The 72,089-nt window shown below is 38.9% G+C and overlaps 1 protein-coding gene and 1 long non-coding RNA gene across 2 annotated transcripts; both read left to right on the top strand.

Moving 5' to 3' along the window:
• Window positions 1-45,609: 45,609 nt before the first annotated feature.
• On the top strand, window positions 45,610-47,184 carry LOC114109408 (uncharacterized). Its single transcript, XR_003586091.3, has 2 exons — window positions 45,610-45,717; window positions 46,626-47,184. It is a non-coding gene; the product is annotated as an uncharacterized LOC114109408 (long non-coding RNA).
• A 22,210-nt stretch (window positions 47,185-69,394) lies between these two features.
• LOC106991767 (large ribosomal subunit protein uL23) lies at window positions 69,395-69,913 on the top strand. Its single transcript, XM_015102327.4, has one exon. It carries the CDS (start codon window positions 69,405-69,407, stop codon window positions 69,798-69,800), a length of 396 nt encoding a protein of 131 aa, XP_014957813.2. The 5' UTR covers window positions 69,395-69,404; the 3' UTR covers window positions 69,801-69,913.
• The last annotated feature ends 2,176 nt before the right edge of the window (window positions 69,914-72,089 follow it).

Raw genomic sequence — 72,089 nt, 5'->3', positions numbered from 1 at the left:
GAATAGACTATTGCCCCACTGAATTACCTACAAGTCTGTAAAAAATCAAGGGGCCATGTATGGGTTTATTTGTGGACTCTGTATTGTTCTAGTGATTCATAGTCTAATGCTAACACCACATTGCCTTGATTATTGTGGCTTCATACTAAGCTTTGAAAATTAGGTAGCACAACTCCTTCGACACTGTCCTTTCAAAATTGCTTTGTTTATTCTAGGTACTTTCAATTTTCATTTAAATTTTAGGATCAACTTGTCAATTTATATTAAAAAGCCTGCTGGGAATTTTATAGGGATTCTGTTGAACTTATAGATCGATTTGAGAAAAGAATTGCCATTAAAAAAAAAAAAGAATTGCCATTTTAACTAAATGGAGTCTTCAAATCCATGAACATAGTCTATCTCTCACTTACTTAGGTCTTCATTACTTTCTGTTAGCAAACTCTTAGAGTTTTCAGCATACAGCTTCTGCTCCTTCTGTTAAATTGATGCCTAAGTACTTTGTTCTTTTTGATTACATAATAAATATTTTCTTAACTTTGTTTTTGTATTCTGAATTGCTAATATATATAGAAAATACTAATTGATTTTTAGATACTGATCTTGTAACTTGTGATCTCTTATTCTTGCTTTATTGCGCTGAGTAGAATTTCCAGTGAAGTGCTGAATAAAAGAGGCAAGAGCATATATTTGTTCAAATATTAAGGAGAGAAAGCATTCAAGCTTTTAATATTAAGCATGTTGTTAGAGGAAATTTTCATCTATTCCTAATTTGTTGAGAACTTTTATCATGAATGCATGCTGGATATTAAAAAAATTTTTTTTTATGTTTACTGAGCTAATCACGTAGATTTTGTCCTTTTTCTTCTGTTAACATGGTACATTACACAAATCAATTTTGGGATAACCTTGCATTGTAAGAAGCTTAGAAGTCAGCACTTCATCCTAACAACAAGTAAAAAGATAAAAGAGTTAAAACATCAGTTCTCCTTAGATCCATCAGAGAAATGAGGCTACAGGACAAACTGCTGGTCTAAAAATTGGAGAGAATGACAAGCAGATACAGAGACACAGCTTACAACTTACTGGAGCATAAACCTGCAGGCAGAAACATCCATGGAAACCAGCACCAGGGTAGGACTACTTGAACTGTAATTGACAATTGCTGGTGGTTCAGTGGGCACAAGTCTGAGAGACCACAAACTCCAGGGGGACTCAGTCATGGAGTAGGAGCCACACTTTTCTAAGTTTTACCTCTAAGAACTTCATCCTGTTTTCATTGTGACTACCAGAGAAAAACTCTCTTGTGCTTCCAGCAGGCAGGGGAGGGGGAAAAGATATCATTTTGAAATACATCAAACCATTCTGTTTTTCTTAACAAGGCCTGCCTTCAGGAGAAACAATTTTACCAGAGACTAACTTACATGGTAGAAGAGAAGCACAAACTCCAGCTCTCTCTAGCCATCCTATTCCACCTAAGTGGTTGGGGAGGGAGATGTGAGGTAGCAGGTACCAGACAGCACTGTGGAAGTTCACAATCCAGAGACATGGGCTCCCCGAAAGATTGAAACCAAATCACAGACTAGAATATTCCCCCTTCTCTCCACACATTATCACTACATTATTAATGCCCTACTTACCACAGTTTCCTTTCACCCAGTATATCATAATCACTTACACAAAAAAACAAAAGTTATACTGAATGGTAAAAAACACAGTTTGAAGATAGTGAAAACACATCAGAACCAGATTCAGATGCAGCAGGAATGCTGGAATTAAAAGATTTTTTTAAACCATGATTAATGTGCTAAGGGTTTTAATGGAAAAAGTAGACATTATGCAAGAGCAGATGGATAATGAAAGCAGAGAGATGGGAATTCTAACAAAGAATATATAAGAAATGCTAAAGATCAAAAACACTGCAATAGAAATAAAGAATGCCTTAGATGTGCTTATTAGTTTTACTGGACACAGCTATTAATTTTATGAAGAAAGAATCTCTCAGCTTGAGGATATAACAATAGAAATTTCCAAAACTGAAAAGCAAAGAGGGAAAAAAAAGACTCAAAAAAGAACAGAGAAGAATATCCAAAAACTGTGGGACAACTACAAAAGGTGCAACACATAATGGGAATAACTAACACATAAAGGGATAAACTAACCCTACATTCCTAGTACTGTTTAGATGATGATAATCCTTTTCACACGTTGCTAGACTCAGGTTGCCATTATTTTGTTAAGGCTGATTTCTTCTATGTTCATGAGAGATACTGGTCTATGGTTTTCTTTCCTTCTGATGGCTTTATCTGGCTTTGATATCATGATAATACTGTCTTCAGTTATATTAATTAAGAAGGTCTCACATCTATTTTCTGAAAAAGTTTATGTGGAATGAGCATTGTATTTTCTTTAAATATCTTATAGAATTCCCTAGTTAAACCATCTACACCTGGACATGTCTTCATGGGATATTATTCTTTTGATGATTCAACTAAATCATTGGGGAACTAGGATATGGGTAGCTCTATAGTTGTCTTTGAGAAAACATAAATTTTTACTTTCATGGAGTTTCACAAGTCAATCACTCCATAATAAAAAGCACTATTTCATTATACACAGGGACCATGGTGGACAAAGCATTGACTGGTATTCAAATTCAGCTTCTGTCTTTACCTGGTAGTTGGGCCTCAGTACTGAGGCATCATACGTCACAGTTTCCTCATTGCAAACTGAAAGAGTAGAAAAGTTCTAAGATCCTTTCCGTTTTAAAATAATTTGGTCCATGATAAAAGAGTAAAAGTGAACTTTGCCACATGTGACAATATAAGAAAAAAATTTTATAACTCACAGCACAGACAAAATGTTATTCCTAATTTATAAGGAAATCCTAAAAATTAAGGAGAGGAAAGAGAACAAGATGGCAGAGGAGTGGGTGGACATGGAGTAGTCTCTCTCCACAGATACATCAGGAAGACACCTTCAGACACAGAAGTGCCTACAGAACACCAGCTGAGAGCAGACAGGAGTACCTGACCAAAGGAAAAGAACATATAGAACTACACAAAACTTGGTAGGACAAAGGAACTAGGGGGGAAAACAGGAGTATTAGTAGGACAGGACTTGCTCTCGGAGGGTGGGGGAACCGAAACAGGAATTCGTTCCCACATCAGAGCAATTGTCTAAGTCAGAGGAGAAACATTTAAGGCTGAGAGTGAAACAGTTGATCTGTGGAAGCCTAAAAGGAATGAGAATCAGATAGTCCTTACTGCAGCCATACATACCCTGGACAGGGACGCAGGTGCCCTGGAAGACGCAGTGGCTGGGAGCTGGAGTTTAGGGATTGTGGAGCAATCCCAGGGCAAGTGCTGCTGTTGACTGTGGAGAGACAGATAAAGGGGATATGAGGGAGGAGATTGTGGTGGGAAATGCCTGCGGAGGAAAGCCAGGCAGTCATGAAAGGAAGGCGTTACTGCTGAGTCACGCATATGGGGTGGAACCATCACCTTAGCCTCTCTCTTCCGACAGGCCAGCATGGGCAGCTGAACAACAGACAGCCTGGCCCATCAAACACGTGATGCACTGAACTACAAAGCAGGACCCCACCCAGGGTGCCCCTTTAAGTGCCTGACCCACCAATCTACAGAGTAAGACCCCAGCCAGGAAGGCCCCTGTATGTGCCTGACATGCGGAACAACAGAGAAGGACCGCAGGCAAGGGAGCCCTCTAACAGCCTGAATGGGTGGAGCTACAAAGAAAGATTAGCCAAAGAGGTGTTCTGATCCCCAGCTACAAGAGGCTCAGAAAAAGACTGATAGGGCCATAACTCCTGCAGCAGAGGCAGTCCATGTTCCTGCATACTTGGCCCTGCCAGGGTCCCCGCAAGCCAAGCAGTTGCACTATCTTCATGCTCAACTCTCACTGGGGCAGAGCTGCCACAGGCAAAAAAAAAAATCTTGCATCTACATGCACAGGGTCACTTGGCTAGAGCCCAACTCTTTGCAACCCTGTAGACTGGGGCCTGCCAGGCTTGTCTGTCAGGGAAGGGGGTTCTCCAGGGAAGAATACTGGAGTGTATTAGCCAGTACTGGTTGCCATACCCTTCTAGAGCACTATATCTCCTGCCACGCTAGCCACCAACTCCCCTGAGTACAGATGAATGGATAAAGAAGCTGTGGTACATACACATAATGGAATATTACTCAGCCATAAAAAGGAACACATTTGAGTCAGTTCTAATCAGGTGAATGAACCTAGAACCTATTATACAGAGAGAAGTAAGTCAGAAAGAAAAAGATAAATAATATTATAAATAAATAATATAAATAATAATAAATAATATTCTAATGCATATATATGAAATCTAGAAAAATGGTAGATAAGAATTTATTTCCAGGGCAGCAATGGAGAAACAGACATAGAGAATAGACTTATGGACATGGGGAGAGGGGAAAAGAGGGTGAGATGTATGGAAAGAGCAACAAGGAAACTTACATTACCATATTCAAAATAGATAGCCAATAGGAATTTGCTGTATGGCTCAGGAAACTCAAACAGGGGCTCTGTATCAACCTAGAGGGTTGGGATGGGGAGGGAGATGGGAGGGAGGTTCAAAAGGGAGGGGATATATGTATACATAAGGCTGATTCCTGAAGAATTGATGCTTTTGAACTGTGGTGTTGGAGAAGACTCTTGAGAGTTCCTTGGACCGCAAGGAGATCCAACCAGTCCATTCTAAAGGAGATCAGCCCTGGGCGTTCTTTGGAAGGAATGATGCTAAAGCTGAAACTCCAGTACTTTGGCCACCTCATGCGAAGAGTTGACTCACTGGAAAAGACTCTGATGCTGGTAGGGATTGGGGGCAGGAGGAAAAGGGGGGGACAGAAGATGAGATGGCTGGATGGCATCACTGACTCGACGGACGTGTGAGTGAACTCCGGGAGATGGTGATGAACAGGGAGGCCTGCCATGCTGCAATTCACGGGGTCGCAAAGAGTTGGATCCAACTGAGTGACTGAACTGAACTGAACTGACTGAAGGATGATTCATGTCGAGGTTTGACAGAAAACAAAAAAATTCTGTAAAGCAATTATCCTTCAATAAAAAGATTTTTTAAAAAAAGGAAGAAGAAACTCACAAAGGAATAGAAAAAGAAAGTCCAGTTGTCATTTAGGATAAATATTTTCTATCCATGCAATTAAATACTATATAATTGTAAAATTAATAAAGTCTTATGCATTAATATGTGCTGGATGAAATGTTATACAACTATAAAATACAACATGGTATAAAAAGAGAGAGAGAAGGGGAATGCTGCTGTACAGACCTCCAGGATATATTACTAAGTGGAAAATGTGATGTAAAACAATGAATATAGAATATAATGTTCTGAGAAAAGAAAGCAGGAAAGTAAGAATGTATATTTACACCTTTTTGTATATAAAATAAAAACACTAGAAGTACAAACAAGAAACTAATAAAAATTATTAGCCACAAGGTTGTGAATGAGGGGACCAAAGTAGATGAAAGAAGCCTTAATATATATTATTTGGAAACAATTTTGAAGTTTGAACCATGTAATGTCTTACTTATCTTTTAAAGAGAAGTACTACTAATGAAATTCAGCAGGGGAAAGTTTAAAGGTTTATACCAGAAAGTGGTAGAAACTGAGAAAATTATTTCTAGAAGAAACAAAATTTCATGACTTTCCTATGGCCTGATTTGAGACACCTTTGAGACACTTTCACATTTCTACAAGGGATGGGAACTTCATTTTAAAATATTATTACTTGGTCAAAACATTCAGTTGAGCCTCATGTTGCTTGCTTCATTCAGCATAGTGGTCACTTCTGGGAAGAGAGGAAGAGAAACAAGAATGCGGTGGGGAGGATTTCACAGGAGCTTGAACTGCATCTCCATTTTATTTGTTTTAAAAATAAAGATATTTATTATATAACAAAAGACATGGAGCAAAAGTGGCAAGATGCAGAGATCTGACAAACCTGGGTGGGTAAGGGAATTGTGTCCTTTTTACTGAAAACACCAGGACTCTGAGAAGAACACTAGAGTTTATTTAAAACAAAACCTTTCATTGTTTTCTGTGGACAAGACATACAGGGAAGAATAAACATATTTGAAACCAAAATCACAAAGACTTTGGCTCATCAAGAAGTCACGATATAAAGCCACGTAAGGTCACTAAGCTGTGAGTGCTCAGAACAGAGCAAAACTCAGCCTGCATGAGTGCCCTGCTGCTGTGAGTGGGGCCAAGGCCAGGACATAAAATGTCAGAATCCATGTGAGGGCATCAATTCACTAAACAGCCAGAAGCCTATTGTTCTTATAATTCCTGCAGGCAATGAGCATAGTTTCCAAATTGAAAACTAGACCAAGTAACCATGAAGCCTTCAGAGACAACATTTTGTTCATATTTCATGATTTCTTTTTAGGGAAATGCACAAGGTCTAATTACACAAGCTGTTTATTCTCCTCATTAGCCTTTTGGGTTTCAGCATGTGTGGGTTTTCTTAAGCTTTTCTCACTACTAAACTCAGCCAAATTCATGCTCACAGAGGAAGTCAGATTCCAGCTCTACAACAGATCTCCAAGCTACCCAAATCCATGGGGTAATCAAAAACATTCTGCTGGCTGCTACAGAACTTATACCTTTTCTCCTGAAAATAACTGTAGCAGGATTTATGTCAATAACACACATTCCCTTCACAGGCTTAGCCTAGAGTATTTAACCACAATTACTCTCCTGAGCAAGATCTTTTTTGTTATTTGGCAAAGGTGAAGAGAACAGACTATTAATATAAATAATTACCTCATGTTATTCAACACTTTCCAAGTTTCAAAGCATTTTCACACATTTGATATTTATATCAATGAGAGGGGAAGGCATTTTTACATTCCCATTTTATGGATGAAAAAGCTGAGGCCCAGCAAAGTTAAGCAGTACCTTTGTCTTCTGCCCTGATTCCAGACTTCTCACTATGCCAGATATCTGGGAGGCTTACGTCAAAAAACAGATGGCATGATTTTACAAATTCCTTTCCATCCATATGATGCAAATTCTCCCATAATCATGGTTGCCAATGTAGCCTATCCCTATGGACATTTTGGAGACCAGATTTCCCAAACCACTCTTCCCCCTCTTTTACCAGCCCTAGAACTGAATTTCCACCATTAAAGGTCAGTCCTCTGGCTAAAGAGCTGGACTTGACCATGTAAGTAAATTTCTCTCAGTATTGTAACTGAGGTACCTGCATCAGAAATACACTTGGAAAAATATAAATTCTCCAGCATCATGCTAGATTCATGGGATCAGATTCTCTGAGGAGTGTGTTTAGGAATGTGCATTTCTAACAAGCGCCCTCATGTGTTGTTGGTAACAAGTTGAGAGCCACTGCTTTCAGCAAGGAAAACCTTGAGGTGTTTTGAGCCAGAAACTAGAGTCACCAAAGGATTATTGTTAAAAGATAAACCTTGGAAGCAGTGTTTAGACTATTCTGGAGTGGAAAGAGGCTGAGATTACTGCATTAGAACAGTTTGAAGAGTAGGATGAGAGGGAAGGGTAAACATAGGAATAGAAAGAAAAATTGTAAGGAGCATTACAGAAGTCACTATAATTTCCTCTCTTCATCTTTTACAAAATCTTTTATTTCACCAAAGCTCCATTGCCCACCACTAAGAGGCCAAGTTGATTCTTTGAGCATATTACACTGTGTCACCGTTCAGCTCATCTCCCCCTTGTGTGCTACTCTTCATGCAAGATGGCTTAATTAGTCTCCCATGACTGAAACTGAGGTCCTTTGCTAAATTCATTTGTTTTTTAATATAAATTTATTTATTTTAATTGGAGGCTAATTACTTTACAATATTGTATTGGTTTGGCCATATATCAACATGAATTCACCATAGGTGTACACGTGTTCCCCACCAGCCCCAAGCATCCTGTATCATGCATCGAACCTGAACTGGCAATTTGTTTCACATATGATATTATACATGTTTCAGTGCCATTCTCCCAAATCATCCCACCCTCGCCCTCTCCCACAGAGTCCAAAAGACTGTTCTATACATCTGTTTTCTGTCTCGCATACAGGGTTATCGTTACCACCTTTCTAAATTCCATATATATGCGTTAGTATACTGTATTGGTGTTTTTCTTTCTGGCTTACTTCACTCTGTATAATTGGCTCCAGTTTCATCCACCTCATTAGAACGGATTCAAATGTATTCTTTTTAATGGCTGAGTAATACTCCACTGTGTATATGTACCACTGCTTTCTTATCCATTTGTCTGCTGATGGACATCTAGGTTGCTTCCATGTCCTGGCTATTATAAACAGTGCTGTGATGAATATTGGGGTACATGTGTTTCTTTCAATTCTGGTTTCCTCAGTGTGTATGCCCAGCAGTGGGATTGCTGGGTCATATGGCAGTTCTATTTCCAGTGTTTTAAGGAATCTCCACACTGTTCTCCATAGTGACTGTACTAGTTTGCATTCCCACCAACAGTGTAAGAGGGTTCCCTTTTTGCCACACCCTATCCAGCATTTATTCCTTGTAGACTTTTGGATAGCAGCTATTCTGACTGGCGTGAAATGGTACCTCATTGTGGTTTTGATTTGTATTTCTCTGATAATGAGTGATGTTGAGCATCTTTTCATGTGTTTGTTAGCCATCTGTATGTCTTCTTTAGAGAAATGTCTAGTTCTTTGGCCCATTTTTTGATTGGGTCGTTTAGTTTTCTGGAATTGAGCTGCAGGAGTTGCTTGTATATTTTTGAGATTAGTTGTTTGTCAATTGCTTCATTTGTTATTATTTTCTCCCATTCTGAAGGCTGTCTTTTCACCTTGCTTATAGTTCCCTTTGTTGTGCAGAAGCTTTTAAGTTTAATTAGGTCTCATTTGTTTATTTTTGCTTTTATTTCCAATATTCTGGGAGGTAGGTCACAGAGGATCCTTCTGTGCTTTATGTCGAAGAGTGTTTTGCTTATGTTCTCCTCTAGGAGTTTTATAGTTTCTGGTCTTACATTTAGATCTTTAATCCATTTTGAGTTTATTTTTGTGTATCGTGTTGGAAAGTGTTCTAGTTTCATTCTTTTACAAGTGGTTGACCAGTTTTCTGCATGGCTTGTTAAAGAGATTGTCTTCTCTCCATTGTATATTCTTGCCTCCTTTGTCAAAGATAAGGTGTCCATAGGTGCGTGGATTTATCTCTGGGCTTTCTATTTTGTTCCATTGATCTATATTTCTGTTTTTGTACCAGTACCATACTGTCTTGATGACTGTGGCTTTGTAGTAGAGCCTGAAGTCAGGCAGGTTGATTCCTCCAGTTCCATTCTTCTTTCTCAAGATTGCTTTGGCTATTCAAGATTTTTTGTATTTCCATACAAATTGTGGAATTATTTGTTCTAGCTCTGTGAAAAATACCGTTGGTAGCTTCATAGGGATTACATTGAATCTATACATTGCTTTGGGTAGTATACTCATTTTCACTATATTGATTCTTCCGATCCATGAACATGGTATCTTTCTCGATTTCTCCATTAGTGTCCTCTTTGATTTCTTTCACCAGTGTTTTATAGTTTTCTATATATAGGCCTTTAGTTTCTTTAGGTAGATATATTCCTGAGTATTTTATTCTTTTCATTGCAATGGTGAATGGAATTGCTTCCTTAATTTCTCTTTCTATTTTCTCATTATTAGTGTATAGGAATGCAAGGGATTTCTGTGTGTTGATTTTATATCCTACAACTTTACTATATTCATTGATTAGCTCTAGTAATTTTCTGGTGGAGTCTTTAGGGTTTTCTATGTAGAGGATCATGTCATCTGCAAACAGTGAGAGTTTTACATCTTCTTTTCCAATTTGGATTCCTTTTATTTCTTTTTCTGCTCTGATTGCTGTGGCCAAAACTTCCATAATTATGTTGAATAGTAGTGGTGAGAGTGGGCACCCTTGTCTTGTTCCTGACTTTAGGGGAAATGCTTTCAATTTTTCACCATTGAGGATAATGTTTGCTGTGGGTTTGTCATATATGGCTTTTATTATGTTGAGATATGTTCCTTCTATTCCTGCTTACTGGAGATTCTTTTTATCATAAATGGATGTTGAATTTTTTCAAAGGCTTCTCTGCATCTATTGAGATAATCATATGGCTTTTATTTTTCAATTTGTTTTTGTGGTGTATTACATTGATTGATTCCAGATATTGAAGAATCCTTGCATCCCTGGGATAAAGCCCACTTGGTCATGATGTATGATTTTTTTAATGTGTTGTTGAATTCTGATTGCTAGAATTTGTTAAGGATTTTTGCATCTATGTTCTCAGTGATATTGGCCTGTAGTTTTCTTTTTTTGTGGCATCTTTGCCAGGTTTTTGTAGTAGGGTAATGGTGGCCTCATAGAATGAGTTTGGAAGTTTACCTTCCTCTGCAATTTTCTGGAAGAGTCTGAGTAGTATAGGTGTTAGCTCTTCTCTAAATTTTTAGTAGAATTCAGCTGTGCTGGAAGATTTCTGATTACAGTTTCAATTTCTGTGCTTGTGATGAGTCTGTTAAGATTTTCTATTTCCTGGTTCAGTTTTGGAAAGTTGTGCTTTTCTAAGAATTTGTCCATTTCTTCCACATTGTCCATTTTATTGGCATATAATTGCTGATAGTAGTCTCTTATGATCCTTTGTATTTCTGTGTTGTCTGTTGTGATCGCTCCATTTTCATTTCTAATTTGATTGATTTGATTTTTCTCCCTTTGTTTCTTGATGAGTCTAGCTAATAGTTTGTCGATTTTATTTCTCCTCTCAAAGAACCAGCTTTTGCCTTTGTTGATTTTTGCTATGGTCTCTTTTGTTTCTTTTGCATTTATTTCTGCCCTAATTTTTAAGATTTATTTCCTTCTACTGACCCTAGGGTTCTTCATTTCTTCCTTTTCTAGTTGCTTTAGGTATAGGGTTAGGTTATTTATTTGACTTTTTTCTTGTTTCTTGAGGTATGCCCATATTGCTATGAACCTTCCCCTTAGCACTGCTTTTTCAGTGTCCCACAGGTTTGGGGTTGTTGTGTTTTCATTTTCCTTCATTTCTATGCATATTTTGATTTCTTTTTATATTTCTTTTGTGATTTGTTGGTTATTCAGCAGCGTGTTTTTCAGCCTCCATATGTTGGCATTTTTAATAGTTTTTCTCCTGTAATTGAGATCTAATCTTACTGCATTGTGGTCAGAAAAGATGCTTGGAACGATTTCAATTTTTTTTTAATTTACCAAGGCTAGATTTATGGCCTGGATGTGATCTATCCTGGAGAAGGTTCCATGTGCGCTTGAGGAAAAGGTGAAATTCATTGTTTTGTGGTGAAATGTCCTATAGATATCAATTAGGTCTAACTGGTCTATTGTATCATTTAAAGTTTGTGTTTCCTTGTTAATTTTCTGTTTAGTTAATCTATCCATAGGTGTGAGTGGGGTATTAAAGTCTCCCACTATTATTGTGTTATTGTTAATTTCCCCTTTCATGCTTATTAGCATTTGTCTTACATATTGTGGTGCTCCTATGTTGGGTGCATATATATTTATAATTGTTATAGCATCTTCTTGGATTGATCCTTTGATCATTATGTAGTGTCCTTCTTTGTCTCTTTCCACAGCCTTTGTTTTAAAGTCTATTTTATCTGATATGAGTATTGCTACTCCTGCTTTCTTTTGGTCTCTATTTGCATGGAATATCTTTTTCCAGCCCTTCACTTTCAGTCTGTATGTGTCCCTTGTTTTGAGGTCGGTCTCTTGTAGACAACATATATAGGAGTCTTGTTTTTGTATCCATTCAGCCAGTCTTTGTCTTTTGGTTGGGGCATTCAACCCATTTATGTTTAAGGTAATCATTGATAAGTATGATCCTGTTGCCATTTACTTTATTGTTTTGGGTTCGAGTTTATACACCCTTTTTGTGTTTCCTGTCTAGAGAAGATCCTTTAGCATTTGTTGGAGAGCTGGTTTGGTGGTGCTGAATTCTCTCAGCTTTTGCTTGTCTGTAAAGCTTTTGATTTCTCCTTCATATTTGAATGAGATCCTTGCTGGGTACAGTTATCTGGGCTGTAGATTATTTTTTTTCATCACTTTAAGTATGTCCTGCCATTCCCTTCTGGCCTGAAGAGTTTCTATTGAAAGATCAGCTGTTATCCTTATGGGAATCCCCTTGTGTGTTATTTCTTGTTTTTCCCTTGCTGCTTTTAATATTTGTTCTTTGTGCTTGATCTTTGTTAATTTGATTTATATGTGTCTTGGGGTGTTTCGCCTTGGGTTTATCCTGTTTGGGACTCTCTGGGTTTCTTGGACTTGGGTGATTATTTCCTTCCCCATTTTAGGGAAGTTTTCAACTATTATCTCCTCAAGTATTTTCTCATGGTCTTTCTTTTTGTCTTCTTCTTCTGGGACTCCTATGATTTGAATGTTGGGGCGTTTAACATTGTCCCAGAGGTCTCTGAGATTGTCCTCATTTCTTTTAATTCGTTTTTCTTTTTTCCTCTCTGATTCATTTATTTCTACCATTCTACCTTCTATTTCACTAATCCTATCTTCTGCCTCCATTATTCTACTATTTGTTCCCTCCAGAGTGTTTCTGATCTCATTTATTGCATTATTCATTGTATATTGACTTTTTTATTTCTTCTAGGTCCTTGTTAAACCTTTCTTGCATCTTCTCAATCCTTGTCTTCAGGCTATTTATGTGATTCCATTTTGTTTTCAAGATTTTGGATCATTTTCACTATCATTATTTGGAATTCTTTCTCAGGTAGAATCCCTATCTTTTCCTCTTTTTTTTTTTTTTTTTTTTTTTTGGTTTGGTGGGCATTTATCCTGTTCCTTTACCTGCTGGGTATTCCTCTGTGTCTTCATCTTATTTATATTGCTGTGTTTGGGGTGGCCTTCCTGTATTCCGGCAGTTTGTAGAATTCTCTTTATTGTGGAGTTTCCTCACTGTGGGTGGGGTTGTATGGGTGGCTTGTCAAGGTTTCCTGCTTAGGGAAGCTTGTGTCAATGTTCTGGTGAGTGGAGCTGGATTTCTTCTCTCTGGAGTGCAATGAAGTGTCCAGTAATGAGTTATGAGATGTCAGTGGGTTTGGAGTGACTTTGGGTAGCCTGTATATTGAAGCTCAGGGCTACGGTCCTGTGTTGCTGGAGAATTTGCATGGTATGTCTTGCTCTGGAACTTGTTGGCCCTTGGGTGGTGCTTGGTTTCAGTGTAGGTATGGAGGCAGTTGATGAGCTCCTGTTGATTAATGTTCCCTGGAGTCAGGAGTTCTCTGGTGTTCTCAGGATTTGGACTTAAGCCTCCTGCTTCTGGTTTTCAGTCTTATTTTTACAGTAGCCTCAAGACTTCTCCTTCTATGCTGCTGCTGCTGCTAAGTCGCTTCAGTCAGGTCTGACTCTGTTTGACCCCATAGACAGCAGCCCACCAGGCTTCCCCACCCCTGGGATTCTCCAGGCAAGAACACTGGAGTGGATTGCCATTTCCTTCTCCAATGCATGAAAGTAAACCCATCTGTACAGCACTGTTGATAAAATATCTAGGTTAAAGATGAAAAGTTTCTCCACAGTAAGGGACACCCAGAGAGGTTCCCAGAGTCACAGGGGAAGAGAAGAGGGAAGAGGGAGATAGAGGTGACCAGGATGAGATGAGGTGGAATCAAAACAGAAGAGAGCAAGCTAGCCAGTAATCACTTCCTTATGTACATTCCACAGTCTGGACCACTCAGAGATGTTCATGGAGTTATACAGAGAAGAGAAGAGGGAGGAAGGAGACAGAAGTGGCCAGGAGGATAAAGGGGGGAATCAAAAGGAGAGAGACAGATTCAGCCAGTAATCAGTTCCCTAAGTGTTCTCCACCGTCTGGAACACACAGATTCACAGAGTTGGGTAGAGAAGAGATGGGGGAGGGAGGAGATAGAGGTGACCTGGTGGAGGAAAAGGAGAGTCCAAAGGAGGAGAGAGCAGTCAAGCCAGTAATCTCGCTCCCAAGTAAAAATGGGTACTGAAGATTGGGTTCTTAAAGGTACAAAATTGATAACAAATGCCAAAAAGCTAAGATTGAAAATCTAGAGTAGAGGTTGGATTTTCAAAAATACAATATTAAAGGGAAAAAAAGTCACAAAAATTATAAAATATATATATATATATGAAGTTTGCTTTAAAAAATAGGGTCTCTCTTTTTTTTGCAAAGTAATAATAGGTTATGAAAATGAAAATTAAGGGAGTAATAGAGGACTTAAAAATTAAAAAAAATTAAAGAATGATAGTAAAAATATATCTAGGACTTCCTCTCATGTTGTTGTGGGCAGTGCGGGGTCAGTTCATTTTCGGATAGTTCCTTGATCCAGCTTACATTTCTCAAGATCTATAGGCCCCTTCCTATGTAGTTGGTACTAACTACAGGGTTTTAATCTATTGCACCTATCACTTCCAAGGAGGTTCCCTCTGTCTTAGCTTCTTCTGTTTGCTGGTCTCTTCAGTGTCTAATTTCTGCCCTGACACAAGGGGGTGGTGGTGGACACTTTTTTAGGCTCACTTCTTCAGTCGTGCTGTGGGGAGGGAGGGATGCTGGAAACAAATAACACTGGCGTGTGCACCCAGTGTCTCAGCCACACTGGGCTTGCCTCCGTTCACAGTATGTGTGCTTTCTATGTCTATACTGCTTAGGCTCTAGGTTGTATGCACTTCCCAGGTCTAAGACTCTCAGGTTCAGGTACTTGGGTAGTCCTCAGAAGTGCAGGCTCTGTTGGGCCTGTGTTCTGTGCCCTTCCCAGGTCCGAGCAGCTCAGGTGATGAGGCGTTTTTACTACCACAGTTGCTGCGACTTATCGCCTCCCCTGTCCCTGCCACTTGGTTTTCTGGGTGTACAACCAGCGTACCTTCTCAGGCAGATGGTGACCATCCAGAATCCCGAGAAGTCTTGGTTAGCAACGAAGCCTGCTTGCAGTTTCGTAGATAATGCCTCTCTGGGGCCACAATTGCCCCCTTTGGCTTTGGCTGCCCTCTCCTGCCTGTCACTGGAGGGGTATGGGCTGGGCTGCAGCCAGCTAGCTCTGCTCAGTCCTTTGTTCTGTGAGCGGGCCTGACGGTGTCTTAGGTTAGGGCTTTTCACATGGTAGCTATCCCACAGTCTGGTTTATTGTCCCAGGTTAGTTCCCTCAGATTCCCTCGGGCATTGAGGCTCTGTCTGTACTCTGAGCAATGCAGCCCACACCTCCCTGCCCAGCCCCCACTTGCTAGTGGCAGATGCAGGCATCTGTGCTGCTTCTCCACTGGGGGAGTTATGGTTGGGCACGTAATCTGTGGGTTTTGATTATTTATTTATTTTTCCTCCCGGTTATGTTGCCCTATGTGGTTCTGAGGCTCGCCACAGACTCAGTAGTGAGAGTGTTTCCTAGTGTTTGGAAACTTCTCTGTTTTTTAAGACTCCCTTCCCAGGACGGAGCTCTGTCCCTACCTCTTTGTCTCTCTTTTTATCTTTTATATTTTTTCCTACCTCCTTTCGAAGATGATGGGCTGGTTTTCTGGGTGCCTGATGGCCTCTGCCAGCATTCAGTTGTTTTGTGGAATTTACTTAGCGTTCAAATGTTCTTTGGATGAATTTCTGGGGGAGAAAGTGGCCTCCCCATCCTATTCCTCTGCCATCTGAGGACTGCCCCCGACTAAATTCATTTAGATTCAAAGAAAAAGTAGTGAGTTTCTGTCACTGACATCCGAAGCACTTCAAATTCATTTTTAAAACTACAACTCTCTGCTTTCTGTACACACTGGAGAAGTTCATGAGAGCATTACTTTACAAATCCTTTTGTATGACTCACACTTTGTTCCCTAGGAGCTGAAACCACAGAATGCATTACCTAGAAAAGTTCTCAATTTTTCATTTATTTCCTTCATCCTTTGTCCTCACTTACCTCCTTTTCTTTCTTGCCTCCTTTCTATCTACCTATATATAAAACACACTCAAATTGTGGTCACGAGCTGTTCTTGGATATTTTGAGTTTTTATCTTTCTCATAGCAAATAGTCAGAAATCACATGAGCCTGGAACTCAGAATGCCTGAGTTCTAGTTCCAGCTTTTCCATTGCCTTGCTGAAGGACCTTGAGTAATTCAACTCTCCCTTTGGAGCTCAGCTTCTTTATGTGTAAAATGAGAAGACTGCACCAATGGGTATCCAAGGTCCCTTCAAACAAATACTCTCCAGTTCCACAAGTTGACCTCTCTGGATCCCAACAACACAAACATTTAAAGTCTCTGGATCCAAATTACTCTTTGGTTCATTTAAGTTCAGAGCATTTAAAATGTCTCTCAGAATGTGCACTAGAGCCTTATGCTAACATCAATGGAGCTATAATAAAGTTGGTTTAGCTACTTAAATGTCTGCCCACACATAATTCTCACTGCACCTTCTTTAATCAGGTCTAGCAAAACTAGATAAGGGAAAGGAATCCTGATGAAATAAGTAGTCGTCTTAGCATCTGGTCACATTAGAGGAGTGTTGTATACCTTTTATTCACCACAGGTCTCTCTGTGGATAATCTTCCTTTGCCTTCCTCCTTGTACCATCACACTCACCAAGAAATGTGCACTGATGCCAAGGGCACATGTGGCACTGCATTAGCAGTACAAAGATGAACAAGACATGTTCCTTGCCTTCCTAAAGCTAGCCAGAGAGATATAGACAGTGAGAGAAGGAAGTGCTTTAACTTGCCATAAATCTTATTACTCAAAGTCAAATTTTCATCAAGCTAAAAGCAGCAAGTTTGGGTTTGGCTTGGTTTTGTGTTTATTTTTTTGCTCTGGCTTAAAAAAAAAAAAAAAGCAAGGATGTTGAACATATATAAGGAAATGTCCTGATGTCCATAGTGCTGAATGCTCTGCTCATTTCTCAGTGATTAGACAGCACACATTATCTCCTCATTCAAGATTCGCCACAATATGGAGCTACTATTCACTTGTTCATTCATTTAATAAATATTTACTAATTGCCTATTTCATGCCAGGCACTAAGCAAGGAGCTAGGAATAATCTGGTGAATGAGAAAGATGATGTTTGGTTTACAATGTTTAAAATCTGGCTGGAAGGTGGATAAAAGAGATTAATCAAATATGTATAGGAATAAAACAGTATATATTATATCTATGAATTTTATATACATGCACACACTTATCTGGATAAAAGTCAGGAAGAATATACACTCAAATGTTAATTGCAGCAATTGCCGTGGGTAAGATTATGTGCTTTTTTTTTCTCTTCCTTGTAATGTCATATAGTTGTTGATTTTTTTTTGCAAGCATTACACTTTTATAATAAGAAAAAAGCCTTTCCATTGTAAAAATTTCATGTGCTTAAAGATTTATTGACATAGAAAAATGTCACATATTGCTAAAAATTAAAGTTGCAAAACAGCATATGTAATAAGATTTCATTTTGATTATAGAATGCAATAACAGCAAACTAGAAAGACATATACCAAAATACTAATAGCAATTATCTTTGGTGGTATAATAAATCATTTTGTCTTTAATGGTTTTTTAAAATTACCTAAGCTTTCTACAATAAACATGTAGTAAATTTTTACTTCCTTTATCTTTGGAATCTCATTGCCTCTGGGAAGTCTTCTCTAACCATCTCCACCCTCGGGCCACACGTTGTCACTCTGCTAAAGGACTATATATTTTGTTGAGTCTGTTGCCATTTTAACACCAAGCACGAGATACTGTTCATAATTTTTTCTTGTGAGGGAGGGACCAGGTATTTAAGCTTTTTCACCCATACTAGTATCTGATCACTGTCAGTGAACACTGGGAGCTTCAGTGATTATCTCAAATCCTGGCAGGACACTTCACCACCAGTGTTCAGGGTTGGGTTGTGAGTTAGTAATGCAGGCAATAGCACTGCCCCCTCTCCAGTGGCCCACCACCTTTTTCCTAGCTCTCTCCAGAGTGACTATCAGGTTCATCTCCTCACACAGAGGAGTAGTTCATATAAACTCAGTTCTTCTGCCTCAACCCATCAAGGTTCACTGTGAAAAGAACTAGCAGACAGAACAGAAGGAAGGGCTCATTATATAGAACATGATACATTTTACCCACAGGATTCCTGAGTCATTGCCCCTGGGCAGGAAAAGAGAGATTCAGAGAATCCAAGTCTGGAAGTGTGGTAAGCGAGAAGATCAAGCTATGGATGGAGAAATGGGGTACAGAGATTAAAAAAAGAAGTGACGTGCCTAGGTTCCTGGGCAAGTTAGTGACAGAGTTGATCCCCCCACTGCAGCACAAAGAGAAAATACAAAATACTCTGCACAGAATGAAGGGACACTAATTGTAAAAGAAAAGTTCCACATTTGCTTCTGATTCTGTATTGTCTGAATCTCTGACAAGTAGACTGCACAAGATTTCTGAATTCATTATTAAAGCTTAAATCTGAATACTGGAGTGGGTTGCCAAGCCTTCCTCCAGGGGATCTTCCCAGCCCAGAGATTGAACCCAGGTCTTATTCACTGCAGGCAGCTTCTTTACCATCTGAGCCACCAGGAAAGCCCACACTATATTGTCTGAATCTTTGACAGGTAGATTGCACAATACTTCTGAATTCATTATTCAAGCTCAAATCTAATACAGAAATACCTTTTTAAAATGAAAATACCAACAAACAGAACGATTTTTACTCATGGCATCAGCTCTCTGTCAAATCTCTGGACAGATTTCCAGAACTACTTGTTTGACTTCTTATCAAATTCCTGCTACACCCTCTAGCAGCAAAGACTTGTTGTTAAGAGAACAGACATCAGGATCAAACAGGTTCAAGTCTTTGTACAAACTTTGCTTCTTACTAGCTATGTGATTCAGAGAAGGCAATGGCACCCGACTCCAGTACTCTTGCCTGGAAAATCCCATGGATGGAGGAGCCTGGTAGGCTGCAGTCCATGGGGTCGCTAAGAGTCAGACACGACTGAGCGACTTCACTTTCACTTTTCACTTTTACGCATTGGAGAAGGAAATGGCAACCCACTCCAGTGTTTTTGCCTGGAGAACCCCATGGATGGGGGAGCGTGGTAGGCTGCCATCTATGGTGTCGCACAGAGTTGGACACAACTGAGGCGACTTAGTAGCAGCAGCAGCAGCAGCTATGTGATTCAGGTGAGTTAATTACTTTCTTTGTCCCTCCATTTCCTCAGCAGGGAAATTGAGATAGCTCAGGGGGCTACCTTAAGCATTAAACAAGATAATGTATGAAAGTGCTCAGAAAAATGCCTGGAGCAGGGCAGCTGCTCACTTTGCCCACTGGTTTTTCATCATCACATTCCTTGAGGCTACTGTTCTTACTATCACTACTCCCAGCCTGTTTTTCTGACACATGACAGAGGGCACTTCTTTTTCAGCTGCTTTACTCAGGTGGCTGTTGTTCCCTGGAATGGCCTCCCTTACTGCTATGCTCTCAAAACCCTGAATTATATTCCAGACTCACCTCAAGATTCAGCACTCCAAAATTATCCCTAAATCACTGTCACAGATAATCTCCCTTTCCAAATTATGGTAATTCATTGGGAGGGTGACTATATAGTTAAATAAAATGACCAAGCACTGTGAGAGAACTTGAGGAAGGGGAAAGATCATAAGCTGTGGTATCAGAAGGCTCTGAATAAAAACCGCTAATCTGCCAACTACCAGATTTGTGACCTGGAACAAATAAATCACCTTAAATTTTCTGAGCCTTCATTTCTTCCATCTATTAGGCAAATGTCATAATCCATTCAGCCATTCTTTCTGTCCAGAACAGACTAACACAGAAGAGCATTAAAGGTAAAAGCAAGCAAAAAAGAACAGGGGGGTGGGGAGGAATAATCAAGAGTAGACCAAAAAATAAATAAATAAAAAAGGATGGGGAGCAAGCAGTGGTGAGGGCTGATGAAGATGGACAAGAATTCAGTTGAGGGGGAATAGTGTGGGGGACACATGTTCATAATTAGGAGAAAAGACAGTCATAATTCCTAGAGACAGAGGGCTCATGCCACAAGACTGACAAGAAAATAGTTTCTATCAGAAAGCAAAGCAGAGCCTGGCATCAGGAAAGACCTGGAAAGGGGATGAAAAGCAAGAACTTAGCCTTACAAGTATCAACAGATGACCTAGATGGGGTACTTAGATATAAGCTGTCTAACTATGGGCTGTTTGATGTTGAATTCTGCTACCTAATATCTGAGTCATATTACAGTGACAAACAATAACTTTGGGCTCTCTAGCCTATTTTGCCTATCACTTATTTTTATAATAAATCATGCCATGTGTACCACCACCCTCAACCTGGGCTCATCAGAGACAGATGACCCAGCAGACAGAATACCGTGATTCTAAGGATGCTACTCAAAATATTTCACAATCAGCATAGCAAGAGCACCATCGGTCAGCATAAACTCCTACCACAGTTAACCAGTACCATGGTTAACAAGTACCACTAGTGTCAGCATTGCCCACTCCCACATGATGAGTCCAACAGCGGTTGTTGTCGTTCAGTTGCTAAGTCATGTCTGACTCTGTGTGACCCCATTGGCTGAGGCATGCCAGATTTTCCTCTCCTTCACTATTTCCCAAAGTTTGCTCAAATTCATGTCCCCTGAGTTGGTAATGCTATCTAACTATCTCATCCTCTGTCCTTCATCGATCGCAGCCTCATCATGGTGAAGATGCTTGCATAACTTAAAGAATCTATGAGCTATGCCATGCAGGACCATCAAAATGGATGAGTCATAGTGGAGAGTTCTGATAAAATGTGGTCCACCAGAGACGGGAATGGTAAATTACTCCAGTATCCTTACCTCGAGAACCCCATGAACATGAATAGTATGAGAAAGCCAGCAGTGGACCCATGACCAAATAGGGCCAACTGAATCCTTCTCTTGGAATGACAAATAAGATCTTTTAGGAAAAAGAAACAAAGTTTTTTTTTTTTTTTACATTAGGATAGCTAAGACATGAAGCCTGAGATATGAAAGCAGAATGAAAACAAAGACAGGCAGAAATGAGATGAACAAAGAGAAAATCTGAGTGAAGTTATGCCCTAATTCTCAAGTTCCTGGATCCTGCAGTTCTGTCTTTAATTCTGTGATCTGTACCTTTATCCTTCCCAGTTACCTGAGCCAATCAACCCTTTATTTTCCCTTAAGCTTGTTCAAATTGGCTTGTCACATACAATTGAAGGCTCTGAGGAAAATTCCTCTGCTCATTGTTGCAAACCTTAGAAGTGGCCATATACCAAATTAATTATGGTAGAAAGACAAGGAACCATTAGAAGGTAAAAGGAGGGAAAGACCCTGCATCTAGGGATTGGCTTTGATGTGAAGAAAGCCCAACCCACAGCACATTTAGTCACTGGTGACAGTTAATGTTAGACATGTATTTGCCAGAATCTAAGAGGCTCCATTTTTAACTCTCTAGACCCAGTCAAGCTTGAAACTCCAGATCTGTCTCTGCGCTCCCTGATTTAGAGACCAATGAACTCCTTTTTCAGCCTAATTTTTATTATTTTATCAGAAATAACCATTACAAGAATAGAAACCTAAATTATATTTGAGATCAATGTCTTTGGGCTTCCCAGGTAGCTCAGTGATAAGAATCTGCCTGCCAATTCAGGAGACACAGGAGACATGGGTTTGATCCCTGGATCAGGAAGATCCCCTGGAGAAGGAAATGGCAACTGATTCCAGTATTCTTGCCTGGGAAATCCCATGGACAGAGAAGCCTGGTGGGCTACAGACCATGGGGTCATAAAGAGTTGGACAGACTAAACACACATATACACACACACACACTTCTTTGAACTAATATTTGAGCTGAGCCCTAAAGAATGAGGAAGAGGAGTAGCTAAGGGAAGAGTTGGAGGTTAAGGTTCAAAGCACAGAGAACAATATATGCAAAGAACCTGAGGTGGGAAAGAGTTTTTTGAATAAACTAAAAGCAGGGTTTGTGTGGAATCAGTGTTGTGGGGGATGAGAATGGGGTCAGATTATGTAGGGTATATGGTACACTTGGTAACTCATTTTTTGCATATTATGCATCACCATAAATCTACATTTGATGGCATGATTTAAACTCAGGTTACTTTAGCCCATGTTAATTTTCCTTGGACTTTGTTGGTGTTTCATACAGTAAAGAATCTGCCTCCAATGCAGGAGACTTGAGTTTGATGCCTGGGTCAAGAAGAACCCCTGGAGAAGAGAATGGCTACCTACTCCAGTTCCTTGCCTGGAGAATTCCAGAGGAGCCTGTCAGGCTACAGTCTATGATGTCGCAAAGAGTTGGATATGGTTGAGTGACTAACACTTTCACTACTTTGAATTTTCCTAAAAATCTTCTCTAACTTGAAATATAGCTACCCCATACCAAGCCACTCTATCTTGTCTTCTTGACTCTTTCAATATACACTTTCCAACTGCATTTAGCTGATTCTGGGTCCAAATTTTTCTCATCTTCTGCTAGAATGAATTACACACCCTCTGGTGGCAGATGGCAGGGGACAGAATACTCACGGCTGTTTCAATACATTTATGGAAAGTGGCCCCTATGGGGCCAATTAGAGCCAATATCCAATTCTAGGCACTAGTGATGGCCGTGTTCTCTAATCCGCCCTCACCTTTACGCAGCTCTGCTTCATTGCTTCTCTAGATCAGATGTAAGGGAAATTTAAGAACGGCAGACAATGTGGTTACTATGTTCAAACACCTGCTCCCTCTAAGTAAAGGAAATTCAATATTCTTTCCTCCAGCTTTCCAAGGTCACAAATCCTAAGAAACACTATAAATTCTTAAACCCTGACATATCAATTATTTTCAATGGACCACTTTAGTTAATTACAGAAGTATCAGTAGGAGCAGCCATAGCATTAAATGCTTTTTATAGACATTAATACATGTCAGGTACCTAGAGAAGCCCCTACATCCTTTGTCTCATAAGCTTACAAAGTAGATGCTACAACTTTCCCCAAATTATAAAGAGGAAAACTGAGGCTCTAAATGGTAAATATTTATGACAAAGGATGCCCAGGTGGTAAAAGCAGGAAGTAAGACTCAAACCCAGATGCTAAAAGTATACCCATACCCATTGTGTTGTGTGACGTTCATCATCAAGAAACTGTGCTGGTTGGTGTACAAAGCAATTTAGATCAAGACAACAATTAGCCTCTAGGAACACAAGCTACAAATGAAATAAAACAAGTAAAGGACATACAAAGCAATAAGTAAAATGCCGAACAAATAAATATACTCTGTGTAGTCATTTTCTCCCTGGCTGTTCTAAACTTAGGAAGCCCTGTTCCTTCTTGAATTCTTCCCTAGTGGTCACACGGATATACTGCCCACCCCACCAATCTTCCTCTTTAATAATCTAGCATCTGGCTGCTGCATACATTTTATTCCTCTAAAATCCTCTGGTGAGCTTTTGATAATCCACATCTTTTAAATGTCTACCTCCTCAAAAGTAAAAATGAGAAAACACGACAGCTTCTTTTAAACATGCTATTTCTCCTTAAGAGTTTCAGCTCCACTCCTTTTTGACTGAGTAATTAATATGAGGCAAATTACTAACTTCTCTGAGCCTTACTTTTTTCATCTGTAAAATTATTGATACCTTTTATATAGAGTTGCTGTGAGGATTATATGAAAAACCTCATACAGAGCATTTGGCAATGTGCCTGGCACATAGCAAACACTTAATAAATTCCAGCTATTACTTGTCATATTATTACATATTATCTGCTCCAAGAAAATATAAGTATAAAAATCACAGTTTTCAAATAGATAAACTAAATATTATTAACAAGATTAAAAGAATCTTTCTTTTACATGTGTTTCCCATAGATAGAAAATATCTATAGAGTATTACAAATGGGACCTGATGCTGTTTCTGCTCACAACACTTCTGACACCAAATGCATGGGTTTTTTCCTTCACATTAACCAATTCTCTGACTCTCTGGAAATCAACTGGGTATCCTGCAATTCAATTCTGACATTAATACCTGGAATCAGCACAGACTCCACAGGTCTAAGAGCACGGTCCCATAAGTCTACTCCCACTTGAGATGCAACTGCAAGGACCAGGTGCTCTGGGCACCCACAATGCTCTTCCTTGGGCTGCAAAGTTGAGGGTTCCTACAAATCACCTTTTCAGGTTAGGTAATTTGCTAGAGGAGCTCATAGAACTCAGAAAAACACCCCACTTACATTTGTTGTTGTTGTTATGTCATTAAGTCATGTCTGAGTCTTTGCAACCCCATGGACTACAGAATGCCAGGCTTCCCTGTCCTTCACTATCTCCCGGAGTTTACTCAAACTCATGTACATTGAGTCGATGATGCTGTCCAATAATCTCATCCTCTGTCATCCCCTTCTCCTCCTGACCTCAATCTTTACCAGCTTCAGGGTCTTTTCAAATGAGTCAGCTCTTCGTATCAGGTGGCCAAACTATTGGAGCTTCACCATCAGTCCTTCCAATGAATATTCAGGGCTGATTTCCTTTAGGATTGACTGGTTTGATCTCCTTGCTGTCCAAGGGACTCTCAAGAGTCTTCTCCAGCACCATTATTTGAAAGCATCAATTCTTCAGCACTCAGCTTTGTTTATGGTCTAAAGCTCACATCCATACATGACTATAGGAAAACCCAGAACTTTGCCTAGACAGACCTTTGTCAGCAAAGTGATTTCTCTGCTTTCTAATATTCTGTCTAGGTTTGTCATAGCTTTTCTTCCCAGGAGCAAGTGTCTTTTAATTTCATGGCCGTAGTCACCATCTGCAGTGATTTTGGAGCCCAAGAAAATAAAATCTGCCACTGTTTCCATTGTTTCCTCATCTATTTGCCATGAAGTAATGCGACCAGATGCCATGATCTTAGTTTTTTTGAATGTTGAGATTTAAGCCAGCCTTTTCATTCTCCTCTTTCATCTTCATCAAGAGGCTCTTTAGTTCCTCTTCACTTTCTGCCCTTAGGGTGGTATCATCTACATATCTGAGGTTGTTGGTATTTTTCCCAGCAACTTACATTTACTAGTTTACAATAAAGGATACAATGCTGACAGTCAGATGGAAGAGATGCATAGGGGCAGGTACATGCAGAGCTCCCAGGCACCACCCTCCCAGTACCTCAATGTGTTCACCACCCCAGAAGCTCTCAAATCCTGTTGTTTAGGGGCTTTTTATAAGTTTCATTTCATAAGCATGGTTGATTAAATCACTGGCCATTGGCAACCATTAGTGACTGACTCAATCTCTAGCACCTCTCCCTTCAACGAAGGTTAAGGTTTGGAATGAAAGTGTCAATGTTCTAATTATACGTTGGTCTTTCTGGTGACCAATACCCATTCTGAAGCTGCTGAGAGTCCCCAGCCATCAGTTATTTTGCAAGGATACAAAAGACATTCTGATCACTCCTCAGATAACAAGGGTTTTAGGAGCTATGTGCCAGGAACCTGGAACAAAGACCAAATATCTATTCCTTACTGTATCACACTTGGGTATCCAAAAGCTAACTTACCAAAACTTCAGAAAGAGTCTGTGGGGTAAGAGGAAGCACATTTGAATTATAGTGTTTAATAGACCTACGTCCACAAATAATTCCTAGAAGGGAAAGAATATTATCCAGAAAAGACCCACTCATTTCAATATCTAGGTGCCAAGCCAGCTAATAGATATCCCTAAGCAATTCAGCATTCAAGAGGATAAGAGAACACAAAATCTTTTACCCTGGAAGCAACTAGAGAACTGGCCTGTTAAAAACTGGGCACCATCCAGTTTTGAGAGGTGAGAATGAGTTTATTACAAGACACTGAGAAGCAGGAGGGTGATGTAACCTACTCTACAGTATGAGCGAGATCACATAACCTTTACAGACTTTACTTTTCTAGCTGATGAAATGAGATAGTTGTACGCGGATGGTTTTTCAGGCCCACTTCTGCTTTCAAATACAATAACCCTAGAAAGGCTACCATTGCCCATGGAAAATAATACAGAGACTTGTCTCAAATAATACTGCTCTTCAAATGGAAAGCCTGCTATTTTATGTCAACCTCTCATCAGGTCACTAACTTTTATCCAAACTAGTTAACAACTTAGTCCACAAGAAATGAATTCTGAACTGATGATTTTGAGGAGCAGGTCACAGAGGTATTTGCCATCATGGTAGCTCCACTGATATGCCCTTTACTTTACATGCAAAGAAGGATGCATCTCCTTTTTTTTTTTTCTCTCTCTCTCTCTCCAGTTTAAGGGATTAATATGTTCTGGGAAAGAGAGAACCTCTTGAGCAAGCAAGAGGAGATGTAAAAGCCTTTCCTTAAGAAAATACTGTATCTTGATAACATATAATTCTTTTTTTCTTTATCTGTTTTTTAATTTACTTATTTCTAACTGAAGGGTAATTACTTTACAGTATTACGTCGGTTTCTACCAAACATCAACATGAATCAGCCATAGGTTTTTATATCTTGATAACATATGTTTCTTAGCATTAGAAAATCACTGCATTTATTGGAGGAGAAGGTCAACAATGCATTCCTCTCTGGGCAAAGGAGAATCCTGGCAGTAGGAGGTAGATATATGTGTGCTCACAGGGATCTAGCATATAAAACCCTACCTTTCTTTATGCCACAGTCATAAGATATTATTGACAGTCAGAGTGATCTCATCATAGAGGACTTCATTCCATGTTTTATTAAGCTTAGGAAAGAAAGGAATTTCTTAATCTGTTTCTTAAAGCGTATAGGTGCTGTTGGAGAGAATTAATTTATTGGGAATGATTAGGATAGTAACTAAAATTAGCAAATGTTCAGTGTAAATTCCTCCTAGTACCTCATCGATAAATGGAAGTGGAGTTCATATTACACCACCAGACTCAGACACATGCATCAGTGTTCTGAACTGTAAACAACATAATGGACATTGACTAATTTAATCAAAAGCCAGCATATTGTGGGCGGACAGTGTCACAGAACTAAGGGGAGTCTGGAGGAGCAGGTTTAGCTCCATGCAGTAAGCGAGGGAATCCCAAGAGCCAAGAAGCAGGAAACATAACAAGCTCATTGTTGCAGCCTGAGCAGGATGCCACTGCAGCTGCTCCCCATGATGAATGATGTCCAACTGTACTTTGTGTCCTTAAATCACTCACTCAAGAGAGAGAAAGAATCTGACTGCCAGGGCCAGGTTGCTTGTCAGCCCCCAGGAGGAGAAGAGGGCAGAAGACTCTCTTTTTCAGATTCCATGGAGGCAGAGAGGCACCTGAAAATCTACCATCCCAACAACATCACATGAAATAATAGAGGACAGTTCTCTCAACAGATATCAGGGTACTATTCTAAAGGAAAGATTTATGCTTGCTTGCGGCCAAAAGAAAAAAGGAGAAAGAAAGCTATCGACAACAACATGTATGTTTGTTTATCTATCATTTAAGAAAGACTTCAAGATCATATGATCTTATAAAGACCATCTCAGGTCATAAAAGATCTCATCAGTCAGAAAGTACAATCTCGGGTCCACTCTCACTACCTCAGATACCCAACCTGTTGTGCAGTAAGAAAGTGATTCCAACGTGGTTATTATATCTGTACTCAAAACAAGAATGTCCAAGCACCTGGTTGCTGGACCAAACCCCACAGGTTCAGTGGGTTATTGCCCTTACTTCCCTCCTCATCTAAAGGAGGATAAAAAATGCAAGTCTCACTAGGAGTCCCTAACATTCAAATTCAGGTACTTTGTATGTGTGGCTGCAGTTAACAAAAGCCTATGGATTAAAGTAAGGCCAATATCTGTACCCTATGCTGAGCCAGGTTTTCAACTGTGAATTCGAAACAAATGACCTGGATTTAGGAAATATGCATCCTTAGATCCAGGCACAAATGGCTATTTGGCAGCAGCCTGCCCTTTGTAGATCATTGAGCAAACACTACACCTTCTGTGGGAACTCAGCCAGCGCTTACTCTGAGATCGGCAGATGGCACCATGAGGGATGTCATTATGACCTATCACAGCAGTGTGAGTTGGTGTGCTTCAAAAACCCTCTGCTTCAAATCCTCCCACTTCACAGAACAATGAGGTGTAAGTTATAATAATAAAACTTGTAAGGAGTTATTCCCTACAATGGGCAATTTTCTTGTTTTTTATAACCAATTTTCATTTTTTAATATAAAATGATTACAAGCTCTTCTTCCTGATCCCTGAGGAAGTAATCAGCCTATGTGTTTTCAGTCAGCAATTACTAAACTATAAAAAAGTACCAATTTAATTTGGTGTGTTTTTGAATATCCAAAGAGGCTACCCTGTTCTAACAGAACACACAGCAATTTGAATTGTTTAATATAAAGTATGCAATTCAGTTAAGGCCTTAAAATATCACACTGCATTTTCAAAAAGTTTGAGTCAGGAGAAACTACTAGGGCACAGATGAGCAGACATGAAATGCTGTTACAGAAGTTTCTAGAGGGAGTCCCTGAACCTGTAGGAGCTAGGTGAGGACATCAGCTATAAAACTGAAGTTAGTATTAAATGAGCCTCAGAAAGAAGGATACAGAAGGAAATCTGTATACTGCTCTTTCCTTCCCCCAAACAAAAGCAACTGTGCTTCCAATGATGTACTAATAAATATTTCATTATATGCAGAGGTGTCGCAACATTCACCAGATTCTCCCAGGAACTATGTCATGCCTGCCTAACTAGGCATTAACATTTTGTTGTTCATCAGTATGTTATAGGCACTAAAGTGGTCCCCTCCTAGCCTGAAAAAAGTATGCCCATTTTCCTATAGTGCCCAAATTGGAAACTTGAACAATTCTTTACAGGAAGCACAATGCTAACCATTTTATGGATGTTTAAAATCATGCATGGCACCTGAGAGCCAAGCGAGTTGGAATTGGGCTCTAATTCTGTTTCTAAAACAAATCACTTCACTTTTCTGATCCTGTTTTCTTACTTTCAAAATTAGGGGTTAGACTATTTGAACTATTTTCATAAATATTTCTATTTTATGAATTAAGATTCACAGAAATTAATCAGTTTATCAATGTTCAGTTCAGTTCAGTCGCTCAGTCGTGTCCGACTCTTTGCAACCCCATGAATCGCAGCACACCAGGTCTCCCTGTCCACCACCAACTCCCAGAGTTCACTCAAACTCATGTCCATCAAGTCAGTGATGCCATCCAGCCATCTCATCCTCGGTCGTCCCCTTCTCCTCCTGCCCCCAATCCCTCCTAGCATCAGGGTCTTTTCTAATGAGTCAACTCTTCGCATGAGGTGGCCAAAGTATTGGAGTTTCAGCTTCAACATCAGTCCTTCCAATGAACACTTCAGGACTGATCTCCTTTAGGATGGACAGATTGGACCTCCTTGCAGTCCAAGGGACTCTCAAGAGTCTTCTCCAACACCACAGTTCAAAAGCATCAATTCTTCGGCACTCAGTTTTCTTCACAGTCCAACTCTCACATCCATACATGACTACTGGAAAAATCATAGCCTTGACTAGACGGACCTTTGTTGACAAAGTAAAGTCTCTGCTTTTCAATATGCTATTTAGGTTGGTCATAACTTTCCTTCCAAGGAACAAGTGTCTTTTAATTTCATGCCTGCAATCACTATCTGCAGTGATTTTGGAGCCCCCCAAAATAAAGTCTGCCACTGTTTCCCCATCTAGTTCCCATGAAGTGATGGGACCAGATTCCATGATCTTAGTTTTCTGAATGTTGAGCTTTAAGCCAACTTTTTCACTCTCCTCCTTCACTTTCATCAAGAGGCTTTTTAGTTCCTCTTCACTTTCTGCCATAAGGGTGGTGTCATCTGCATATCAGGTTATTGATATTTCTCCCGACAAATCTTGATTCCAGCTTGTGCTTCTTCCAGCCCAGTGTTTCAAGGTGAATATTATTACTGCATAGCATTTCACTTCAAATAGAAGCAGCAATTGAAAACTTTGCTTTCAGTTATAAAATGTTTTCTTCTATGATCCTGTTTGCATTTCTTTCCCTCCTACAGACTTTGTAAAACCAAAGCCCTACATAGATGCTGAATGGAATCTTCCCATTTCTTATGCTCATTCAAGCATTCACTCAACAACATGGACATGAATGCTAGTATATATTCATATGAGGCTTCCCTGGTGGCTCAGTGATAAAGAATCCACTTGCAATGGAGATGCAAGTTCAATTCCTGGGTCGGGAAGATCCCCTGGAGAAGGAAATGACAACCCACTCCAGTAATCTTGCCTGGAAAATTCCATGGACAGAGGAGCCTGATGGGCTACAGTTCATGGGGTTGACTAAGCAACTGAGTATACACATATATGATAGACAGATATACACATACACAGATACACATATATGGTTTAAGGAGAGTAACACTGATTGAACTGATATTTTAAAAAGGTCACTCTGACTACAGCACAGTGAATAAATTTTAAGAGTAATGCTGAAGGCAGAGAAACCAAACAGAAAGCAGCTGCAATAGTCCAGTTGAGAAACAATGGTGACCTGGGCAAGGAAGGATAACAATGATAGAGCTAGAAAAAAGTGAATGAAGCAATTAAAAAAAAAAATGTACCAAGGACCAGCTATAGGATTTGATGACCAACTAGATGCGGGGGGATTCAGGGAGATGGAAGAGTCAAGGTTGGCACTTACTTTTCTTGTCTTAGCAATTAGTTGATGGTGGTGCCATTCACTATAATGTGGAAGATTTAAAAGTTCTAGAAAGAAAGGATAAGTACAGTTTTGAATTTCATAAATTTGAGGCACCTGTGTGATAATAAACTAGACTAGAGATAAGATTTGGGAGTCAACAGCATACTGAAGGTAAGACCAACTAGGGAGAAAACACTAAGAAAGAAGAAAATAGGACCCAGAAGAAAGACCTTAGTGATAATCAGTCAGCAAATGACTAAATAAACTATTATATAAACCTATAGAAACTAAACAGCAATAAAAATTACACTAGGAAAAATGTTTTATGATATTCTGTATTTAAAAGGTACACCACAAAATTTAAAGTACTAATATTACCACTACATACCAATACTTACATGGAGGCATTCCAGGCTCTTCTTTGGGAAATTCTTACAGAACCTCATGCTTCTCATGGCAGTGGAAGGCTGGGACAAGAGGCAATCTGGACATTACCAGAGGATAAGAGTGCCATCACCCTTCCTTCTTTCCACGCAGGGCTGCCCTGAATTATTGCATCCCTCCCCCACCACCATGCCAAGCCATCTCTGGGGAGGTTTTCACGACAATGGGGAGGTTCTCACAATAATGGGGAAGTACTGAGGAGGAAAGACAAATACACCACTATCCCAAGAGGTACAATATATTAAAATTAAGGTATCACAATTTAGTTTAAAAGTCACAAAGGAAACTAATAGGAAAACCATAAACCCACAAAAATTGGCAGAGGACAATATGTGAACTGAATTCCTCATCTTTGTTACTACAACATCAGTACATATCAACAGAAATTTCCCACCCTGAGAAACTGAAGACTAAAAATATAAGCATCTTACAACTAACAGATGAGGAATGGCCAAAGGTGGATTTTTTTTCCCTGAAGTGAGCCTGTGAGAAGGGGGAAAGGGGAAGGAGCTTTTTCTCAGATAGAATCTATGTTTAGAGAAGTTTTAGGTACACAGCAAAACTGAGTGGAAATTCAGAGTTCCCATAACCCCTTGCCTCCACCCCCGACACTTACAGCATTCCTGCACCAGAGTGGTACATTTGTAACAATGAATGAACCAATATTCACACATCCTTACCATCCAAAGTACATGGGTTACATTAAGGTTCACTCTTGGCATTCTACATCCCATGAGTTTGGACAAATGGATAATGACATGTATCCATCACTATAATTTCATATAGAATAGTTTCACTGCCCTAAAAATCCTCTGTGCTCCACCTATTAATCCCTCCTTCTACTCCCAGGCCCTGGTAAACACTTATCTTTTCACTCTGTCCATAGTATTACCCTTTCCAAGATATCATATATTTGGAACTTCATAGTATGTAGCCTTTTCAGATTGGTTTCTTTCACTCAATAAAAAGCATTCAAGACTTCTCCATGTTTTTTCATAGCTTAATAGTCAACTTATTTTTAGTGCTGAATAATATTCCATTGCAGGCTTCCCAGATGGCTCAGTATTAGAGTCTGCCTTCCAATACAGGAGACACAGGTTTGATGCCTGGGTCAGGAAAATTCCCTGGAGAAGGAAATGACAACCCACTCCAATATTCTTGTTTTTCAAGTTTTGGAAGTTATTAGTAAAACTACTATAAATAGCAATATGGAGATTTCTGTGTGGATATATATTTTCAACTTCTTTGTGTAAATACCAAGAAATACAATTGTTGGGTCTTGTAAGAGTATGTTAGTTTTGAAAGAAAACACCAAAGTGTCTTCAAAAGTGGCTGTTGCCTCAAATCCTCAGCAGCATTCAATGTTGTCAATGTTTTAGATTTTTGCCATCCTAATAGGCATGTAGTGGTAGTTCACCTTTAAAATTTACAATTCCCTAATGACTTATGATGTCGAGCATCTTTTCACATGTTTACTTGTCAACTATGTACTTTATTTGGTGAGGTGTCTGTACAAATCTTTTGTTCATTTTTCAGACTGTTCACTTCCTTACTATTGAGTTTCAACAGTTCTTTGTATATTTTGTATAACAGTCCTTTGTCAAAGATCTTCTTTGCAAATATTTTTTTCCCAGTCTGTGGCTTAGTTCATTCTCTTGACAGTGTCTTTTACAGAGCAAAAGTTTATAAGTTTAAAGTATTCAGATTATTATTTCTCTAATGAATTGTGCCTCTGGTGTTGTATTTTAAGAGTCACTGCCAAACCTATGGTAATCTAGATTTTCTCTTATGTTATCGTCCCGAAATTTTATAGTTTTACATTTTACATGTAGGTCCACAACTAATTTTGAGTTAATTTTTATCAAGTTTAAAAAGAAAGCTTTTCATTTTTATTTTGAAACCATTGTTACTATTTTATTTTTGTTTTCAACTGCATGTTTTAGAAGGATGGTGAACCTGATGATTCAACTTCTAAGCAATTATCCTAAGAAAATAAACATAGGTTTGGACACAGATATTTATTCAACACTCTGAATGTTTATTTATGATTATGAGAAATTGGAAACAACCTAAGTATCAAAAAAATCACAAAGATGGTTAGATATAGTATATTATATTCAGATGATGAAATTCTATAAAGCTATTAAAAATAACATTTTAAAACAATTTTTTTAATTTCCTGGTAGGATATACAAATATGTTATCAATTCAAAAATGGAATGTAGGTTATTTGTGTTTATTTTTATGTGATGTATACTAGTTTTATAATCAGAAAGGATTTAAAATTTCATAAAAGTGCTCAAAATAAGATTTACAGTGACAAATGACACAGGGACTAAAATAAAGATAAGATGCGTTTTCCCACTGTTATCACAAAATAGATTTAAGCACCCAAAACACACATAAAACTCCAGAGCAGAAATCAGTGGAAAGTAATTAGGAGAGTTTGGTTTATTAGGAAGAGAGCTGAGATAATTAGAAGAGAGATTTGGGGGTTAGGAAGGATAAATGACAAGATTATTGTCAGCAACCAGAGAAGTCTCTTCAAATATCTCTGTGTAATATGGTACCTCAAAAGAGAGCAAAGGGTCTTCAACTTCTGAAACCCTGTGATATAAGCTACAACCAGCCTATCCTGATATTTGTCATTTACCTTCACTGTGGGGCAAAAGGCTCTCAAATGAAATTTCACTGACCTCTTGTTCCAAAGTAATATGCCCAATTAAAGAGGGAGCAGCTTGGTAGGACAGGTTCTGGATTGAAATCTGAAGGTCCAAATTTAAGGTCCAGCTCAACTACTTATCTAGGGCATGATCTGGGTAAAGTAATACAACCAATATGGAACAGTCATTTCATATGTTAATGATACCAGCTGTGTCTCTATCACAGCACGGTCATGAGGACTGAATGAGTTCATATAAATGAGAGCTAAAACATATTAACCAAATGGATGTATTTTATAATAAAATAATTCTCAACCTATCAACAACAGATTGTTTGGCCTCCAGTAACAATTCAGAAGATCAAAAATTGCATTCTTGGTTGAAAGGACAAGTGACAGACATCTGGATGCCAAGGCAAGCAACCTCTTCCTCCCTGACAGCTCCACATGCAGCACTCCTGAGGCCCAATCCAAAAGGCAGATGACCTTCTCAGGTAGACAAGGGCCACTCTTTGGCTGAAGTTCACCTGTAGCTGTGCTTCCCAGCTGGAATCAAACAAGCTCTCAAATGCATTGCCAGCCATTTTTATGTCGTGTTGTTTTATCTACTCACTCATTTATTCATTCAGAGCAGATTATTTGCCAGGCACTGGAAACAACAGCAATGAAAAAAAAGCAGACAAAGCCACTGGTGTTCCCACCAAGAGGGGGAAAGCAAATATCAATCACAGAGTCATATAAATATAAAAGGAAATTTGGATGATAATAAAAACTAAGAATATTTAGTTGAAGGGGATGATCTGGACCTATTAGCTGGGTGAAGTCTTTCCTGAGCTGATAACCGAGAGATGAGTAGCAAGGGAGAGGAAAGTAAACGGATCAAGTAGAGGGATCAGCATTAGGAAAGGTCCTATGGTACAGGACACTGACATTCAAGACCTGAAAAAAGGACAGCGTGTCCAGAGCACAGACATAAAGAAATGAAGGAAGGGTAAGATGAGAGTAAAAAGGCAGACTATGTTAAGTGGTTCTGTCTTTGTTCTGTGAGCAATGACAGCCACTGAAAGCTAATGAGCAGAGAAGTGACAAGATCCCTTTTGTATTAAGAAAGATTATTCTGCCCACAATGTATCAAGATGCCAGGTCACTGTATCTTTTACATATAGGCTTTTTTATACACACAGAGGTACTCCCACACCTGAAAACTTTCTGTTAACATTCTAACTTCAAAAGACCATTGTATTTCCTTGACCCTATTACAACAAGGCAATATTGATGACCAAAAACAAGAGATTTCTGATAAAACTTAACCTAAACCTTAACCTAATAATGTGTGGGAGAAATCAATAAAATGTAATGAATTTTGGGTCTCATTTTTCTTATGCTTTTTCAATACAATATACCAACATGTTTTGATTAATGAAAATAAGAAGATTAAAAGAGACAAGGGCCAAAGTCTGGAAAAACTGGAAAATTCTGGCAAACACTGTAAGTTTAGACATCAACAGCTAGAATGGAGGTCTTATCCTCAGTATTAAGATACACTAGCATGTTGATCAACAGTGAGATGTCAAAAGCAACTAGATTCTAATAAAAGTTAAAGTACCAGTATAAAGTTAGTACATGATCAACTACTTTGTGGATTTCCCTATAATAACTCCACTCTCACTCATATCCATCCTGAAATGCTTTCCTGGATGAAAGAGAAAGGAGCTGCTATAGCACTGGGACATTAAGCTCACACTTTCGTTTGTGCTAAAACCTTCCTTGTCCTCCCATCACTAATAGTCACACCTCCATATCCATAGGTTCCACATCCAAAGATTCAACCAACCACAGATCAAAGATACTTGAAAAAAATTCCAGCAATTTCCAAAAAGCAAAACTTAAATTTGCCAGACAATGGCAAGTACTGACATAGCATTTACATGGCATCAGGTATTATAAGTAATCTACAGATAATTTAGGGCTTTTTTTTTTTTCTTTTTGTTTGTTTTTCAGTCCCTAAGTCGTGTCTGACTCCTCATCCCCACGGCCCGCAGCACGTCAGGCCTCCCTGACCCTCACCACCCCCCATAATCCGCTCAAACCCATGTCCACCAAGCTGGCGATACCAACCATCTCATTCTCTGCTGCCCTCCTCCCCCCCCCAACCCCCACCCCTGCCCTCAATCCCTCCAAGCATCAGTCTCCCCCACAATGAGTTGGTTCCTCAAATCACATGGCCAAAGTATTGGAGCCTCAGCCTCAACATCAGTCCTCCAATGAATATTCAGGGCCGACCTCCCCCAGGATCGACTGGCCCGATCCTGCAGTCCGAGGGACTCTTCAAGAGTCCCCCCCAGCAGCACAATCCGGAAGCACCAATCCCCTTGGCACTCAGCCCTCCCCACGGTCCAACCCCCACATCCACACATAACCAACTGGAAAAACCACAGCCCCGACTGTACGGACCCCTGTCGGCCACGCGATGTCTCTGCTCTCCAACATGCCGTTCAGGCCTATTGCAGCCCCTCCCTCAAGGAGCAAGTGATTCCCAACTTCATGTCTGCGGTCACCATCTACAGTGAGTTACTCTGGAGCCCAAGAAAACAAAATCTGCCACTCTCCCCACCCTTTCCCCCTCCACTAGCCATGCAGTAGTAGATGTAATGGTTATCTGAGTTAAATTCACCCATTCCAGTCCATTTTTGTTCGCTGATTCCTAGAATGTCGACGTTCACCCTTGCCATCTCTTGTTTGACCACTTCCAATTTGCCTTGATTCATGGACCTGATTATTATTAGCATTAAAATGACATGATCTATGTCAAAACTAGGGCTTCCCTTGTAGCTCAGCTGGTAAAGAATCTGCCTGCAGTACAGGAGACCCGGGTTTGATCCCTGGGTTGGAAACATCCCCTGGAGAAGGAAATGGCAAGTCTGAATATTTTCTAGTATCCTTTCCTGGAAAATCTCATGGACAGAGGAGCCTAGTGGGCTGTAGTTGCAAAGAGTTGGGCACAACTGAGCAGCAAACACTTACTTACTTACTTAGGTCAAAACTACCTGACAGTAGAAGTGAACTTTATTGTAATGCTATTCATACAGATAATTTATTTAAAATCTTAAAATTACAAGCCTTATAATCATCACAATAAAATAAAGCAATAAAACAAAAAAAGAGATAGGACTCAGGGGGAGCAGGAAGGTTAAACAGACTGACAGGAGGAACAGCACGGTGATGAACCTGACCTTAGTCTTAGTCATGCACCCTGGCTCAGAGCAGGAGGACAAGGTGTATACACTTCCTGTGACAAGAAAGTTCAACCTTCTAAGGAAGTCTGACCTAGAGACTCAAGAAAAGTCAGGGAAAACTACAAATACCAGAGCATCAACTGGGAAACATTCATTGTGTGAGATGCTTCAAATATGGGGATAAGGAATCATCTCTGAATTCAAATCCTAGCTCATTTGCCAACAGCTCAAATTTAGGTCAGTTATTCAATCTCTAGGTGCTTCAGTTTCCTTCTCTAATAAGATAAATAAGACCCACTTATCAAAGCAGCTAAGTAGATTAAACTAGGGAATACATGTGAAAGAACACAGAACTGGCAAAACAAATACCCATTACTGCACCTTCTGCCTTATGTCTACCAACACCTATTAGCGGTTCCTCCTGCCAAGTTATTCAGTCTCTGCCTGTCCCATCCAGCTCCGGCTAAAGTCCCGCTTATTTGTGTTCCATGTACATATTAAAAAACCAAAAGAGCCTTTTCTAAATTTGTTATTTCTTCCCTTGATTTTATGAGATACTTCTTTCCTTTAAACACTTGTTATCATGATTTAATAATTATCTTAATCTTAGAAAGAGTGCTTGAAATAATCTGGTCACTCACTGAACAATGTGTTATCTGCAGAGTAACTGAAAAGATTCATTGGTCTGCAGGTTCTCCTTTGTGTCACGGTGGCGCCAATGCTCAAAGTGGCTCTAGGAGGCCAGTCTACCAGAACCACATCTCTTATTCAAAGGACAGGCAAGAGAAACAGCCGGATTATTCCAACTCCAAATCTACTGCTTCTAAAATAACTTAATTAAACTGCTCCCATTTTTATATGTGAAGTCACTCAGTCATGTCTGACTCTTTGCAACCCCATGGACTGCAGGCTCCTCCATCCATGGGATTCTTCAGGCAAGAGTGCTGGAGTGGGTTTCCTTCTCCAGGGGATCTTTCCAACCCAGGGATCGAACCCGGGTCTCCCGCATGGTAGGCAGACGCTTTACCATCTGAGCCACCAGGGAAATGGCTTTAAACACAGATATGTAACTCACTGAAGTGAGCGAGTGAGTCACTCAGTTTCGTCCAACTCTTTGCAACCCCAGGGATTATACTGTCTATGGAAACCTCCCGGCCAGAATACTAGAGTGGGTAGCCTTTCCCTTCTCCAGGGGATCTTCCCAATCCAGGGATCGAACCCAGGTCTCCCGCATTGCAGGCTGATTCTTTACCAGCTGAGCCACAAAGGAAGTCCAATTCACTGAAAATGTTAAGTAAATGATAGCACTGTCTAAACTAGCCCTGTTGGGGGCAAAACATTTCAGAAAGACATGTAAGAGATATAGGATTTTTTAAAAAGGTTAATTGTAAATGTGTTTTGGGGGGGAGGGGGCTACCCATCTATACTTTTTAATAGTAAATATATCCTTTTCTCCAAAATCTTTCTGAAACATCAAACTCTAAAATCAGTTCTGAAAGATCTGATTTTTGCCTTAAGCCTGGCCATCAATAAGCAATCACAGCAAATATAAAATGGTGAGCCATTAAAATAATGTAATTGCTATATTTTCATAATTATTGAGTCAATCACTCATTCAATTCAACAATAAGTGCTTACTATACATGTAGCATTGTGGCATTAACAAATTATAATTTTGTCCCTCAAATTACAAGATGAAACATAACAGCAAAACATATTGAGAGTCTACAGAGAAAAAATGAAAAACACAGCACTCCAAAGAATCAAAATACTTTAAAATATTTTAATTACCCCAAGTGACAGTGTGTTTCTTTCATTTACCATCTACTTCAAGTCCCTAGTCCCTACAGGAATTAAATAATTCTAATAACTAGTTCACTTAGATTATGATGCTGTTCCCTTAGCAGAGTTGAGTTTATCTTTCAGGAGTCTTTTCAAATTTTCAGTAATTATCAGGACCTCTTCTCTTCTGGCACAGAATAAGAACCAGTTGCTGACTCGTATTACTTCCGCTAAATACATCTGCCTTTGTTTTGTGATAGAGAACCCTATTAACATGCTTCCCCCTGACTCCACAACCTTTGGCTACTCTGTCCACTGATGTAATTACATTCTCACATTTTTGCCACAATTTGTATAAAAGCTGGCCTTGGTATATGACTTTATGATACAGAGATTCATTAGAAACTCCCACGCCTTTATAGCTGTCATTGTCATCTGAGACTTTTGCTTTTCTCTTTCCTGATATCTTTTAACTGAAGCTATTGTACAAGCCATCAAGAGAAGTGGTTAAGCTGCCAGCTTTAGACAAATGCCCCCAACTTCTGACATTTTCATATTTTCCTATGACAGAAGAATAAAGGCAAATATAACGGTAACCTGAAGAAGCACAGCACTAATTCTGTAGGTCACGGATCTACAGTTTTTGTATTACATATTTTCTTAACACACAATTCATTTTTAGTTAAGTTCAACCCATTTGTTTCAGGGTTAATGAGTCCCTATTATCTATGGAGCTTTAAGCATGGGCAATTGATTTCAAGGCATATCTATGAGTTGACTTTGTATTTTAAGTATTATCTTCTATCTTGCTACTTAAATGGAGTCCATGCAAATAGTAAAATCATATGACACACATGGCACAGGAGACATATGGTCTGCACTGCCCCACTGATTACATGGTGAAACACTGAGTCAGCAGCAGCAGTGGGACCAGAGTCAAGGTCAACTATTTAATTTACTATGCAAACTTCATTGCACAAAAGGTTCAGTTCTGAGGAATATGTTCTACAATTTCCACATGTGGCCCACTCTAAAGAACTTGCCTGCCAATGCAGGTAGAAGTGAGAGACACAGGTTCAATCCCTGGGTCAGGAAGATCCCCTGGAGGAGAGCATGTCAGCCCACTCCAGTATTCTTGCCTGAAGAATTCCATGGACAGAGGAGCCTGGCGGACTGCAGTCTGCAGGGATCACACAGAGTCGGACACGACTGAAGCGACTTAACCCACACACACACACTCGGAGTTAGTATGTCCTCCCATGAACAGCAAAAATCAATTCAACTCTTAAATTTATCCTAGAATGAAATCAACAGGATACAAAATATCAATAGAGATTTCTATGTAAAGCTATTAATACTAGGTTCTAAAATTAGAATTCAGGATTTTAGAAACTGGCACTGTTCACTATTCACTACATTAATCTTTCAGAAAATCTGATTATAATCTACTGTAGTAAACAAGCAGAGGAGGATTAGATGGGGTGAGAAGCCCAGCTGGAGATCTGGAATGCCAGTTACTCTAAGCAAGACAGAAGCTGGAGCAAGCAGCTGACATCCAGACTAACATAAGAGAAGCAAGTTTCAAAACAGACACAAGGAGTCAGTCAAGAACTGAAGGCCTAGAAAAGCATGAAGCAGAAGAATGTAATGACCCAGCCAAGTTGCCACAAGACCTATTATTGCAGAAATCAAGTCTAATAAAATACAAAGAGTATCTGGAATCAGAATGCCTCAGTTCCAGTCTAGATTTGAAAACTCTTGACATAGATCATCTCGGGCTTGTCCCTTGATCTCTCTGTCTTAATCTCCTCATACAGAAAAGGAACTTTAGAAAGCTACTTTGCAAAGTTGTGGAAGGAATTAAGCATTTCATTAGAAAATGGTTTGTAAGACACAAAATGGCAAACAAATGTAAAAGTGGTAGTGGTGGTATTTGTACGGCTTTTGCTATTAGATTTTGCTATTTCATGGAATAACATTTTACATATTGTCTGATATATTTTCATCCTGCCTAAGTCTTATAGCCCCTGTGATCCTCTAGCCATTGTGAGGCTGAAGCAGCCACTACTAGAGGGCAGGAAACAGGAGTCATTGCTCAACCTCAACTTAAGTCATAAAAAGGGTAGCACTCATGAAAGTAATAGGCCTCCACATAAAGAACCACACACTTAGGAGGAAAAAAGCTTGCCTAAATTCCAAAAGCCTCTTTATATTAAAAACCAGGGGCTACTTTAAGGTATCTATTTTTTTTTTCCTGTGAGCAGTAGAATTAAAAAAAAAAAAGAGGATATGATGCAAGTGCAATTTTCCACTACAAAGGAAACCCCTCAAAACCATTCCGGAGCTGGATTAAGCAGGTGGAGGGAAAAAGGGAAGAGTTAGATGTAAGCGAGGGCTCCTTTCACCACCTCCCACCATCCCCATAGACCCAGGTTTCATTCCTAGATTCCCTCAGCTATACTTCGAAGATTCAAGAGTAGAAGGGGCTTTTTTCCTGCTTCCACCTGGAATCTGAGGAGGATGCAAATTTTCAGCATATACTCAACCAACATGGGGAAGCTGTAGTAGAGAAAGTGGGGGTTATAGACAGAGGAAGATAAGATCCAGGCAGAGAAAAGGTCTATGAAAATAACATATTTCTAGAAACTATACATGGTACAGAAAAAATCAGACATGCCCAAACTGCCCCCACTGCGGCCTACAGACTTGCTTGAGAGGATCAGCAGATTTAAAGCATGATATACATACAAAGAGGGAGACACAGAGGCCATGGTGGCTCATGTGTAAGAGCTTTCATTCCATTATTCCTTTTTCACTGACTGACATCTGTTCACGTGCCTTGAGCCACATGGCAGACAGGGATTCCTGTTCCCAATTCAGATGTCTTTCTAAAGAATTGGTTTGGAAAATTAGTTTAGTTCAGTCCAGTTCAGTTCATTTCAGTCGCTCAGTCGTGTCCGACTCTCTGCAACCCCATGAATCGCGGCACACCAGCCCTCCCTGTCCATCACCAACTCCCAGAGTTCACTCAGACTCACGTCCATTGAGTCAGTGATGCCATCCAGCCATCTCATCCTCTGTCGTCCCCTTCTTCTCCTGCCCCCAATCCCTCCCAGCACCAGGGTCTTTTCCAATGAGTCCGCTCTTCACATGAGGTGGCTAAAGTACTGCAGTTTCAGCTTTAGTGTCATTCCTTTCAATGAACACCCAGGACTGATCTCCTTTAGAATGGACTAGTTGGATCTCCTTGCAGTCCAAGGGACTCTCACGAGTCTTCTCCAATACCACAGTTCAAAAGCAACAATTCTTCGGCGCTCAGCTTTCTTCACAGTCCAGCTCTCACATCCATACATGACTACTGGAAAAACCATAGCCTTGACTAGATGGACCTTTGTTGGCAAAGGTATGTCTCTGCTTTTGAATATACTATCTAGGTTGGTCATAACTTTCCTTCCAAGGAGTAAGCATCTTTTAATTTCATGGCTGCAATCACCATCTGCAGTGATTTTGGAGCCCCAAAATACAAAGGCTGAGGGAGATAAATAAGCTCTATGTTCTCTCACAGAGTTGGATGTCATTTGTCTTTGACAAGTAGCAAACCAAATATCGGGTAATTTTAGTTAACTATAAACTATGCAATCTACTGAGCCTCCAAATATAAAGAGTGGTAGTTTTCATCCTAATTTCCTCATTGTCCTTATACCACTGACATAAATAAATGGATAAATGTGTAATTTGGGATGTTTTATGTGAAAAAAATTTATATTTCTGAAAAAGATCCTAATCTCCTACAAAATACACAATATCCGCAAAACAGAAATATAATTAAATGTTTCAAGTATGTCCTTTTATTTTCTTTGGGCTACATAAGTGTCATTTCTGGGACAACCAAATCCCCTGAAAAGTAACAACAAAGTAGCAAATATTAGTTCTGCAGGAGATTTTGGATTCCCCTTCAAACATGCACACATGCGCGCGCGCACACACACACACACACACACACACACACTCACTGAGCTGTTTAAAAAACATTTGTACAACCTCCCACATTATTTATTCTCCCCAAATACAAAAACAAAGTAATCCCTAAATAGATTTACCCTTCTGAAACTGCTGAACTTTCAAATATTGAAAAATAAAACCCTGAGTGGCAGGAATGGAGAATGAAGGCAGCCAAGCTCATTATCAGCCTGCCTTTTCTCCTTTTTCACAGGTACAATCAACTCAAAGGTCTAACGGAGAGAACGAAAACTAGGAAAATTGAAAGTTACAACCTCAAGCAGTTTCTATCAAACCACTTTCTTCCCAATTTACTATAAGCACCCAGCCAACCTCTTCAATAAAAGGGAAAATCTGTTCTTTCACCAGGTACAGTGGAAAATCATGGCACAGGAAGGAACTCTACTTGTAAGATGAAAAAACCTGCAAATTGTCTGACTTGGTGAATATTCAGGCGGTGAACAAATAATTTGAAATTGCACCTCTGTTTCTTGATATTTAAACACAAAAAGATACCCTCTACAAAAGTGTTCATGGTATATTCTTTTGTAAAATGCCAACATCTCCACTGGCTGCTTGCTCTTCTGAAACCAGAATTAGGGAACATTTGATTTCTATCACCTAACTTTCAACCTAATTCATCACCAATTTGACTTAATTATGTGCTTTTCCATAAAGGTTCAAATTTTTTAAGATCCAGCTAAATTTTACATGTTCAGTAAGTTGTAGTGTAAGAAAAAAAGGCACTGTTAGAAAGCTTTTTAAGACATAAGCTCAATTTATGTAACTAATTCTTGGTTTACTTTCCAACTATTATTGTTTCCTTCAAAAAACTGAGAATGAACATTGCTTATCTCTAGCAAAGTTTCTTTCCATTGCTCCTGAACTTTCACAACTATCACAATTTGAATTTAAATGAAGAGCACCCCATTTGATCTACATATTTCAGAAGGCAAAAAGATAGCTTTTGTTGAGTATATAATTGTTTAAGATGATATGATCGTTCAATACAGAATTAAAATCTCAGATGAGAATTATTTACATGTTTCTGCTTTTTCATCAAAGTAATATTTGGATTAGATGTGAGATATGCATATAAGAAACAAATCGCCAGTCTAGGTTCGATGCAGGGTGCAGGATGCTTGGGGCTGGTGCACTGGGATGACCCAGAGGGATGGTGTGGGGGGGAGGAGGTGGGAGGGGGGTTCGGGATTGGGAACACGTATACACCCATAGCAGATTCATGTTGATGTGTGGCAAAACCAATACAATATTGTAAAGTAAAAAATAATAATAATAATAAATAAAAAACAAAAAACAAAACAAAAAAAGATGTGGGATATGTGACTTTTGGGACTGTGGTTTGTTTAATTTTTTTTCTATCAATAAATCTCAGCACCTTGCCTTTTGGGTTATAACTGGCCTTGAATAATCTAGGAAGGGAATTGCAAGTCTCAAAATACCAAGCAATGAATAATTTTCCATTCAATTCTCTTTGCCTAGAGCTCAGTAGTAGCCGCACAAAACATAGTGGCAAAAGGATGTTTATGAAATGAATAACTTCCACTAAATATTTTTATATTATAAAAGTATCACCTCCACTTTGGAAAGCTGGAAAATACATTTTCAAAATGGAGGCTATTAAAACAACCCATAAATTACTACCTACAAAAGACAGTTACCATTTTTCATTTTTCTTTTATAAACAGAAGGAAGCCAATAATATTGAAAACCTCAATTAACTGAAACCCTCAAGGGAGGAGGTATAGTTGTGGTGATTTAGAAAGTTTTCTCAAATGCCATAATAGACGTATTGTTTTTGAACCAGAAAAAAAAAGAAAGAGATAAAATACAGTAATCTGTTTGCCTAGTTCAATAATTAGTGGATAAAGTATAATTTACAACTCCAGTCGTAAATGTGCTGTACTTTTCAATCATCAGGGTGAAGAGCGGTTGTATAGTAGCGCTAAAGAAATAGAAGGGCTAGAAAAGAGCTAGAAAATTCAAATGCTCACACAGAGACCAAACAAGTACAAAATGCCTGTCTGAAGAAGATAACCAATAGGCACTACTTAATTCTGGTTAAGGGTTGTCATGCGAAGGGTAAAAAAAAAACCTAGTGTTATCTAATCCTCCTATTTTGTTGCTGGTGGTGGTGTTGTTGCTCCTTTGAGAGAAGCTGGAAATTTGTGTTTTTATGTGAAATTTCCAATTTAAAAATTTTCAATTAAACAGACATTTTTAAAACACATAAGCTAACTTGCATGACGATGAACCTAAATTGCCCTATCAATTAACAGTTTGGTTATCAGAGATTGAGTTGAACTTGAGTTAGATTTAGATCATAGTCTTGATCTACAGGACAAGATGGGAAGACAGGAAGCTTCCACAAAGAGAATTCAATACGTACAGAGACTTAGGGATTCACTAACATGTAAGCAGAATAATATTGAACCCTCTGCAAAGACACGAAAGTGAAAGTCACTCAGTCATGTCCAACTCTTTGTCTCCCCCAGGGACTGTAGCCTGCCAGGCTCCTCTGTCCATGGAATTCTTCAGGCAAGAATATTGGAGTAGGTAGCTGTTCCCTTCTTCCGAGGATCTTCCCAACTGAGAATTCTAACCCAGGTCTCCTGCATTGCAGATAGATTCTTTAAAATCTGTGACTATGTTACCTTACAGGACAGAAGGAACTCTGCAGATGTGAGTAACATTAAGAAGCTTGAAACAGGCGGATTATCTAGGATCATCCTGGTGGACTCAACCTAATCACATGAGTCCTTAAAAATAGAAGAGGAAGGCCAAAGGGTAGGTCAGAGAGATAGGACATGAGGATCTGACCTGCTGTTTCTGGCTTTAAGGATGAAAGAAAAGGGCAACAAACTGAAGAAGGTAGTGGCTTCTAGAAGGTGGAAAAGGTAAGATAACAGATTCTCCCCTAGAACTTCCATAAAAGAATGAAACCTTGCTATCACTTTGACTTTAGCTCAAGAGCCTTGTATTAGACTTCTTACCTATAGAACTGTAAGATAATAAATTTGTATTAAGTTACTAAGTTTATGATCATTTGTTAGAACAATGGTAACAAAATAATATAGTGTTCCTAGCTTTACATTTTATAGATTTGGAAACTAAGGTCCACAGAGCATAAAGATGAAGCTAGGAGAAAAAGACATTTGGTGATCTTCCCTTTGTACCAGCCTGCCTTGACTGCTTTAGTGTTTGTTTGTTTTTTTTTTAATGTAATTTTCTCATAAGAGTGGAATCAATAACATGCACAGAAAAGAAAGAGAGGGTAGGGAAAGAGGAGAGGTGAGGACAGGAAAGAAAAGGAAAAAGGAAAAAAGAGAAACATTCTGTTTAACTAGAACTTACTGGAGTAGTAACATTTGGTTTGGGATTCAGAACTAGATAAAAGGACAGTAAGTGAAAGAGAGAAAGAGATAAATTCAATTTAAAATGCAAAGCCACTCCACTACATAACCAGCCTACCTCTTTACTGTTACCTAAATGCCTGCTTTTGATCCTTCACTGTCTAACCAGTTTGGAATCTGCAGAAATGAAGGCAGCTTGGGCATGGGTTGCATGTCCTGCTGTCTCTGGAGGATTTGTGAGGATCTGTTAGCCCATGGATTATGTACATTTTCTGTTGGCTTGGGTGTAAACCATCTGCAGTCTAACTGGAGCTGTGATATGCCTGCCGAGATGATGATTGCAATCACAGCTCGACGGCAAGAGAGATGCCAAAGTCAGCAGCGTGAAGGACATCAGAGCTTAAGCCTGCTCGGAAAAATCTGTCCACTTTCACTCTTGCTTCCCCTTACAGGGTGCAGTAGAAGAACAGCCTCGGTGACACACAAAGACTTCTTCCAAAGGCGCCACAGTTAGTGCCTGTGCTGCTGGCACTTGAGCACTGATGCACAAAGACGGGGGATGACAGGAGTCGTTTCTACTGTTTGGTTCTAAAGGTTCAGAGCAACTATCCCACTCCATCTCTATATATAGCCTACAGGTTGTTCTTTCCGGCTGTCCTTGATGTTCATATCAGCTAGATTCACCAGGAAAAATATTCTGGGATGAGAACAAAGGGGGAAACCAAGTATATAACATGGTCTGTCTCTCTTCTTATTAAAATGGCCAAAACTGATGGCGTCTCCAATCTTCTCTGTGCACAGAGAGCTACTGTAAGCTGAAGTAGGTCTAAGCCATGTCTCATGCCAAGCAGACAGCATAAAGGTTGGGTGGCTGTCCCTTCTTTCCTAAAAACTGACCTTGAGGGTACATGGAAGTGTGTCATCCCTGGGCCAGGTAGGAGGATGCATACTACTCAGCACAAATCCCAAGCATGATGGAGAGGCCTTGTCTAATAAAACAATGTAATCTGAGCCATCCTTCAAAGCTTTATAAATGCCATTGCCAACATTTTGATTTCCCAGACCACTACAGCTCCCACTGATAATCTTCTTCCTCTGAGTTCAAACTCTAACACCTCCGGTACTTCTCTGTGTGTTCGTCAATGACAGAAATACAGTTCAAAGTGGCCAAAGCAAAAAAGAAAATTATTGGCAGACATAACTAAAAAATACCCATGACTGTAATGCAATTCCTGGCATGGCTGCTTCTCAAGCAGTGCCATCAGAAAACACTTTCTCTTTCTCTCTGGCTCTTGGTTCTGTTTTTCCCCAAGTTGGCCCCATTCTTACTCAAGTGGTAGAAAGATGACTTCAGGTAGCTTTAAGCTTATGTTCTATTATCTCAGCAACTCCAGGGAAAAAGCATGCTTCTTTTCCAAAAGTTCTAACAAAAGTCACAGATTTGAGTCTGTGATTCTGAATAGCGTAGCTTGACCACATGTAAGTGAAAGTCATTCAGTCGAGTCTGACTCTTTGCAACCCCATGGGCTATACAGTCCATGGAATTCTCCAGGCCAGAATACTGAAGTGGATAGCCTTTCCCTCCTCCAGGGGATCTTCCCAACCCAGGGATCAAACCCAGGTCTCCTGCATTGCAGGTGGATTCTTTACCAGCTGAGCCACAAGGGAAGCCCAAGAATACTGGAGTGGGTAGCCTATCCCTTTTCCAGCAGATCTTCCCAACCCAGGAATCAAATCAGGGTCTCCTGCATTGCAGGCGGATTCTTTACCAACTGAGCTATCAGGAAAGCCCTAGCTTGACTACATGTCCATCCCTAAACCAATCGTCATAACTAGAATGATGCAGCTGCCATGTGGTCATGCCATGATCCTTTCAGACAAAGCAAAAGGTCAGTCTCACACCAACCATGTGGTCCAAGAGTAGCTTGTTTCTTCAGGGAAAGTCAGAATGATACTCAAGATAAAAAGAGAACAAATGCCAGCCAGCCTGGCAAAAACAGCCAAAATCCAACTTTGCTCTAACCCAGGACTATAGTGATAGAAGTAGCTCAATGAGAGGAGGGGACTTGTGCGTATATTTTCCTTTCTGTTTCCAAATTTTCTTTAATGTTATTATATTGTCTTTATTTCTTAATGAAGGTGTAAGGTGTGGAATAAAGGAAAAGAATAACAATGCTAAGTTTTAAATAAATTTTGATATGATAATATAAATGTCAAGGGTTTTCTTCAGAATAACAGAATCTATCATTTGACATTATTCTTTTTAAAGTGTCCGTGTATATTACCTCATTTGATCAGTTTAAGTCACTCCTTCTGGAGATGACTAAATAAGACAAATGACATCATGGATATGTCTTCCAAATGATTTCTGCTTCACTAAAATGTATTGCTCTGAAACCAAGAGCATGACTCCAAAGTAATTCAAGTAATAGGTATATAATGTTTTTCAAAAAAGAAAGACAGAAATATCTCAACAGATTTCAAACATGCTTGGGAGAGATCCAGTACTATAAAAATCCAGTACTATAAAATATTAAAATTCCTTAGCCTAGCAGATTCAAGACCCTCCTTGACTCTCTAGCTTTGTCTGCTAGTATATCCAATCATGTAGGCCACATTCATCAATGCTGCTCACCAAGCCTTACCATGGTTCTTCTCAGTTCATGACTAGGAGAAACCCCCAATCTATTCTTTGCCTAGAAAACCCTTTTCATCTTTAAAAACCTCACATACACAACACATTTTCCAGGAAACATTCCTTGATCCCCTTATTAAGCTCTCTCAGTTAAAGTATATTATTAACATTAATTCTCTTCTCTGACCCTTATTTCAGTCTATCTTATATTATACTTAGATACACACTCTTAGTGGGCAAGGATGTGCTATTTTCCATATATTTATAGCCTCTTTCCCACCCTGAAATTGCAACTGAATTGCTTATTTTGTTTTGTATTGCTTTATTTATTTATTATATCATTCAGTGATAGAAGACCTGAATAAAAGAAGACAGAGTTGTTCCTGCAAGAGCTATAGACAGAGAAACACATAGCAAATCTTAAGTACTGTGCACATAACATTTTCCAGAGAAGCCTATCATTTTACTTCCACCTCTTTGTGGCAAAGAGAAGAAGAAAATGGCTATGAACACTACTAAGTAGGAAGCAAAGGTCTAGAAATGAAACCAAGTTCTCCTCACTATTGTCTAACTTTAGTAATCATCTGAAACAGGGAGTAGAGTTAAAAATAAAGCTCTCACCCAAAAGGCAGCCAGGATACAACCCAGTTACTTACGCTGAGCCAGCATCTTTTCAGAGCCACTTTCCAGGCAGTTAAATACAGCCACGTACAGTCCTCTGGGCCAGAGCCTGAGCTAATTAGGGAGTCACTGGAAAGGAACAGTGAGACTTTTAATAAAAGAGCTGCCACAAGCCATAGCATTAGTACTATGCCTCTTCAAAACGTCAGAGTCTGTTTCTTGCCATCACACATTACCACACTAACAATTAAGGGCAAAGGGGTTTGGGATAATGAGAATTTTGTAAGCCATAAGTGTTTTTGTAATTTGCAGCATCAGAACACTTTAATAAAGGGAAGGCAGCATGGAAAGGCACATATTTTATTTTTCCATAGATATGACTTGTAAACATCTAAATCAGCTGCCCTTTCACTACCTTTAAAGTGCTTTTCTTTTGAGAAAAATAACATTCCATTTAGGTTTTCCATCAAGCTTGATTAATTGCGTGATAAAATGAATACTGTTTAAAAGGATATCATCAGAAAATAGGCTCATTGTAAATGAAAGGGGTATGTTAGAGAAGGAGCACCTTGACTCCCAAACTATAAAAGAGATACTTAACCAATATCAGACATCATTACAGCACTAATTTGTAACACATCTGACCCCAACTCTCATCACTTAATAGGACAAAAAAGTGTCCTCTACATCTGGTGGGAACATGGAAAGCTCTGTGTTAATTTTTTTTGTTTTACTTTTGAATTTCTGCTTGTGTTTTCAGAGACTCCAAGACTGATGATCTTAAAGACAATGTAGCCAAACACTGGGGACTTCCCAGGTGGCACTAGTGGTAAAGAATCCACCAACAATGCAGGAGACACAGGAGACATGAGTTCAATCCTTGGTTCAGAAAGATCCCCTGGAGGAGGAAATGGCTACCCATTCTGGTATTCTTGCCTGGGAAATCCCATGGACAGAGGAGCCTGGCGGGCTACGGTCCATAGGGTTGCAAAGAGTCAGACACAACTGAAACAACTTAGCATGCACACAGCCAAACCTTGAACCAAGAGATTAAACTTGTGAGCCATATTTTTATTTCTCTAAAATTCCTATTGTTATTTATAACAGTGACTTCAAGTCTGGTTGTCAATTTCTTTGGCAATAAGGATTCCTCATATAAATAACACTTTATAGCTTACAAGACACTTTTTCACAAATGTTATCTAAATTCTCACAGTAGTATCTCTGTTAATAGCTCCAAGCTTACCTAACTACCCTCAGATTATAGCATTTCATAAAAAGACAAAAATATTTTAAATCTTCCCAATTTATTTTTAAGCAATAAGAAAATTTTTATTTTTAAAAAATGAAAGAATTACAAGATAGTATTTTAGAAATCTGGGGCTTAACTAGTCTATTTTTTAGCAACACACACTTATCAAAGTATTGGAACTACAGCATTGAAATTTTCAAGCTTTAAATAAGAAATAAAATTTTAGTCATGCATCATAATTAAAGGATATCTAGTAGATACATACAAATACAAAGCAATCTTTAAAAAGTACCATGTTTCAAATTAGTTGATATATGCAAAAGATAGGGCACCATGATTAATAGGGGAGAAGAGAGTAAAGGCCTGAAGCATTAGAAAGAAAGAATGAATGAAGTAGTCATCCTGATAATCAAAAATTCAAGTTTCTCAAAATTCAACAGTCATGCCCAAAGGCAAAAGAAGAAAACTCCTCATGTGGAATAATCTTGGAAGCCATGAGAAACCTAACAAAGACACTCCATCAGACTCTTTCATTTGATGCCTGAAACTCTACCAGACATGCATCCCTGCTGTTTGACGATTTGACCCTATTAGAGTTCCACCCATTTGGGGATGGAGTGGGAGACAAAGAGCTCATATAATAACATAAGCTGTTCTAGTTTCTCTACACTTCATGCAACTAATAGTTAAAAAGAAGGAAATTTCTGAAGGTGAAGCTCTTACAATGAAGCAATGATACCACATAGTGACTGTTGTGTGTTAAATATTTCATAGCTACCATTGCACACTGAAACTGTGAGTTGGGTATTCTTAACACATGTCATTTATAAGAGACCGAGGCTCAGAATAGTTAGATCATTTACTCAAAGTTCAGGGAAAACAAATGACAAATTAGAGGTCAGAGTTGGACCACTGGAAAAGCTAAATTGGTGCTAAACTGAAGATGTGAAGATGGTTTTGGGCTCTTAAAAAGAAACCTCAGTATTGAAACAATAACTGAAGCATAACCAACTCTGCAGGTGATAAAGGGACCACAGGTCTCAATACAGAAGAAAACAAAACAAGCAAAGAGACCAGCAAAGAAGTGGTCCCTTCCTTTCTTGTCTGTCCATCTGTCTGTCTCTCTCTCTCATCTTTCTCTGTTATCAAACACACACACCACTAAAATTCAAAGCACACTGATAAAGAGATGAAAAACTTAAACCATTGAATAAGCAATACATTTATAATTACACATTGTAATTCTTTAGGATTCTGTCACAACAAGGGTACATGTTTACAGAGACAAAGAGAATTGAGTGTTAGGAGAATTTTAATTCATGACAAGAAGATCATCAAAAAATAAATGGCACTGAACTTTGCCTCTGATTTTAACAAAGGACACCAGTATGTGGGAAACTCCATAAATGTAACTAGTGTTAAAAACTTAGTCACGTCTGGTGCAGGATATTTCCTGGTTTTGCCAAGCAAAGAGGTTAGAAAACTTAATATTGATATTAACAAAGATGGTTATTTGATTTTTACTTTGTTAGGAACTTTCCTAGAGAGTTCTACATTCTTAAACAATATAATTTCACCAAGAGAAGAGTTTTGGGTACTACAAAGTAAAACCAAATCATGCAAAATAGTAACTGGCCAATTAGATCTGACTAATTATGCTAATTATCAGCTATTGGTAAGAGTAATATTGTAAATGACTGGAAATGCAAAGAGAGAAAACAAATCCTGGGACATGCCAAACTCAGTCACTGAAAATATCATAGTCAGCCTAATTCTCTGACATTAATACCTATCACTAATTCCATTCAGGGGGATTTCTGTAGTGTTTTTCTTTATGAATGTTTTTAACTCCCTGAAAAACTATAAATAACTGAAGTCCTACAAGAGAGGAAGAGGCGTAAGGTATGGAGAAAAAACGCTGACCAAATTTTAGTCATGGTTCTCCTTGGTACTCTTGAACTAACCACACCAAGTCTTTGACACCATGTATTTCTACTTACCAAATAAGGAGACTGAACTAAAGAAATCCTGGAGTCTAACATTATATGATTTTATAAGTCATCCATAACTATATTTTAAGAAGAATCCACTTTGTTCAAATGCTTCAAATGAAGCATTAATTAATTAAAAATTAAAACCGCAGTCTGTGCTTAGAAGTGTCCTTTAAAAAAGGGAACTCAATGGAATTCTGCTTTATTTAGAGCATTTTAAATGAAGTTATTCCTAACATATCCTACAGATCTCTCAATATATAGGAAGATTCAGCAAAAATATATATTTTTTTTTATTTTGGAGAACAAAGTACTGGGAATTTCTATGATAATCAAACTCTGCTTTATTCTCAGCACAGTTCTGCTAGTTTAACTAGCATCTCACTGCCCTCTCTTGGTAGATACTGAGATAACAGAAGCTGATTTCTATGCAGGGATTAGAACGTGGCTTTAGGATCCCCTGGAGAAGGAAATGGCAACCCACTCCAGTATTCTTGCCTGGAGAATCCCATGGGCAGAGGAGCCTGGTGGGCTACAGTCCATGGGGTCACAAAGAGTAGGACACGACTGAGCGACTTCTCTCTCTCCTCTCTCTTAGGCTTCCACAAGATAGTCTGATTCTTGTCAACAGAGGGATCTACCTAATAAGACAAGTATAAATGTAATCTATATTATTTAAAAGGTAGAAATCCATTGTTTTCAAGACTGGTTTCCTGCAAGAACCAATTCAGATGGACAGATACAGAATAATGTACACAATGTTTACTAGAGAGTGGTCTGAGTAGCAATCCTCCTTCTGGAGGAAGGGAAGAAAGAAGACAGGGGATGGGGCTGTAACGCGGTCTCAACAAGCGCCTCCATCAGCTGACCTGAAACTGGATGGCTCCCTCAGTTGGGGCAAAAAGACAGTGATATGACTCATATCAACTAGTCATTGGATACATTCTGCCTCTAGGAAGCAATCATGACCCTGGACAAGGTGATCAATTAGCCAAGGGCAGTTTCTGGAGAGGGCTGACACACCTGAGGACTGTCAGCTAGCAGCACTTCTAGAAGGCAGAGGAATAGACCTTTCAGTCCTAAAGGAGAATCTGGGTATCATATCAGAGTGTCTGCTACATAATTACTCTATACTGTGGTTAACACCTTTCTGTTTCTTAATAGACAACAGACAATCTTAAAACAATTCCAAAAATCAAAGGTAATAAATATAGGAAATAGTGCAACAACTTTGAGAAGCAATTTGGTAGTTTCTATGAACAGTAAATATAAATTTACCATATGAACCAGTAATTCCACTCCTGGGTGAAAGACAAATGAAAATACACATCTACACAAAGACTTATGCACAAAGAATGTTCTTAACAGCATTATTCAAAATAGACTCAAAAATGGAAACAATTCAATGCCTATCAACTGGTAAATGGATATGATGACAAAATGCATTATATTCATAGACTGGAATAATATTCTGCAATAAAAAGGAATTTAGTACTGATACATACATACTACAACAAGGATAAACTTTGGAAACATTATACTAGGACTTCCCTCGCAGCACGGTGGATAAGAATTTGCCTGCCAATGCAGGAGACACAGGTTTGATCCCTAGTCCAGGAAGATCCCACTGCCTCGGGGCAACTAAGCCTGTGCACCACAACTACTGATCTCACGCTCTTGAGCCCACAAGCTGCAACTATTAAAGTCCAAGAGTCTAGGGCCCAGATGCTGCAACTAATGAACCCATGTACTGCAACTACTGAAGCACACACGCCTAGAACCTGTGTTCAGCATGAAAACAAGCCACCACAATCAGAAACCCATGCACATCAACGAAGAGTAGCCCCCGACTCACTGCAACTAGGGAAAGCCTACCCAAAACAACAAGAACCCAGCAGAGTCAAAAATAACTAAGTAAATAATATATTATGCTAAACAAAAGAAGCCAAAAGAGACTGTGCATTACATGAGTTCCTACATGTAATACCAACAAGCAACTATATACACATTTAATGAGATCACATCTATTTTTCTTTCCTTCAAGATTGCCCTAGATGTTCATTTCAACTTACCTTCACCAAGATACAAAATACATAGGGGGGGAAGGCAGGAGTTAAAACAGAAAAAAAAAATATCTAACCTCTATTGAGAGCATACTATAGTCAATACTGTCCTAGGTACTCTTCATATATAATTATTATTTAACTACAATTTCTGTGAGGTGGATGGTTATTTTTATTCAATGAGTGAGAAATCTGAGGTTCAGAAGATTAAACAGTTCACCTAAAGTCATCAAGTATGGTTTAAAAAACAACTATGATTAAGACTGTATAAACCAGACAATATATTTATGAATTTCAGACTACTTTGTGATTGTCTTTTTGGAGCTATGCAGCAAGACTCTGTCCCCTATGTATAGGAATGGAGTTTCCCCCGAAAAAAACTGACTACCCCATTATAAAACAACCTGGGGAGAAGTTTTTCCTGAAGCTGGATATTTCTTTTAAAAATTTCCTGGCCCATTTACCTGGACACCAAGGTTCAAAGCAATCGGGAATGACTGTGGGAGATGAGGTGTTTCTGACCACATAGAGATAGGACAGAAGGGACCAGCAAGCTGGCCTGGAATCACAGGTTGGATTCTCCAGAAGCAGATACTGAGATGGTTGTAGGGAGGGGGCAAGGTGTTTATTAGGAAAGAACATCAGTGAAAGGAAGCACTAGGAGGCTAGATAGGACAAAACAAGAAGTTCCACTGTGATCCAGGCCTGATAAAGCCTTGACCAACCTGGTGGGGCTCTCTGGAGCAAGCACTGCCCATCAGAGTTCTTGGATGTCACATCTCTGTGTCCACTGCACCTAGGGAGAGACCCCAGGTTTGATCTGCGTTATGAATAGTTGAAAATTATTCTCTACACTGCACATCCTTTTCATTATATTCTGGCCTCAGTTTGTGCTATGAGTGATTAGAAAAAAAGCCTATAACCATGGTAGAATAACAGACAGGAGAGATGTAGTTGTTAGAATGACTTTGTCTGCAAGTACAAACAGACTCAACTTGCTGAGATAATATGTATTGTTTCTTATGTGGGGAAATTCAGAGTTAGAGCAATTTCAGAGGTTATATGACTGGGGCTCCAGCTCCACTTCCCTGTGATTATCTTGCTTCCTCTCTCCTGTGCGTTAACTTCATCCTTAGACTGGTGGTAAAAGAGGAAGTAGTTCCAGACAAAATATACAAACAAAATAATGTCAAGAGTCAGAAAATGAATGGTCTCTTCTGGTGCATCCTTCATAAAAACAAGAAAACTTTTCCCCAAATCCCCTACTTCTACCCCAGCAGACCTTCCCTCACATCTTATTGGCCAAAACAAATCATTTATCACCTCTGAACCAATAACTAGCATGTGGTCCACTTGGAATCACCATGACTGGCTCAGTCTAAACAGAATCTGCCTGCTCTAACTACTGCTGAGACTAACGACCTCTAAAGCACAAAGCTCTGGGGAGCTTTGTCTGGATATTCAGACAAAGTCAGAATTCTCTCAGGAACAACTAAAGGCAAAATGTTGGTCAGGTGTACAATCAACATTGTACCCTGCACAAATGCTCTAATTGCTGAAATAAGCAAGTGTCAGCTTGCCAGCAACTATGGTGCAAAGGTCAGAAGTAGCAGAACCTGGAGTTTGGGAACAAGAACAGAAAAAATCACATTGGCTTATTTCTGTTCATATCCTAGTATCTGAAGAGAATCTGTATATTTTAAGAACTCCCAGGAAGCTAATTTCCCAAATCAGTTTCATTTCACCGTGTCTCTAATTATCTTACACAATTAAAAAAAAAAATTGAACCCTGATTCTCATGACATCCAAGTAGTTCATGGGTACAAGCATATGACAGTAATTTCTCTCAGATCTCAAGACCCCTGGGGGATTTCACTGACCAGGAATCCACCTTCAATAACCAGAAAAGACATTAGGTGACTCACCAAGCAAGAAATGTCTAACTGATTTCCATAAACACTGCTATTACATTAAAAATGTAACTACTTATTTTACAATGATAAATGAGAATTTTTGAGTATAATATCAGTAGAACATTCCACCAATACTTGGTTGTAGTCCTATTTGTTTCCATTACAAGAAGGAAATGAAAGAAGAAACTCTGTCTCTGTGGAAACTGTCTGAAACTCTATTTCTATCACCCATTATATAGAAAAAAAATAAACTCTCCACATCATTCTCTGTCCCTCAACCCCAAAAGAGACACATTAGTTCTGGAGTGAGACAGGCCATCTATATTTTAATCAAATTCCTTGGGTGACACTGAGGCACAGGCAGGTTTGGTAATCACAATATAATCTAACTGCATCATTTGATAAATGGAAAAAAGTTCAAATGGTTAAAGAAAAAAAGCAAAATATCTAGGTCTCCTTTACCAAAAGCCTGGGATTCTTCCATTACCTCATCAGTTACATTATCATTACTTGGTTGGCCAAAAAGTTCCTTCAGGTTTTTCCATCTTGATTTAAAAAAGAACAAACTTTTTGGCCAACCCAATACACTAAAGTGGTATGCCAAACATTACATTAAGAACCAGTTGTAATTCTTTGGATCTAAGGAGAAAGACTGTTTAAGAGAGAACATGAAAATGTGGATTAGCTATAGGAAAACAGCTACAGGGTATGAGTTAGAGCAATAGAGAGACCAAGAGCTACTCAGAAAGACAGGTGAAACTGGAGGGAAAAAAAATTTAGAGATAGAACAGCAGGGGTTCTATCCATGTTAGTAAAGGAGACTAGACCAACACAGGAGGGCCTTGCAATGAGCTAAAAATGAAAACCACTAATGTGCTTTAAATCCAGAACTCAATGAAACTAGCATAAAGGATAATGACTTCATATGTACCATTTCTGCGTTATACTTTCCCACTCAGCATAATAATGTGATAAAGGCCAACTGGATTGCAAAAGAAAGCTATAAGCAGTGTTAAAGTATCTCCACTAAAAATTAGGCCAATACACAGGTCACTGGAGCCATAGGAAGAACTTCCCCTGAGGGGCCACTATTTCCAGGGAAGTAACTTCCAGCAGGGCCTATCCAAAGTTGTAAGGTATAGATGTGGCGATTTCATCATCATCATCATCCAATATGTACTAGATACCCATCTACTGTGCTAACCACTCAAGATAAAGAGACAAAGGAGTTGCTTCCTGATTGATAGGAAGATTGAAAATATACGGAATTAACTCAAAGAGTCCTAAAAGCAGTGCTATTATACTAGTAAATGTTTAATAACCAAGAGAAAGCCCTAACTTACAGTGTTTGCTGATTTCCATGGTTTAAGTACTATCATGATGGTCAGTTTCAAGCTACCAAGATGACATCAATCCAGCTAAAAAAATACCTATAAGTTTAACAATTGGCTCTTCTGAGATGGCATAACTGCCTCCAGCACACCACCGCTTACAGAACATATAATTGATGTCTCTACCCTCCCCATGTCACATTCAGACAGAAAAACCAAAGCCCAGAGATAAAATGATTTGACAAAGGCCATACAACTACTAGGTTGCACCAAAACTAAGAGCAGAACCTAGTTTCTCATGTTTTCCACTGTAACTCACCCTGTAAGGCCGAAGACAATGCTTATGGCCGCAGTCCCCCACCTTTCTGGCACCAGGGACCGGTTTTGTGGAAGATAACTTTTCCATGGCTGCAGGGAGGGATTGAGGGGAGAAGGAGGAAGGGCACAAGGGGCCCAGGGGAGTGGTGGGCTTGGGAATGGGATGGTTTTGGGATGACTCAAACATATCACATTTATTGCGTATTTATTACTACTATTATAACATTAACTCCACCTCAGATCATCAGGCATTAGATCTTGGAGCTTGGGGACCCCTGCTTTATGGCATTTGAATTAGAGATTGAGAGCTCAGGTTCTGGAGTCCACAGGCCTGGGCTTAAATCCCAGGTCCAACTGGGAAGACATTATGACCTTGGAAATTTACTAAACTACTCTGAGCCTTATTTTTGTTATCTGTAAAGTAGAAATGATAACACTATCTATATCTTAATGAATTATGGTAAGGACTAAATGAGACAAACCTGTAAACTGCTTGCCAAACAGCCTGGCATAAAAATTTAATATACATTAGTTGGTATTATTGCAGCCCATTAATATCTGCCTGGCCAGCATTACTCAAAGTGTGGTCCGTGAACCAGTAGTTTGTTATCGGTCCTTGACAAGATAACTATAGAATATGACAGTAAGAGTTCAGAAATTTACTTAACAGTTTGACATTGCCACAACATCCAAGCATGGGATCAGTGGGCTCGTTTTGATAAATGAGGTATAAACAAGTTTGGATGCTGTCATACTCAGTGGTGAGTAGCATGGGGCCTAAACTGCATGCTAGTTAATAGCACACAATAAGACCTTGAAATATGTGATATTTCTAATGAATTTGTCACCTGTAACCCACAAGGGAATAAAAATTTGATAAAATGCAGGTACTTATTTTTAAAATTTGTTAGACTATTTTTATGATTGTTACAATTTTAGATTAAGCTTATTTTAAAATTATACTTTAATAAGCTAAATTAAGACATAAAATTATTTTAACTCCAATTTACATATGCCAAGATAAACCTCACTGAAATATTTTTTCCAGAAGACACATTCATTTTTCTGCATACAGCAGCAGCAGTAAATCAAGTGATAATGGTGAAGTTTATTCCAAAAATGAGGACCAGATGAATTTGTACCAACTCTATTAGAAATATGATACCTTGTATATTGACTTTAGTTAATATACAAGGTATGTATATTAACTAATTTATATTATAAATTAACTTTATTAAAGTTATTACTTTTATTAAAGCTATTAACTTTATTAAAGTTATTAATTAAAGTTATTAATAACTTTAATAAAGTTATTTAAAATTTATTAAAGTTATTAAATTTATTAAAGTTATTATATTAACTTTAGTCAATATACAAGGTATGTATATTAACTAATTTATGTTATATTTGATGTATGTATATTAACTAATTTATATTATGACTTTGTGTAGTCATAATTGAGGGTAAAGTACTAAATTCACAATGTGTTATTTGTGAAGACAAGTTGACTGGTCAAAACTCAAGCAGATCTTATATATAAATCAAAAAGAAATAAGCTCAGAGCCAAAGAATTTTTTGAAAGAAAGAGTGCTGAATTAAAAAGTTAATAGAAGCAGATTTTCAATACCTCACATATAAATATGAGTGCTTTTAAGCCTTTTTTTATGTAGCACTCAGATTGCTAAGACTGAAAAAACACAAAAATGTTTTATTGGAAATATAGGTGAATCTAGGGCAAAGAAAGTAGCTCAAAAACTACTTTTCAATAACACAATAACCCAGCATAGCCAGGCACTGGCTAATGATATAGAAGCTCAGTTTATAGAACAAATATAACTAGTAAAGTAATTTTTACTCTTAACATAGCAATATTTTGTAGTATATTTATGATTACTTTCCAGCTACACTGCTGATAAACACAACTAGTTCTGAAGCATATAAACTTCTAAATTCTCAACACTGTCAACACATGTGATGTGGAATTTAAATTTTGTATATGACTGTGGTCAAATGGAATAGCTCCAATAACAGGAAATGCTTTTAGAATAGTTACTCAAATAAGGAGAGGGGGTGACAGAGGATGAGATGGTTGGATGGCATCACCAACTCAATGCACATGAGTCTGAGCAAACTCTGGGAGATAGTGAAGGACAGGGAATCCTGGTGTGCTGCAGTCCACAGGGTCACAAAGAGTTGGACACGGATTAGTGACTGGACAACAACAAAGAATCTGAGTCAAAATATAAGTTACTGCACTACTTTCTTCACTGGAAAAGTCTAGTTATTATGGAGAAAAAAGTTAGCAAGTTAAACAGTGTACTTAGTGATAGAGGAAAATTATGAGTTGCCATTAAAGTCAATTCACTTAAATCTCACACTAGTTTCTTTTTTATGTAATGATAAAAAGCTTATAATAAAAAAAACTATATACAGACTAAATGGCAAAATACAGGTCATTTCTTCTCCCTGACAAGAACACTCATATCTATTCAAGATCAAAACACCAGTAAGAGAATCCCAGAACACAATGGTGAGTCTGAAGTACTCCCTGCACCTCAGCCATCAAGGCAGACTGCATTAGAAGGGCAAGTGAAGTGTCTACATGTTGACCACAATGGCCCTTCTCCAGGGCAGGGCAGCACCATACAGAGAGGTCTCCCATCAGTTTTCTCCGGTGGGAAAAGAGAACCAGGGGTTGGAGGTGGCGGGGGGGTGGGGGGGACACTAGCTTTCCAAAGCACTGTGGATCACTTTATGGGGAACTCTACTCTGATTTCTCACAGTAGAACTCTACTCTGATTTTACCACAGAAATCATAGAGGAATCTATGGGGCTCAAATACTGTGAATCTGATTGTGACAGAGAAGTGGGGAACGGCTTTCAACAACCAGCACAAGGATCTTGTCAGACCAAGTTCACATGTGTAGTGCCCAAGTATTAATAGTAATCCCAACTGGTGGCTTTGCTTACCTGCAGAAACAAGCTGGGGGTGGACTCTGGCCAGGGAGCTTGACAGGATGCTGATCTGCTAATTTGAGTCCTCTAAGGAGAAATTTTCTCTATCCTAGATCCCAGCTTCCCAAACTCAGGCAAGGGGCTGAGTCATACCTCCACTTATTGTGGAGAGAGTTTTCTGTCCAGAAGGGCGGGCCCACATCTGACCAGGAGGGCAAGTGACAAGTCCTACAGGTTGTGTGTGCCTGCGGTGCTTAAGCTGAGAGAAGGGCCGACAGAACCAATAGTTTGTAGAGCAAAGCCAGAGGATCTCCTTAGCCTGGGAACACAGGATGTGCGATGGCTTGATTAAGACAACAAAAAGCTTTACCAGTTTTAGAGCTGCTTCTTTCACTGAACTCGGACAGGGAATTTAATTTGTAGCCTTGTTCATTACTGAATACAGCTTTCAGTTGTCTGACCAGAGAATCTAACCAGAGCACACCCAGAGTTGAATAGCCCACTCAACAGACCTACATATCGTGGCACTTGAACACAGAGCACAACCCGTGACTTCTCCTGTCTGCAGAGCAAAATCGGTGGCAACATCTGACCAGGCTAGAATCAGGCCCACAAACTGTACATCTCTACAGGCCCTGAGCCCTGGCCTGTTGCCAGTGAAGGGAAGCTATTAAGTTATAGTCCCATCAGCTACTGACTATAGTACCCAGTCCTGACCATGTAGTAAGCCTGACTAGAGAACTCAAGCAACCACAGAAATTGTCCTAAAACCTCACATGGGTAGGGAACCAGGCCAGCAGTCTTATCCAGATGTTCTCAGCCAGTGGCATACCCCTCATCCCCATCCTGAGAGCTCAAATAGTTGCCTCACTCAAAAATAGATCATCTGCCCAAAGACATCACCAGCGGACACACCCAGAAACCCAAACTAAGCCAACTGGTGGAGAACTATCTCTGCAAAGCAAAGCTACAAAGTCTGGAAGAGGAGCCCCATTACTCAAATGTACAGAGACCAGCATAACAAACCAAAGATCATGAAAAACCAGGTAAATATGATACCGCCAAAGGAAATGAAGAAAGCTCTAATAATTGACCCTAAAGAAAAGATCTATGAACTGTCAAATGAAGAATATCCTCTGGACAGGGAGATAAAGCATAGAGCACAAAAGAGGAATTGCATAAAATAAGGCTGGACAAGTAAGAAGAGCCTAGATCATGAACAGTATCACATGATGTTCTTTGAAGTTCGTCCTCTGTGCAGGTGACACAAGTCACAGAAAGACCCCTCTACTTGCAGTGTGAAGAATTGATGGGCAGGGGCTAATTATGTGATTGGTGAGGTTACAGTACCTTTGTCTCAGGGAAGGGATGATGGGAAAGGGTGGCTATACTATGTGACAGAGAAAAGGCGAAGAGAAAAAGTTCTGATACACACTGCCCACCATAGGCTATCAGTCATAGATCACCTCATTTAATACTCACAGCAACCCTATCTCATAGGTAAAGAAACTTACATTTTAAAAGTAAAGTAATTGAGACCTTCAAGTTTAACTCAAGGTCACACACTTAGTAAGTAGTAGGGCCAGCAGTTTCAAACAGGTTTGTTCGACCAAAAAGCCAAAAAGTCTGGGGAACATGTTTACAGTTCAGGGCGAGAGAAAATAATTAGAGGAAATAACACAGAAAGATTTAGAATTGTCTACGTATAAAGTGAACTTTCAAGGAGAAGATGGGGGGAATATGTACTTAGATAAAGAAAAATTGGAAGGATTTAAAGAAGATAATAAAAGTTGTTACCTGTAGAATAAAATGTAGGAACAGAGAAAGAAAGGTAAAAACAGGAGTAGGAATGAGACTCTTTACCATAAACTTTTCACATTGCTTTGATTTTTTAATCTATTTGAAAATACTTCCTTTTCAAAAAGTAGCATAAAACACTTCATAAAGACAGAACAATTCAGTACAATAGTAAAAATAACAATCCAGAATATAGAAGATTATATAAGGACTTGGAAATTCACTTTGACTTTTTGGTAAAAGCTAACAATCTTAATTTTGCTAACTTAATATGCCTGTTTACTTAATATGCCAGCAGTGGCCACAGTACTGGAAAAGATCAGTTTTCATTCCAATTCCAAAAAAGGCAATGCCAAAGAATGCTCAGACTACTGCACAATTGCACTCATCTCACACACTAGTAAAGTAATGCTCAAAATTCTCCAAGCCAGGCTTCAGCAATACATGATCCATGAACTTCCAGATGTTCAAGCTGGTTTTAGAAAAGGCAGAGGAACCAGAGATCAAATTGCCAGCATCCACTGGATGGATCATTGAAAAAGCAAGAGAGTTCCAGAAAAATATCTATTTCTGCTTTATTGACTATGCAAAGCCTTTGACTGTGTACATCACAATAAACTGTGGAAAATTCTGAAAGAATGGGAATACCAGACCACCTGACCTGCCTCTTGAGAAATCTGTATGCAGGTCAAGAAGCCACAGCTAGAACTGGACATGGAACAACAGATTGGTTCCAAATAGGAAAAGGAGTATGTCAAGGCTATATATTGTCACTGTGCTTATTTAACTTATATATGCAGAGTACATCAGGAGAAATGTTGGGCTGGATGAAGCATAGCTGGAATCAAGATTGTTAGGAGAAATATCAATAACCTCAGATATACAGTTGACACCACCCTATGGCAGAAAGTGAATAAGAACTAAAGAGTCTCTTGATGAAAGTGAAAGAGGACAGTGAAAAAGTTGGCTTAAAGCTCAACATTCAGAAATCTAAATTCATGGCATCTGGTCCCATCACTTCACGGCAAATAGATGGGGAAATAGTGGAAACAGTGTCAGACTTTATTTTCTTGGGCTCCAAAATCACTGCAGATGGTGATTGCAGCCATGAAATTAAAAGATACTTACTCCTTGGAAGGAAAGTTATGACCAGCCTAGACAGCATGTTAAAAGGCAGAGACATTAATTTGTTAACAAAGGTCCATCTAGTCAAGGCTATGGTTTTTTCAGTGGTCATGTATGGATATGAGAGTTGGACTATAAAGAAAGCTGAGTCCCAAAGATTTGATGCTTTTGAACTGTGGTGTTGGAGAAGACCCTTGAGAGTCCCTTGGACAGCAAGGAGATCCAACCAGTCCATCCTAAATGAGATCAGTCCTGGGTGTTCATTGGAAGGACTGACGCTGAAGCTGAAACTCTAATAGTTTGGCCACCTGATGTGAAGAGCTGACTCATTTGAAAAGACCCTGATGCTGGGAAAGATTGAAGGCAGGAGGAGAAGGGGACGACAGAGGATGAGATGGTTGGATGGCATCACCAACTCAATGGACATGGGTTTGGGTGAACTCTGGGAGTTGGTGATGGACAGGGAGGCCTGGCGTGCTGTGGTCCATGGGGTCACAAAGAGTCAGACACGACTGGGCAACTGAACTGAATATGCCTGATTTGTATAGTTATTATACATTTTATTTAATATTATTTAGAACAAAAAGAAAACATCTTTAAAGACTTTGCATGGGTTAAAAAGACTACTAAGTCCATAACTGTACAAAAAGTAGAATCGATAATCCCTATTAACATTTTGTTAAACCACTAGTCTCCATGAAACATAAAATCAATGTACTTATCTAGCCATGGAAAGAAATCACATTCAAATGAATGGGAAGGTGGGGAAAGCTTTTTTTTGCAGTTTTACCAGAAGCAATACCTGGCCATTAATAAGACACAATGCTAAGAATTCTAAACCTTGTTTTTCAAAAAGAAGCAATAGAGGGGAAGGAGGTAGCGTTAACGGACTACTATTTCTATTTGATTTACAAAATCACTAATTAGGATAAAAAAATTTTTCATACAAATCTTCCACAATTTCTCAACTCCCCAATTCTTGCCTTGTCAAAGCAAACAACAGAACTACTTGGCCCCAAGAGTGGGAAAAAAGTCTTTATGGTAATATGAATGGCTCTTAGCCACAGTTATTACAATTTCAACCCTTTTATGCTAAATGGCACTTTCAGGGAAAATAATTATACCCCCATAAGAGTATAAGGTGAAAGAACTGTTGCTCAGTCAATTTCTATTTAGAAAAAGGTCTTAAAAGGAAATTTTAGTTTAAAACTTAAAGGTCATAGATCATTTCTCTTAAGATAAGGTGTCTCAATCACGTATTCCTTTTTCCTGTGACTACTTTTGGAGACATAATATCTTCAAACGTTGTATTATACAAACAAGAACATCAAAAATGTCATTATTGATTCGATACTCTGCCCAGTGAAAAAAATTATTTTATTGGAGATGACTGTCAGAGCTATTTTTATTGCTCTCCTAAAGGCTCAATCTGTAATCATGCACTATACTTCTCTACTCTGAGAACAAAATGAATTAGATGACTGTCTCTCTATTTCAGACTGCATATTATACCATTCTAGGAGCTCAGACTGTGGGTCTGAAAGGAACTGACGACGTTCTGCATGGGGTACATTTTCCTGACAATCTTAGACTCTCAGGGATAGAGAAATCACTAAGGAGAGAAGGCTTGCAAAGCTTCTGTAAGTGTGCTCCTATTATTTTAAATCTCTTCTGGAAAATTCCCCCCAAATCCAACTTCTGGAGGCAACAATAAAGTCTGTAAAACTTCATGGAAAAGGAATTTCCACATGTCTATTTGCATTAAAAGACACAAATTGAACTTCTCTCTTCTATTCTTGACACAGTAAAAGTATATATTCAACTGGAATTGTTTGGTTGTCTATAGCATGAACTGAGGGGTCTATAATGTTAACTCAGTGTCTAAATACTTTCATCAACTCATCTGAAAATGCGACATGAAATATTTGTTCTTTCTTGGTTAAAATTTTGCCTCTCTAAAAATTGTCAAAATGCAAATAGGACTGAAAGATTAATAAATTAAAATATCCTTTAAATATTAAGATTTTGGGGAGGATCAGCACATTAGTTTATTTTTCAACATGTAACAGAAAATAGCTGATAGTAATAACATTTCTGATAAAGGGAGAAAGCACAGAATAAGCCTAAGTGTTGGACACCATATAATGAAGACAAGTGTAGGTATTACCCACCAGAAAGGGACTCTAGAAAAATAGCAAGGAGAGTTAAGAATTTGAAATGTTAAAAGAGAAAATGGAAAAGTACAAAAAAGTTGGCTTGCCATGCTTTTCTATTTATTTGCATACAAGTGGCCCTACTATCAACTTTCCATTATCTACATGTGAATGATCCACTTTAAATATCTTTGACATATCTTTTGCTCCACTGTGATTAATTTCTAGCCATCAAAAATATCTTTTAGCTAGTCCCCTATGGAATTCACATTAGTTTCACTTAAAAATTTTAAATGAAGAGGTGAAATAAACCTATCTTAATTTAAATACAAAGATTTAACTGATAACATTTATGTGGTCATAATTGTGATAATGGATTTGCTAAGCTTCTACTTCTCATGTAAGTATAATGCTGTCTCTAAGAATCAGCTGATACTCCTTCCCCAAAGTAAAATGAGGCTTGCTTCTATTTCTGAGTAGAACCTATCACATTCTCAGAATTCAATGGCTGAGAGTCTTCTGTCCCTAAGCCACCAAATAAGGAAGCTGCACTATTTATTTCAGATCTCTTGTACACAATGGTGAAGTTACACACATAATCTCCGGTCAAATCACTATTGTCCATTAAACAAGCTGTGCATAAGATAACTTGACCTAATAGCCTTCCTCTTTCAGAAACACCAATAGCAAGAACTGTATATATTATCTCCATTACTCCTAGAACTCTACCCAGATGTATCTTTACTTTTCAAAAGGGCCTATATTCTATAAAGCCAAACACCAAAATACTAATAATGGCAATTGTTACATGAAATTATAAGCAATTTTTCTTCTTTGTGACTGTGTAGAGTTTCTGATTTTTTTTACAATGAGAGTATATGATTATAATAAGGAAAAAATACTATATATACGGTTAATTTCAATCTTTGACAATGAAATTTCTCAAACAAAACTATTCTATTTCTGTAAATGCAAATTCAGTTCAGTTCAGTTCAGTCACTCAGTCGTGTCCGACTCTTTGTGACCCCATGAATTGCAGCACGCCAGGCCTCCCTGTCCATCACCAACTCCTGGAGTTCACCCAAACTCATGTCCATCAAGCCAATGATGCCATCCAGTCATCTCATCCTCTGTCATCCCCTTCTCCTCCTTCCCCCAATCCCTCCCAACATCAAAGTCTTTTCCAATGAATCAACTCTGCATGAGGTGGCCAAAGTATTGGAGTTTCAGCTTTAGCATCAGTCCTTTCAAAGAACACCCAGGACGATTAATACTTCTTTCCTAGTCTTAGGCATTTTCTTCCATATGTTCTATTTGCTTATATAAATGTATCATATTTTACATGCTTTCTGAGTATACATTCTGGATCTTATTACATAATTATATTCTCCCACAGTGGCTCATAGTCCCTCATATTTGTAAAGTAATTAGTAGCTGTTTGAGGAATGAATGATACTTCCAAGAATGCAAAGATTAGATTTCATGTAGTCATCTGATGCTGGGAGGGATTGGGGGCAGGAGGAGAAGGGGACGACAGAGGATGAGATGGCTAGATGGCATCACTGACTCGATGGACATGAGTCTGAGTGAACTCTGGGAGTTGGTGATGGACAGGGAGGCCTGGGGTGCTGCAATTCATGGGGTTGCAAAGAGTCAGACACGACTGAGCGATTGAACTGAACTGAACTGAGTCATCTGATACACACCAGAACTGTTAAAATGTTCAAATACTTCCATACTGATGGGTAATCCTAGAATGGTAATGTAATAAGCAAAAAAAAAGTTAACAAAATTTATAAATTATAAGTTCACTTCATTAATTCAAGCCTATTGTTAGGGTATGTCATAAAAATAAATCTTAACTGAGCCTCCTATACTAGTAACAGATAAGAAATATCTGCAACACCCATCGGCTTGGCCCATATTGCAGTATGCTGCAAGAGTATACTGCATATTCTTTGAGACATCTTAAAAGCATCACCAGTTCACAATATTCCCAAATTACATAGTCACTTCTATTTCTAAAATGTTTAGGGTTCTGTTTTTTTTTCTGTTGTTGTTAGTTTTGTTGTCAGTGCATTACAGTTCTTATGTAAGGAATAAATGCAATTTTTTGGCATTTATAAGACTATAATAATATTATAAAAATAAGTACTCAGAATAAAAAAACTACAAAGTTATGATACTTTCTTAATGTTCTTTTGAATATTATAAATGTGAATTTTATGAATCTAGAGGAAAACAAAGCAGAAACCATCTTAATGAAGAAACAAGACTGGGAACATCTAATACTATACAAAGTGATAACAGCCTAGAATGTAGAATGTCTTTTGACGCTAAGCACAGACACTGCAAAGAGAAATAAATTTTAATTCTGAAATGAAAAAATGACTTATTTGAACAAAAAATGCGATTGACTCATTTTCTTAACAAAATGGTAAAAAAAATGATGGTCAAATGTGTTATTGTTTATTTTTATCAGAATTCATTTCTATCAGAATAGCAATGATGTTAAGCCCACAGTCCCCAAATCAAATCCCTAAGGAAAATATGAAACAGGCGTTCATAGACTGGTAGTATCTGTTCTACCTATTTTGAATAATTACTATGTGCCAAGTACAGTTCCTAACGTATAATTCCTCATCTGAATCTCAAAACTATCTTACACACACAGACTGGAAAAAAAATACAGCACATATATTAAAGGGATAGTATCCAAAATATATAAAGAACAATTGTAAAGTCTAACAACTTGATTTTTTAAATGAACAAAAGCCATGAACAAAATTCACAGAAGATAAACAAAGAATAAGCACATGACATGGTTCTCATCATTGGTCAGCTATCAGGCCAATGCCAATTAAAAAGAAAATATAAAAGAATATTATAAATATGACTGTTTCCTGGTTGCCTAATGGTTAGGATTCTGGACTTTCACTGCCACAGCCTGAGTTCAATCCCTGGTCAGGGAACTGAGATTCTGCAAGCCGCACAGCACATCCAAAAAAAAAAATCTAAAGAATATTACAAATAATTTTCACATCCTAGAACATTTAAAATAACTATAAGGCCTTTTTATGAAGATGGCGCCAAAGGCAAAGAAGGAAGCCCCTGCCCCTCCTAAAGCTGAAGCCAAAGCAAAAGCTTTGAAGGCCAAGAAAGCAGTGTTGAAAGGTGTCCACAGCCACAAGAAAAAGAAGATCTGGACGTCACCCACCTTCCGGCGGCCCAAAACGCTGCGGCTCAGGAGGCAGCCCAAATATCCTCGGAAGAGCGCCCCTAGGAGAAACAAACTTGACCACTATGCTATCATCAAATTCCCCCTCACCACCGAGTCAGCCATGAAGAAAATAGAAGACAACAACACACTGGTGTTCATTGTGGATGTCAAGGCCAACAAACACCAAATCAAACAGGCTGTGAAGAAGCTCTATGACACTGACGTGGCCAAGGTCAATACTCTGATCAGGTAGGCCTGATGGAGAGAAGAAGGCATATGTTCGACTGGCTCCTGACTACAATGCTTTGGATGTTGCCAACAAAATTGGGATCATCTAAACTGAGTCCAGCTGGCTAATTTCAAATATAAAAGTTTTCACTATAAAAAAAATAAAATAAAATAAAATAAAATAACTATAAGTAAAAAATTACAAATAGAACTGCCATATGACCCAGCAATCCTACTGCTGGGTATACACACCGAGGAAACCAGAATTGAAAGAGACACATGTACCCCAATGTTCATTGCAGCACTGTTTATAATAGCCAGGACATGGAAACAACCTAGATGTCCATCAGCAGATGAATGGATAAGAAAGCTGTGGTACATATACACAATGGAGTATTACTCAGCCATTAAAAAGAATACATTTGAATCAGTTCTAATGAGATGGATGAAACTGGAGCCGATTATACAGAGTGAAGTAAGCCAGAAAGAAAAACACCAATACAGTATACTAACACATATATATGGAATTTAGAAAGATGGTAATGATAACCCTGAATGCGAGACAGCAAAAGAGACACAGATGTATAGAACGGACTTTTGGACTCTGAAGGAGAGGGAGAGGGTGGGATGATTTGGGAGAATGGCACTGAAACATGTATACTATCATGTAAGAAACGAATTGCCAGTCTATGTTCAATACAGCATACAGGATGCATGGGGATGATCCAGAGAGATGATATGGGGTGGGAGGTGGGAGGGGGGGTTCAGGATTGGGAACTCATGTACACCCGTGGCGGATTCATGTTAATGTATGGCAAAACCAATATAGCATTGTAAAGTAAAATAAAGTAAAAATAAAAATTTTTTTAAAAGATATTTTTTCAGTGTCAATAAAGGAAATGAAAAATATTAAGAAAAATCTATCATAACACTATCATGACATACCACAACATTACATTTATGACACTATATATTGTAGATAAAAATTATTAAGCATTTTTAGACATGAAATACTTACATAGAACTTAAAAAAAATTACTATGGGTGTATCACTACAATCCAGATATAGGTTTTCATTTGCTTAAAAAAAATACATCTATTGCAAATATTTTTAAACTGTAGTCTAGGAACTTCTGGAATCTCTGAGATGATTACAGAGGGTCTGCAAGGTTAAAATTCAGTTCAGTTCAGTCACTCAGTCGTGTCCAACTCTTTGCGACCCCATGAATTGCAGCACGCCAGGCCTCCCTTATCATCACCGTCTCCCGGAGTTCACTCAGACTCACCACGTTGAAGGTTCAGGAATGGCGGCGGTAAGGAGATACCCTCGTCCAAGGTAAGGAGCAGCGGCTGTGCTTTGCTGGAGCAGCCGTGAAGAGATACCCCACGGCCAAGGTAAGAGAAACCCAAGTAAGATGGTAGGTGTTGCAAGAGGGCATCAGAGGGCAGACACACTGAAACCATACTCACAGAAAACTAGTCAATCTAATCACACTAGGACCACCGCCTTGTCTAACTCAATGAAACCAAGCCATGCCTGCGGGGCAACTCAAGACAGGTGGGTCATGGTGGAGAGATCTGACAGAATGTGGTCCACTGGAGAAGGGAATGGCAAGCCACTTCAGTATTCTTGCCTTGAGAACCCCATGAACAGTAGGAAAAGGTAAAATGATAGGATACCAAAAAAGGAACTCCCCAGGTCATTAGGTGCCCAATATGCTATTGGAGATCAGTGGAGAAATAACTCCAGAAAGAATGAAGGGATGGAGCCAAAGCAAAAACAATACCCAGTTGTGGATGTGACTGGTGATAGAAGCAAGATCCGATGCTGTAAAGAGCAATATTGCATAGGAACCTGGAATGTCAGGTCCATGAATCAAGGCAAATTGGAAGTGGTCAAACAAGAGATGGCAAGGGTGAACATTGACATTCTAGGAATCAGCGAACTAAAATGGACTGGAATGGGTGAATTTAACTCAGATGACCATTATATCTACTACTGTGGGCAGGAATCCCTCAGAAGAAATGGAGTAGCCATCATGGTCAACAAAAGAGTCCGAAATACATTACTTGGATGCAATCTCAAAATGACAGAATGATCTCTGTTCGTCTCCAAGGCAAACCATTCAATACCACAGGTATCCAAGTCTATGCCACAACCAGTAATGCTGAAGAAACTGAAGTTGAACGGTCTTATGAAGACCTACAAGACCTTTTAGAACTAACACCCAAAAAAGATGTCCTTTTCATTATAGGGGACTGGAATGCAAAAGTAGGAAGTCAAGAAACACCTGGAGTAACAGGCACATTTGAC

This window comes from Ovis aries, chromosome 19 (genome assembly GCF_016772045.2).
Source record: "Ovis aries strain OAR_USU_Benz2616 breed Rambouillet chromosome 19, ARS-UI_Ramb_v3.0, whole genome shotgun sequence".
NCBI classification, from domain to species: domain Eukaryota; kingdom Metazoa; phylum Chordata; class Mammalia; order Artiodactyla; family Bovidae; genus Ovis; species Ovis aries.
Note: the sequence above shows the minus strand (reverse complement) of the source record. Positions and strands in the feature narration are given on the sequence as shown.

Coding starts and splice junctions, on each gene's coding strand:
- LOC106991767 (XM_015102327.4), top strand. CDS start 69,405: ATGAAGATGGCGCCAAAGGCAAAGAAGGAAGCCCCTGCCCCTCCTAAA.